The 72,089-nt window shown below is 46.3% G+C and overlaps 1 protein-coding gene across 1 annotated transcript; it reads left to right on the forward strand.

Moving 5' to 3' along the window:
• Nucleotides 1–32,590: 32,590 nt before the first annotated feature.
• Nucleotides 32,591–53,356, forward strand: LOC119328364 (GDSL esterase/lipase EXL1-like). The gene is made up of 5 exons (XM_037601364.1): nucleotides 32,591–32,852; nucleotides 44,001–44,131; nucleotides 44,249–44,482; nucleotides 45,356–45,608; nucleotides 53,169–53,356. The coding sequence occupies exons 1-5, from the start codon at nucleotides 32,591–32,593 to the stop codon at nucleotides 53,354–53,356; spliced, it is 1,068 nt and encodes a 355-aa protein (XP_037457261.1).
• The last annotated feature ends 18,733 nt before the right edge of the window (nucleotides 53,357–72,089 follow it).

The raw sequence follows: 72,089 nt of genomic DNA on the forward strand, positions 1-72,089 counted from the left end.
GTGTCAAAACTCTCAGGCTCAAGGGCGGCAGCCTTGCTAGTATTGGGAAAGTCGCCCTGGCAAGGCTCTTGCCGGGGCTATGTAGGCCGCCCCGGCAAGGGCCTTTCCAGGGGAAGTCTACCTTGTCCTTTTGCTCTTCGCGCCTCTGTTTTGAGAACTGCCTTCGCAGTCTTGTATCTTTCCTTCCTCTGCCCCGCCAAGCATGGCCGCAGGTGTGGCTACGACTGCCCGTGCACAAGTAAAGGGGTACAAAAAGGCCCCTACTTTTGTACACCGACAGGAGCCCCCGGGCCTGGGCCACACATAAGCGCGAAGCGTTGTTGGGCCAGGCCCAGAACGATGCGCGGGCACCCTTGGCAGAGTTTTAACAGCGGTAACTCCTTCGCCATTTGTGCTTCCCCACGACCTGCATTGAGTGTGTGACGTGGGGGTCGTGCGTGGAACGGTCGCAGCACGCTTGCGTCACCTCGCGGTGAATAGTAAAGAGGCGGCCCGCGTATTCCCCATAAAAAAGAGGAAACTGCAGGGGCACTGCTCATTTACCCTCCACGCCTTTTCCAATCTTGGAACCGCCTGTCGGTGTCAAAATCTACGAATATCGGGTAGGGGGTCCCGAACTGTGCGTCCAAGGTCGATGGTAACAGGAGACAAGGGACACGATGTTTACCCAGGTTCAGGCCCTCTCTACGGAGGTAATACCCTACGTCCTGCTTGATTGATATTGACGAATATGAGTGTTACAAGAGTTGATCTACCTCGAGATCGTAATGGCTAAACCCTAGAGGTCTAGCTCGTATGGCTATGATAATAAATCTCTCATATCCGGACTAAGTCCTCTGGTTTATATAGACATCGGAAGGATCTAGGGTTACACAAGGTCGGTTACAAAGAAGGGAATGTACATATCAGGTCGCCAAGCTTGCCTGCCACGCCAAGGAGAGTCCCATCCGGACTCGGGTATAGTCTTCGCTCTTCGTATCTTCACAGCCCATCAGTCCAGCCCATGGCCAACAAGCCGGACGCCCGAGTACCCCTTAGTCCAGGACTCCCTCAGTAGCCCCTGAACCTGGCTTCAATGACAAGGTATCCGGCGCGTAGTGTTGTCTTCGGCATTGCAAGGCGGGTTCCTCCTTCCGAATTCCAAAATAGTCTTCAGACGAATTGATCATGTCCGGACCTGTAACACACACCACACACAACCATAGAGAGAATATAATAATACACGAGTCCAATCCGCTAACAACTTTTACAACAAGACATCACGTCCATCCGGTCATAATTTCGAACCGTTTTTTGCCTGCCGCTCCATGTTTCGAGACACGGTTGGCATTGGCACGTCTTGTCAAAGCAGAAATCGTGTCCCCTTATTATGGGATCTCATCAATACGGGCATTGGTAACCCAACTGTGTCGTTTACACAGCCCTCGGGAGCAGGCGAATTTTGAGGCGAGTGGGCTGGCATTCAATATTCACTGCCCTTATAAGGAGATAAGATTCCCTTCTTCCCCCATGCCTTCTTCCTGCCTGTCCACTCTTGAGCTCCAGTGCCCAAGTTATCATATGTTTCCCACTCGAGAAAGCACTCAACCATGTTCGGATCCGGAGGTCAAGGCAAGTGGATGGCTTCCTCTGTCAAGAAAATCGCCCACCGTCTTCCAGCCCAAGGACAAATCATTCCCACGCCGAAGCCCGACGAGAGGGTAGTGTTCCTCCCCCATTTCCTCCACGGACTAGGGTTTCCACTCCACCCCTTCGTCCGTGGGATAATGTTCTACTACGGGATAGACTTCCACGATATATCCCCGAACTCCTTCCTCAATATCTCGGTGTTCATCGTCGTGTGCGAGGCCTTCCTCCGCATCCCACCCCACTTCGGGTTGTGGCTCAAAACCTTTAACGTGAAGCCCAAGGTGGTGGATGGACAGCACGTAGAATGCGGGGGCGCCATGGTGAGCAAGCTCACCAATGTCTCTTGGCCAAAAGGCACATTCGTGGAGTCGGTCAAGGAATGGCAGAAACAATGGTTCTACATCACTGAACCCCGCGGTGCCACCTGGGCTGCGGCTGCCGCATTCAACTCTGGCGCTCCCGTGCGACTCACCTCCTGCGTCAAGAAGAGCCCGAACTGGTGTTCGTCAGACGAGCTGATTGCGCTGCAAACGCGCATTCAAAGCATGATCGATAGGGACATCAAGCTTGTTGACATAATCCAAGTGATGCTGGTGTGCCAGATCCTCCCCTGCCAGAGCCAAAGCCGCCCTCTATGGGATTTCAACCGAAAAAAGCACCACACCTTGGAAAGGCTCTTCGAAACAGCTCACGAAGATGCCTGGAAGTTGCTATTCAAGGGCAACGAGGTACCACCGGCCACAGATTCGGATCGTAGTCACGACATAAATCACCTCCCCAACGAGGGATGTTATTTTCAACACATCCCCTACTTGCTTATTTCAAGGGTGATATCTAAGTTTTTATTATCATTGCTCTTTCAGTACTGGTTGAAGAAGGCGGAGCAGATCCGGTGTCCGGCTCCCCTGCCTGAAGAACCAGTCATCCCGCGCTTAGCGAAGATGTTGGAGCCGGCGCCTTATAAGGCACCAGAAAAGAAGGCCACAGGAAAGGCCAAGGGGGTCCGAAGTGGCCCCCGCCGCAAGGGCACTTTGGACGTGACGTCCGAAGACAAGACCCGTTCCCCCGCCGCCGAAGACGACGAGGATGAGGAGGAGGAGGAAAGGGACTCTCCCCCTGATGGGGGAGGAAGAAGAGGGCGGCCTCACAACTCTGGAGGCGGAGGCGCCTAAGAAGGGGAAGGGATCCCTCGCGGATAACTCCGCATGGAACGTCGGCAACAGTCCGGAAAGACGCCCCCGCGCTAAGCCTCGGGCCGCATCGTAAGTACTAAGACTTGTATCCACCCATAAAGTTTCTCCTCCTCACTGTATTGAGATTATTGGTTATGTTTATTATAGTCCGGCCCACAACGGCTCCCCGCGATCCTCGTCAGGAGGCTCGCTGGATTCCAAGGCGATGGCCAGCGATTCACCGCCAGCTGCTCACTCCCCCAAGGCCAAGGATGATGCGGAGGTGCTGTCCTGAAGGACTGTTCCAGGCGGGAGAGAGGCTCACAAGGCGCCAGAAGGCGAAACTCCCGTCGCCGGACACCAAGGGGAATCAATCCTCATGGAGACTGGTGGGGAGGGTCGGACTCAGTTCGACCCTCAGCCGGACTCAATTACGGAGACCAAGGCTGCTCCAGAATCCGGCATGCGACCTTATTTAGAAGAAGGGGGGATGCTTGTTCTCCCGGTGACCCCTGTCCAACCAGGGGCACCGGATAATCTGCTGGAAGCGCTGCGAGGCGCTTCCATTGTGGATGAGCACCGTGCCCTTATGGCCACGGTAATTGAAAGGGTTCAGTCTGCCAAGAGCGAACTAATCGAAGCCTGCAGCAGCCTGTTAACAGGTTTTGAGGTAAGCAGCGCAAAAAAGGAGAAAATCCCAATATAGAAAGTAGCCCCTGAGACACTGTCCGGTGTTCGAAAGAAAAAAAATCGGACAGAGGGTCAATCTCCTATTGCAGGAAACTAACGAAATTTGTATGAACTGTATGCGTAGACGTTGCTATTGGCCGTGGCCTCGCATACTGCCGAGGTCTCTGGACTGAAGCAGAAACTGACGGAGGCCGAGGAGGAGCTGGGCCAGGTGAAGAGGCAGCTCCAGGAAAAACAAGGTAAGTAATAACCTGTTATGGATTCGAAGATAGGAAATGATATGAAATGACCGAAATACCATGATGTGAACAGAGGCGACGACCGAGGTCGAGGCCCTGAAAGCGGCCCTGGTCGAAGCCAAGGGGAAAGCTGTCAAGGAGCAGGCCGCCCGTAAGAGGCTCAAGGCCCGGGTGAACAAAGTCCAACAGGAGCTCCAGGACGCGGTGAGGAAGTGCGAGACCTTGGAGCACAATGTGTCGGCTCAAGAGGCCGAACTTGTCGAGGCTCGTAAGAGTGCGGAGACGGCCCGGATTGAAGCCCAGGACGCCCTCCATGAGATCCAGGAGTCCAAGAAGATCACGACGGGTAGGGCGTTCAGTATGCAAAGCAGGAGTGTGAAGAGGAAATTTCTTTTACTAACCCGGATTCGGAGTTCTCCAGGGGCCTTTGTTGACCTGCCACGCAGTGTGACCGACGATGTGGAGTTCTTCCGAGCCGAAGAAGGGAGCTCCGCGGAGAAGCTGTTCTGGTCGCAATATTGCGCACCAGAACATCCAGTGCCCTTCAGCGATCAGCTGAAACAGCTGGTTGAGCTGCACAGGGTGGCCGAACTGGCCATGAAGGATATGATAGTCCGGCTATGGCCAGCCGAAGCTATTCCCAGCAGCTACTTCGGCCTCGTGAAGAAGCTGGTGGATGCCTGTCCTCGGCTAGATGTCATCAAGCGGTCCGTCTGCATCGAGGGCGCGCGTCTGGCCTTCTCTTATTGCAAGGTCTAGTGGGCGAAGCTGGACGCTGTCAAGTTAGCGACCGGGGGGCGCCGGAGGGCAAGGAGCACCGCACACCTGAGTGATACTTCGACGATGTTTTAGAGGGGTCCCACATTGTTGCGGATCATTGTGCGAAGGACGCCATCTTTGAATGAATGTACTCGAGCTTCCTCTGCCTTGTATAAAACAAATTGTTTATGCAATATAATTCTTTGTTATGTTTTTAAATTTTTACGCCCTGTGCGGCCGTGTTGTATGAAATCTGAGGGTTAACCAGTCGTCGGCTTCTGCCTCCATGTAGGTAGTATGGGGGTGTTCGGGATGGAATCTAAACAATCTTGATCCAATTAGATGGTCCTTGAAGGAGTTGTTTAGCGCAACGAACCAGACAACCAGACTATGCGGCTGTAACGCCCTCACTTAGCCATAGGAGTGCGACAATAAAAACATGGGCGCGGCCCCTAGTATTCGAACTAGAGTGCCATAAGCATCTGATCGGGAAGTACCAATCCTTCGCGTAATGCGGAAGAAATCTCCAACGATTTGCAACCTCCGAACAGCTGACTGGCTCTCGCCGCATCATGACAGTCAGTTTTCGGCTTTCTCTACTGAGGTGCTCCTTTGGATAAACCAAGGCACAATCACAGTAGTTCTCCCTTTACTACCTTAGCCAATATAGTGGAACATAAGGTAGCAAGCACAGGAGCCAGGCAACCCAACTATTGAACAAAGACATGATTCAGAGCCAATGCATATAATGCTAAATTCGGGGTGCCGAACTATACTTATAAAAAGTATACGGACTTTTATTGTCGTAATGTGGGGTGCTATGAAGCCCCTGGCGAACATGAAACATAGCAAAGTGTACGGGTGCTACCTGATAGGGTTATCCACAGGGGAGCTAAAAAAGGAAATAGAAAATGTGCGAAGGTAAAAAGCTGGAGTCCTACAGCTCCAGCCGCAAACTGTTCTCATTGTAATTTAATTAGTACATCAAAGCGCATTGATACAGGTAGTGCGATAAGAAACGAACTATTTGACATGCTGAAACCAAGGGAGAGCTGCATGTGGGTCCTGAAAAACAGGTAAAGTTATCGTCAACGGAATCACCTAAAAAGTCCCTCATATGTCTGCGGTTCTCACCGTCTTGGTGTGTTTATCCTTCAAGAGGACCGATGACCAGGCCATCAGATGGTGGATGTGGGATGGAGACCTAAAAAGGAAACAAGTAAAGGTAAAAGTATGTGTGTATCCGATGTCGATTGAGCCGTACTACGAACCACAAGCTAGCCATGCCTCCGTCGATGCCCATGGGATTTTGAGTGCGTAGTTATGTACGCGTGGCATGAATGCCACCACTTGATCGGAACTACAACGGAGGCCGGATTGCTAGTCGAGCTTCTGACAAGCCAAGCTCTCCTGCAGCAGAGTAGTTCGGACCCTCTTAACGATGTATGTGGGCTCGGCAGCCGAATTAAGGTTCGGCTTGAGAAGGCCGCTCTGTACTTCTGCTGCTAAGGCAGCTGTGTGCTCTTCTGTGTGGAGGGAGTGTTCCGTATTTGCATTGACTGTTATGACGCCGCGTGGGCCGGGCATCTTGAGCTTGAGATAAGCATAGTGTGGTACTGCATTGAATCGAGTGAACGCGGTTCGTCCGAGCAGTGTGTGATAGCCGCTGCGAAAAGGAACGATATCAAAGATTAACTCCTCGCTTCGGAAGTTGTCCGGAGATCCAAAGACAACCTCTAGTGTGATTGAGCGCGCACAGTGGGCCTCTACACTTGGTATGACTCCTTTGAAGGTAGTCCTGGTGGGCTTGATCCGAGATGGGTTAATGCCCATTTTTCGCGTTGTATCCTGATAGAGCAGATTAAGGCGGCTACCTCCGTCCATAAGGACACGAGTCAAGTGGAACCCATCAATTATTGGGTCTAGGACAAGTGTGGCTGAGCCATCGTGACGGATACTGGTTGGATGATCCCGGTGATCAAAGGTGATCGGGCATGACGACCATGGATTAAATTTTGGGGCGACTGGCTCTATCGCGTAGACGTCCCTGAGCGCATGTTTGTGCTCCCTCTTGGGGATGTGGGTAGCATATATCATGTTCACCATTTTGACCTGAGGGGGAAACTTCTTCTGTCCCCCTGTGTTCGGTTGCTAGGGCTCGTCGTCATCGTCCTCGCTTTGCGATCCCTTTTGCCTGTTCTCGGCATTTAATTTACGGGCCTGTTTAAAAACCCATCAATCTCTATTTGTATGATTGGGTGGTTTGTCTGGGGTGCCATGAATCTGGCACGGACGATCAAGTATGCGGTCCAAGCTGGATGGGCCTGAATTGTTCTTTTGGAACGGCTTCTTCCGCTGACCGGACTTAGAGCCCCTAAATCCGGCATTGACTGTCGTGTCCTCGGTGTTATCACTGTTGTTTCGACGTTTATATCTGTTGCGTCGAGACTTGTCTTTGCTGGTTTTAGCTTCAGGGGTGCTGGTGTCGCTTGCATTGCTTTTGCTACGGGCCAACCAACTGTCCTCGCCCGCACAAAATTGGGTCATGAGTGTCGTGAGGGCTGCCATGGATTTTGGCTTTTCTTGGCCGAGGTGGCGAGCGAGCCATTCGTCGCGGATGCTGTGTTTGAAGGCTGCTAGGGCTTCAGCATCTGGGCAATCGATGATTTGGTTCTTTTTAGTTAAGAACCTAGTCCAAAATTTCCTGGCAGACTCTTCGGGCTGTTGAACTATATGGCTTAAGTCATCAGCGTCCGAAGGTCAAACATATGTACCTTGGAAGTTATCGAGGAAGGCCTCTTCCAAGTCCTCCCAGCTGCCAATAGAATTTGCAGGCAGACTGTTGAGCCAGTGCCGAGCTGGCCCCTTGAGTTTTAAAGGGAGGTATTTGATGGCGTGGAGGTCATCACCGCGGGCCATATGAATGTGGAGAATGAAGTCTTCGATCCACACCGCGGGGTCCGTGGTTCCATCGTATGATTCTATATTCACGGGTTTGAACCCTTATGGGAATTCATGATCCAGGACCTCATCTGTGAAGCAATGAGGGTGTGCGGCACCTCTATATCGGGCCGTATCGCGACGTAGCTCTGATGGAGTTTGTCTGCGGTTTTCAGCCCGCTCATGACTAAATTTGTCACGTCCGAATAGGTGGTCGTCGTCGCATGTTGAGGCACATCCTCGCGAACCGTAGATTGATCTAGTATGTCCTGCTTTATTATTCAGGTTTTGCCAGAGGTCATATGTGTGACCGTGGGCTAATTTGCCTCTACCTGTGCACTGAGACAGGGCTGGCTGGTGTTTGGCGTGAGTTGCTGTTTTGTCTTGACCACGTGGTGGTCGGTCAGCCGCATTGTACGATGGAGGTATGTATTCCGGTGCCTCCTCGTCAAACTGAGGTAGCAATTTGTGCTTTGGATAGTTTTTGGTTGGGCGCTTGAGGTCGTATTCTTCGGCTGTTAGGACATCAGTCCATTTATCATTGAGCAGATCCTGGTCACCTTGAAGCTTCTGCTTCTTCTTTTTCAGGCTCCTTGTGGTGGCTATTAGCTAGCGCTTGAAGCGCTCTTGTTCCAGAGGTTCCTCGAGCATGAAGAAATCATCGGTGCCGAGGCTCACCTCATCCTCGGAGAGTGGAAGATAGCTTCCGTCCTTTGAGTCTTCGTGCGTGGCCTGCTTGCCAGGGCTAGCCTGCCCATCTTCCCGTTCATCTTGTTCATTAGATGTTTCAATGGGGTCTTTGTTGTCTTCGGCACCTTCTAGGGTATTATATTCTCCTGTGCCGGTGTTGCTGTCTTTACTGCGACATGACTTAGAGCGGCGCCGCTGACGCCGGCGCTTGGATTGTATTTCAGAAGGTTTATCTTCGGCTGGATCTTCCTTGTCATTGCCGTTGTTCTCCTTTGGTGCCTCCACCATGTATACATCATACGAGGAAGTGGCCGTCCAGCGTCTGGTGAACGGCGAGTTCTGGGCCTCTTCTTCTCCGGCATCGTCGTCCATACCATCGATGTCCAAGGAGTCGTAATCAAGTGCGCCGGTCAAATCCTCGACTGTGGCAATGAAGTGGGTAGTGGGTGGGCAACAATATTCTCCATTGTCAGCCCCTAGTTCGAATGGATATAGTTCGGCTATGAATCCTCTGCCAAGGACAGGTTTTTTAACGAGTTTAGCACATCGCCCAAAGGTGGGTGCTCGAAGATGTCTGCGGCGCTGAACTCGAAGATCGATAAAGGATCAAGTTCGGCATCCGCGGGCTCACATGGTACGGAACTTAAGACCGGGGGCGAGTCCGGAGTTCCGCTGACAAAACGTCGTGAGAGGTTAAGTCTATGTGCGGCTCCAATGTCGTGGAATATGTGGCCTCCTTATCAGGGTTGATCCTCCCGTCCTTGGATGGCGCAGCTTGCTCCATATCTAGGGCCGGAGCGGTTATAGGAGCAATCTCCTGGGTGCGGCCAGATGACAGATTTAGGTCATGATCATCGGGGTGACCAGGAGCGGCTACCGCGGTCTCGAATCCGGTGAAGATCAAGTCTCCACGGATGTCTGCAACGTAGTTCAACCTCCCAAATCTGACCTGATGGCCAGGGGCGTAGCTTTCGATCTGCTCCAGATGGCCAAACAAGTTGGCCCGCAGTGCGAAGCCGCCGAAGACGAAGATCTGTCCGAGGAGGAAAGTTTCTCCTTGGACAACGTCATTATTGACAATCGAAGGGGCCATCAAACCTTTTGGCCACAGCACAGTGGAACTCTTAATGAAAGCACCAATGTCGGTGTCAAAACCGGAGGATCTCGGGTAGGGGGTCCCGAACTGTGCGTCTAAGGTCGATGGTAACAGGAGACAAGGGACACGATGTTTACCCAGGTTCGGGCCCTCTCTACGGAGGTAATACCCTACGTCCTGCTTGATTGATATTGATGAATATGAGTGTTACAAGAGTTGATCTACCTCGAGATCGTAATGGCTAAACCCTAGAGGTCTAGCTCGTATGGCTATGATAATAAATCTCTCCTATCCGGACTAGGTCCTCTGGTTTATATAGACACCAGAAGGATCTAGGGTTACACAAGGTCGGTTATAAAGAAGGGAATCTACATATCCGGTCGCCAAGCTTTCCTTCCACGCCAAGGAGAGTCCCATCCGGACTCGGGTACAATGTTCAGTCTTCGTATCTTCATAGCCCATCAGTCCGGCCCATGGCCAACAAGCCAGACGCCCGAGGATCCCTTAGTCCAGGACTCCCTCACCGCCGTCCCCCTCTACTTCTCCGAGCGCAAACCAAAGCTTTCGCCTCCGCTTGCTGCCACCGCGCCCCCATTGCCCTTGATTCCTCACCCCCTCTCATCCGCCATGGCGCCCAAGTCAGGCAAGGGCAAGGGAGCGGCCAAGGATGCCGGAGATCGAGTTGGTGGAGCTACGGACGCAGTATGCCATTTTCACCTCGACGGTCGACGCGCTCACCCTCAAGGAGAAGTACAGGCCCCTGTGGGGAAGGGAGACGTCGGGGCATCCCACTACGTGCATCATCCTGGCCTCCTTCTCCAAGGCCTGTCCAAATCAGTATCCTTTTTTTGTCGACTATTTCTCCTGCGGGCTCTGCCCCCCTTTCTTAGATTTCTTCAACGACATCATGCACACCTACGGCTTACACCTTCTGGACTTCACACCGAACGCCGTGGTGTGCATGGCCTTCTTCGCCCATCTTTGCGAGGGCTTCGTCGGAGTGCTCCCCAGCACGACGCTCCTCCGCCATTACTTCACCCCTCGCATCCAGCCAGGGGTGCCATCTCTGGCTGCATCACCTGGATCCCAAGGACCCAGAGCAGGGGCATGTACCCGGAGGGTGCCCAGAAGGAGAGGTGGGACGAGTGGCGGGGTCGATGGTGCTGCATCGAGGAGACAGATCCGCAGGAGTTATGCCGGGTCCGTTAGAGGTCACTGGTCCACAACAAGGACTGGGGCAAGCTCAACACCGATGATGAGAAGCTCACGGTTGCCATCACTAGGATCCATCGCCTTACCTCAGCCGGGCTCACTATCAAGATGATCGGGGCTGACTTCATCCGCCGTCGGATTGCCCCACTGCACAATAAGGGGAGGCCGAACTGGGACTTCAGGAATGCGGCCGATATCATGAGGCTCCGCCCCGGCCTGAACCACAACTTCATGGTGCTGTAGCATGCTCATCTTTGCCAGAGGCTTTTTCAGCTCAAGGTTGATGAGGTCGGCAGGGTCGAGAAGACCGGCAAGGTCGAGAAGACCGGCAGGGTTGCCAAGGCCAACAAGTCTCTGTTCGGGTTGCCAGCGGGGGTGGTCCCGTAGAGCAACAACTCTTGCCAGACCGCCATCATCGCCATGATGCCGGTTTTCAACGCGTACGGCCTCGATATGACCTGGGTTGAGCCAACGGCGGAGCTGGTGCAGGCGTTCTTCGACAACTTGTCCGAGAGGTACGTTCATGATGAGCCGTAGCTCATCCGCGACACCATTGAGGAGGAGCTGGCATACATTGCCGCCGGGGCGGAGGAGGCAGCACTTGCTGAGGAGGCCGGCAGCCTCGGCACTGTGGAGAACGAGGCCGATGCGGCCGCAGAAGAGAGGGAGTTTGCCGAGTGGATGGAGTCTGCTGGGGAACCCAGTGGCAGCGGCGCCGGGGTTCCCCTTGTCGAAGAAGTGGTCGAGGAGTTGGCCGAAGAGGAGACTGAGGCGGATGACTCCTCGGTCCCGGGGAGGAAACGCGACCTGCGACGGGCTAGCTCCGGCGAGCCGGTCCGGCCCGGCAGGACCACGCAGCGGCAACAGGCCCAGGCGCAGCCCGCGTGCCAGACGAGGGTTGTGGCAGCGAAGAAGGCCGCGCCCGCCGCCTCTTCCTCGTCCAAACGGCCCAGGACTCCAGCCCCTTCTCCTCCCTTAGCGGACGCCGCCCCGGAGGCCGATTTCGACCTCGGGTCCTTTAGCTCAAAGAGGAAGAGGAGGCCAGCGGAGGAGGACCAGTAAGCATCTTGCCCCTCATCATTTCTTGACCCTCCGCCTGTGCCATCCTTCCCTGACTGGATCTTATCTTCGTAGTGACACAGAGACACTGGCCTAGCGAGCGGCGAAGAGGGCCAAAGCTTTGACGGGCGACGAGCCCTCGGCGAGCGCACCGCACACATCGGCGTTGGTGGTGATCAGCCCAGACAACAGCCCTCGATGCAGCCCCCGCTTCAGCCCCCCAGCATGAGTGCATTATCGACTCCCCACCAGCGGGCGTTGGGGCGTGAATCCTTGGTGCTGACCTTGCCGGGTTTGCGGGAGGAGAGCGGCAACAGGAGGAGCCGCTGAGGGCCGCCCCTAACACGCCGCCCCCGTTGACCACACCACCCAGAGGGGCGTCCCCGGCAAGGGCACCTACTATCGAGCCCACGTGCATGGAGGAAGAGGGGCAAGCATGGGCACTAGTGGCTCCGTCCCAGCAACGAACATTGGTGGGGAGGGAACCACTTCTTCTCAGCTCGGCACAGGTAAGTGTCCTGCCTCCCGTCCCTTGCTATCTTTGCCATGCAATGCCCTTTCTTTTCTTTGTTCTGAACTTTGATTTTGACCTTGCTTCATTCCCCCTTTCTGGTTTCCAGACCCTCCCTCGATGGACCAGGTGGACGTCGACGCCTTCATCGAGGAGGTCGCCAAGGATGTCGAAGCTGAGGCCACCAGGATCGCAGCTGAGGAAGCTGCCAAGTCCGCTACCGAGGAGGCCGACAAGGGGCCTATCGAGGACACCGGCGAGGCTGCTGCCGAGGAGGCCGGCATGGGTGCTGCCGAGGAGGCCGCCAAGGGGCTTCCAGGGAGGCCGGCAAGGAAACTATCGAGGAGGCCGCCAAGGAGCCCGCCGGGGAGGGGGTGGCCGATGACCAGCATTCCTCCCCTGCAGCCCCCACCCCCGGCACCTACTTGAAGGTGGGTGATGATTTGTTCATCTGCCTCCCAGGGACGGCAGACACCAGGGCGCCAGCCGAGGGGTAGGTGTTTGACGATGAGGTGCTCGCCACCGCCGAGCTCCAGGTTGTCGGCGTACCGATCGCCAGCGGCGGTGGTTCCCAAGAGGAGCAGCTCCTACGGGCCATGAGCGCCAATTTCAGAAGCTTCAGGAGCTCTATCGTGCCCACCAGGATAAGGTGAACTCCAGGATGGCGGTTGTGGACAAGGTAGAAGCGGATTTTCAGGAGCGTGTCGCTCAGACGCAAGTCTGGTTCGACGAGCCCTGGGAGGAACTGAGGACCGCCCAGGTTGAGCTGGATGAGCGCAAGCAAGAGCTCATCCTGAATCAGGCCGACATCGAGAAGGCCCAAGAGGCGGCGAAGGAACAGGCCGCCCAGGACGAAGCTGCCCAGCATCAGCAGCAAGCTCTGCTGGACACCCAGGAAGAAGACCTCATTGCGTGTGAGCAGGCACTTGCCGCCATGCTCCGGGGCAAGGATGAGGAGATCGGGAAGATCGTCGCGCAGCGGGCCCAGGAGCTGGAGTAGAAGCACAAGGACGCACTTGATGCTTTGGCCCTGGACCAAGCCGGCAAGGTGGAGAAGCTGGAGCTGGAGCGGGAGGGGCTGAAGAAGGAGATCTTGGAGCTGACGGAGGAGAGGGACACGGCCAACCGCACTCTGGCGGATTTGCAGGTTGCCATCTTCGACAAGACCAAGCTGCTCTCCGAGGCCAATGGCTCCATTGTGTTGGAAATATGCCCTATAGGCAATAATAAATTGATTATTATTATATTTCTTTGTTCATGATAATCGTTTATTATCCATGCTATAATTGTATTGATAGGAAACTCAGATACATGTGTGGATACATAGACAACACCATGTCCCTAGTAAGCCTCTAGTTGACTAGCTCGTTGATCAATAGATGGTTACGGTTTCCTGACCATGGACATTGGATGTCGTTGATAACGGGATCACATCATTAGGAGAATCATGTGATGGACAAGACCCAATCATAAGCCTAGCACAAAGATTGTGTAGTTCGTATGCTAAAGCTTTTCTAATGTCAAGTATCATTTCCTTAGACCATGAGATTGTGCAACTCCCGAATACCGTAGGAATGCTTTGGGTGTGCCAAATGTCACAACGTAACTGGGTGGCTATAAAGGTACACTACGGGTATCTCCAAAAGTGTCTGTTGGGTTGGCACGAATCGAGACTGGGATTTGTCACTCCGTGTGACGGGGAGGTATCTCTGGGCCCACTCGGTAGGACATCATCATATGCGCAATGTGACCAAGGAGTTGATCACGGGATGATGTGTTACGGAACGAGTAAAGGTACTTGCCGGTAACGAGATTGAACAAGGTATCGGATACCGACGATCGAATCTCGGGCAAGTACAATACCGCTGGACAAAGGGAATTGTATACGGTATTGACTGAATCCTTGACATCGTAGTTCATCCGATGAGATCATCGTGGAATATGTGGGAGCCAACATGGGTATCCAGATCCCGCTGTTGGTTATTGGCCGGAGAGGTGTCTCGGTCATGTCTGCATGATTCCCGAACCCATAGGGTCTACACACTTAAGGTTCGATGACGCTAGGGTTATAGGGAAAGTATGTACGTGGTTACCGAATGTTGTTAGGAGTCCCGGATGAGATCTCGGATGTTACGAGGAGTTCCGGAATGGTCCGGAGGTAAAGATTGATATATTGGACGAAGGGTTTTGGAGTCCGGGAGTGTTCCGGAGGTACCGGTGATGACCAGCATGACCGAAAGGTGTTTCGGGAGCCCCGACAAGTGTTGGGGGGCTTCATGGGCCAAGAGAAGGGGGCAAACCAGCCCACTAAGGGGTTGTGCGTCCCCCTCACCTATTCCCACGTGACCAGGGGGTTTGGGGCGCCCCATCTAGGGTTCCCACCTCCTGGCTTGGGGGCCAAGTCACCCAAGGGGGAGATCCCATCTGCCCTGGCCGCCGCCCCCCCTAGGGGAAACCCTAGGGCGCCTCCCCCTCCCCCTTGCCCCTATACATAGTGGAGGTTTTGGGGCTGCCCAAGACACGAGATGAACTCTCCCAAGGCGCAGCCTTACCTCTCTCCCTCCTCGTCTCTCGTAGTGCTTGGCGAAGCCCTGCTAGAGTTCCGCGCTCCTCCACCACCACCACGCCGTTGTGCTGTTGCTGGACGGAGTCTTCCCCAACCTCTCCTTCTCCCCTTGCTGGATCAAGGCGTGGGAGACGTCACCGGGCTGCATGTGTGTTGAACGCGGAGGTGTCGTCCGTTCGGCACTAGGATCATCGGTGATTTGGATCACGACGAGTATGACTCCATCAACCCCGTTTACTTGAACGCTTCCGCTTAGCGATCTACAAGGGTATGTAGATGCACTCTCCTTCCCTCATTGCTAGATTACTCCATAGATTGATCTTGGTGTTGCGTGGAAAATTTTGAATTTCTGCTACGTTCCCCAACAGTGGCATCATGAGCTAGGTCTATGCGTAGTTTCTATGCATGAGTAGAACACAAAGCAGTTGTGGGCGTTGATATTGTCAATTATCTTGCCATTACTAGTCTTATCTTGATTCGGCGGCATTGTGGGATGAAGCGGCCCGGACCAACATTACACGTACACTTACGTGAGACCGGTTCCATCGACTGACATTCACTAGTTGCATAAGGTGGCTGGCGGGTGTCTGTCTCTCCCACTTTAGTCGGATCGGATTCGATGAACATGGTCCTTATGAAGGGTAAATAGAAATTGGAAATTCACGTTGTGGTTTTGGCGTAGGTAAGAAACGTTCTTGCTAGCAACCTATAGCAACCACGTAAAAACTTGCAAGAACAATTAGAGGACGTCTAACTTATTTTTGCAGCAAGTGTTTTGTGATGTGATATGGCCAAAGGATATGATGAATGATATATGTGATGTATGAGATGATCATGTTCTTGTAATAGGAATCACGACTTGCATGTCGATGAGTATGACAACCGGCATGAGCCATATGAGTTGTCTTAATTTATTTATGACCTGTGTGTCAACATAAACGTCATGTAATTACTTACTTTATTGCTAACTGTTAGCCATAGTAGTAGAAGTAATAGTTGGCGAGACAACTTCACGAAGACACAATGATGGAGATCATGATGATGGAGATCATGGTGTCATGCCGGTGACGATGATGATCATGGAGCCCTGAAGATGGAGATCAAAAGGAGCAAAGTGATGATGGCCATATCATGTCACTATTTGATTGCATGTGATGTTTATCATGTTTTACATCTTATTTGCTTAGAACGACGGTAGCTAAAATAAGATGATCCCTCGCAATAATTTCAAGAAAAGTGTTCCCCCTAACTGTGCACCATTGCGAAGGTTCGCCATTTCGAAGCACCACGTGATGATCGGGTGTGATAGATTCTTACGTTCGAATACAACGGGTGTTGACGAGCCTAGCATGTACAGACATGGCCTCGGAACACATGCGAAACACTTAGGTTGACTTGACGAGCCTAGCATGTACAGACATGGCCTCGGAACACGGAGGACCGAAAGGTCGAACATGAGTCGTATAGAAGATACGATCAACATGAGATGTTCACCGATGATGACTAGTCCGTCTCACGTGATGATCGGACACGGCCTAGTTGATTCGGATCATGTATCACTTAGATGACTAGAGGGATGTCTATCTGAGTGGGAGTTCATGAAATAATCAGATGAACTCAATTATCATGAACATAGTCAAAAGTACTTTGCAAATTATGTCGTAGCTTACGCTTTAGTTCTACTGTTTGATATGTTCCTAGAGAAAATTTAGTTGAAAGTTGATAGTAGCAATTATGCGGACTGAGTCCATATACTGAGGACTGTCCTCATTGCTGCGCAGAAGGATTATGTCCTTAATGCACCGCTCAGTGAGCTGAACCTCAAGCGTCAGTTGTGGATGTTGCGAACATCTGACATACACGTTTTGATGACTACATGATAGTTCAGTGCGTAATGCTAAATGGTTTAGAATTGAGGCACCAAAGACGTTTTTGAAACATCACAGAACATATGAGATGTTCCAAGGACTGAAATTGGGATTTCAGTTTAGTGCCCACGTCAAGAGGTATGAGACCTCTGACAAGTTTCCTAAGCCTGCAAACTAAGGAGAAAAGCTCAATCGTTGAGCATGTGCTCAAATTGTATGAGTACAACAATCACATGAATCGAGTGGGAGTTGATCTTCAGATGAGATAGTGATGGTTCTCCAAAGTCACTGTCACCAAGCTACTGGAGCTTCGTGATGAACTATAACATATCAGGGATAGATATGATCCTTGAGCTATTCGCGACACCGCGAAAGTAGAAATCAAAAGGGAGCATCAATTGTTGATGGTTAGTAGAACCACTAAGTTTCAAGAAGGGCAAGGGCAAGAAAGGGATACTTCATGAAACGACAAATAAGTTGCCGTTCTAGTAAAGAAACCCAAAGTTGAACCCAAGCCCGAGACTAAGTGCTTCTGTAATAAGGGGAACGGTCACTGAAGCAGAACCACCCTAGATACTTGGTAGATGAGAAGGCTGGCAAGGTTGAAAGAAGTATGTATTGGACATACATTATATTAAATGTGTACTTTACTAGTACTCCTAGTAGCAGCAGGGTATAAGATACCGGTTCGGTTGCTAAGTGTTAGTAACTCGAAATAAAAGGCTACGGAATAGACGGAGACTAGCCAAAGGTGAGATGACGATAGGTGTTGGAAGTGTTTCCAAGGTTGATGTGATCAAACATCGCACGCTCCCTCTACCATCGGGATTGGTGTTAAACCTAAATAATTGTTATTTGGTGTTTGTGTTGAGCATAGACATGATTGGATTATGTTTATCGCAATACGGTTATTCATTTAAAGAGAATAATGGTTATTCTGTTTATTTGAATAATACCTTCAATGGTCTTACACCTAAAATGAATGGTTTATTGAATCCCGATCGTAGTGATACACATGTTCATGCCAAAAGATATAAGATAGTAATGATATTACCACATACTTGTGGCACTGCAATTTTAGTCATAATGGTATAAAACGCATGAAGAAGCTCCATGTTGATGGATCTTTGGACTCGCCTGATTTTGAATCACTTGAGACATGCAAATCATACCACATGGGCAAGATGACTGAAAGGCCTCGTTTTCAGTAAGATGGAACAAGAAAGCAACTTGTTGGAAGTAATACATCTTGATGTATACAGTCCAATGAGTGCTGAGGCATGTAGTGGATATCGCTATGTTCTTACTTCACAATGTCTGAAATATTGAAAGGTTCAAGTAATTTCAGGGTGAAGTTGAAAGATCGTCGTGACAAGAGGATGACATATCTATGATATGATCATAGAGACGAATATTTGAATTACGAGTTTGGCATAGAATTAAGAAATTGTGGAAATTGTTTCACAACTGATACAGCCTGGAACACCATAGTGTGATGGTGTGTCCGAACGTCATAACTGCACCCTATTGCATATGATGCATACCATGATGTCTCTTATCGAATTACCACTATAGTTTATGGGTTTGGGCATTAGAGACAACCACATTCACTTTAAATAGGGCACCACGCAATTCCGTTTGAGTCGACACCGTATGAACTATGGTTCAGAGAAACCTAGGCTGTCGTTTCTTAAAAGTTTGAGGCTGCGACGCTTATGTGAAAAAGTTTCAAGCTGATAAGCTCGAACCCAAAGAGGATAAATGCATCTTCATAGGACACCCAAAACAGTTGGGTATACCTCCCATCTCAGATCCAAAAGCAATAGGGATTGTTTCTAGAATCGGGTCCTTTCTTGAGGAAAAGTTTCTCTCGAAAGAATTGAGTGGGAGGATGGTGGAGACTTGATGAGGTTATTGAACCGTCACTTCAACTAGTGTATAGCAGGGCACAAGGAGTTGTTCCTGTGGCACCTACACCAATTGAAGTGCAAGCTTATGATAGTGATCATGAAACTTTGGATCAAGTCACTACCAAAACCTCGTAGGACGACAAGGATGCATACTACTTCAGAGTGGTACGTAATCCTGTCTTGGAGGTCATGTTGCTAGACAACAATGAACCTACGAGTTATGGAGAAGCGATGGTGGGCCCGGATTCCGAAATATGGCTCGAGGCCATAAAATCCGAGAGAGGATCCATGTATGAAAACAAAGTGTAGACTTTGGAAGAACTACTTGATGGTCGTAAGGCTGTTAGGTACATGTGGATTTTAAGAAGAAGACGGACGTGGACGGTAATGTCACCGTCTATGAAGCTCGACTTGTGGCAAAGAGTTTTTCACAAGTTCAAATAGTTGACTACGATGAGATTTTCTCACCCATAGCGATGCTTAAGTCCGTCGGAATCATGTTAGCATAAGCTGCATTTATGAAATCTGGCAGATGGATGCCAAAACAAGTTTCCTTACCAGTTTTCGTAAGGAAAGGTTGTATGTGATACAATTAGAAAGGTTTTGTCGATCCTAAGGATGCTAAAAGGTATGCTAGCTCCAGCGATCCTTCCATGGACTAGAGCAAGCATCTCGGAGTCGGAATATACACTTTGATGGAGTAATCAAAGTTTATGGGTTTATACAAAGTTTGTTAGAAACTTGTATTTACAATAAAGTGAGTGGGAGCACTACAACATTTCTGATAAGTATATGTGGATGACATATTGTTGATCTGAAATGATGTAGAATTTCTGGAAAGCATATAGGGTTATTTGAACGGTGTTTTTCAATGGAAAACCTGGATTAAGCTACTTGAACATTGAGCATCAAGATCTATAAGGATAGATCAAAAAACGCTTAATGGTACTTTCAAATGAGCACATACCTTGACATGATCTTGAAGGTGTTCAAGATGGATCAGCCAAAGAAGGAGTTCTTGCCTGAGTTGTAAGGTATGAAGTTAAGACTTAAAGCTCGACCACGACAGAAGAAAGAGGAAGGACGAAGGTCGTCCCCTATGCTCTTGTCATGGGCTCTATACGATATGCCATGCTGAGTACCGCACCTGATGTGTGCCTTGCCACATGTCTGGCAAGAGAGTACAAAGGTGATCTAGGAGTAGATCACCAGATAGCGGTCAAAATTATCCTTAGAGGAATAAGGATATGTTTCTCAGTTATGGAGGTGATAAAGAGTTCGACGTAAAGAGTTACGTCGATGCAAGCTTAACACCTATCCGGATAGCTCTGAGTAGAGATACCGGATACGTATAATGGAGCAACAATTTGGAATAGCTCCAAGTAGAACAGTTATTTGAAATGGCTCCAAATATAGCGTAGAGATTTGCGAAGTACATACGGATCTGAATGTTGCACACCCCTTGACTAAAACCTCTCTCACAAGCAACATGATCAAACCCAGAACTCATTGAGTGTTAATCACATAGTGATGTGAACTAGATTGTGAACTCTAGTAAACTCTTTGGATGTTGGTCACATGGCGATGTGACCTGTGAATGTTAATCACACGGCGATGTGAACTAGATTATTGACTCTAGTGCAAGTGGGAGACTGTTGGAAATATGCCCTAGAGGCAATAATAAATTGATTATTATTATATTTCCTTATTCATGATAATCGTTTATTATCCATGCTATAATTGTATTGATAGGAAACTCAGATACATGTGTAGATACATAGACAACACCATGTCCCTAGTAAGCCTCTAGTTGACTAGCTCGTTGATCAATAGATGGTTACGGTTTCCTGACCATGGACATTGGATGTCATTGATAACGGGATCACATCATTAGGAGAATCATGTGATGGACAAGACCCAATCATAAGCCTAGCACAAAGATCGTGTAGTTCGTATGCTAAAGCTTTTCTAATGTCAAGTATCATTTCCTTAGACCATGAGATTGTGCAACTCCCGGATACCGTAGGAATGCTTTGGGTGTGCCAAACGTCACAACGTAACTAGGTGGCTATAAAGGTACACTACGGGTATCTCCAAAAGTGTCTATTGGGTTGGCATGAATCGAGACTGGGATTTGTCACTCCGTGTGACGGGGAGGTATCTCTGGGCCCACTCGGTAGGACATCATCAGATGCGCAATGTGACCAAGGAGTTGATCACGGGATGATGTGTTATGGAACGAGTAAAGAGACTTGCCGGTAACGAGATTGAACAAGGTATCGGATACCGATGATCGAATCTCGGGCAAGTACAATACCGCTGGACAAAGGGAATTGTATACGGGATTGACTGAATCCTTGACATCGTGGTTCATCCGATGAGATCATCGTGGAACATGTGGGAGCCAACATGGGTATCCAGATCCCGCTGTTGGTTATTGGCCGGAGAGGTGTCTCGGTCATGTCTGCATGATTCCCGAACCCGTAGGGTCTACATACTTAAGGTTCGATGACGCTAGGGTTATAGGGAAAGTATGTACGCGGTTACCGAATGTTGTTCGGAGTCCCGGATGAGATCCCGGACGTTGCGAGGAGTTCCGAAATGGTCCGGAGGTAAAGATTGATATATTGGACGAAGGGATTTGGAGTCCGGGAGTGTTCCGGAGGTACCGGGTGATGACCAGCATGACCGAAAGGTGTTTCGGGAGCCCCGACAAGTGTTGGGGGGCTTCATGGGCCAAGGGAAGGGGGCAAACCAGCCACTAAGGGGCTGTGCGCCCCCCTCACCTATTCCCACGTGACCAGGGGGTTTGGGGCGCCCCATCTAGGGTTCCCACCTCCTGGCTTGGGGGCCAAGTCACCCAAGGGGGAGATCCCATCTGCCCTGGCCGCCGCCCCCCTAGGGGAAACCCTAGGGCGCCTCCCCCTCCCCCTTGCCCCTATATATAGTGGAGGTTTTGGGGCTGCCCAAGACACGAGATGAACTCTCCCAAGGCGCAGCCCTACCTCTCTTCCTCCTCGTCTCTCGTAGTGCTTGGTGAAGCCCTGCTAGAGTTTCGCGCTCCTCCACCACCACCACGCCGTCGTGCTGCTGCTGGACGGAGTCTTCCCCAACCTCTCCTTCTCCCCTTGCTGGATCAAGGCGTGGGAGACGTCACTGGGCTGCATGTGTGTTGAAAGCGGAGGTGCCGTCCGTTCGGCACTAGGATCATCAGTGATTTGGATCACGACGAGTACGACTCCATCAACCCTGTTCACTTGAACGCTTCCGCTTAGCGATCTACAAGGGTATGTAGATGCACTCTCCTTCCCTCGTTGCTAGATTACTCCATAGATTGATCTTGGTGTTGCGTGGAAAATTTTGAATTTCTTCTACGTTCCCCAACACATTGATGATCTGAAGCTGAAACTGAACACCTTGGAAGGGATGCTTTCGGAGGTCATGGCCCAAGAGGAGACCCTGGATAAGGCCCTTGAGAGTGAGAGGCAGCTGTGGAAGGATGATGCCGCTGCCCACAATGACTATGTGGGCAGCGTAAATCTCTGGATCGGCCGCCTCATCGACGTTGCCGAGAAGCTCACCATGCAGCTAGCCATCATGGGCATGCCGGATGTCAGGTACTCCTAGGAGGCGAACACAAGCCCCAATGTCAGGCTGACCTTGTTCTTCGAGCGTGTCCCCGACGCCCTGGAGCAACTCCGCTCCAATTGAGTGACTTATCTAGCCAATGAGGCCCGGAGGCTTTGCTGGGGCGCCCTGACCAAGGTGCTCACCAAGGTGGTGTTCTGGAACCCCAGCGTCGACTTCGCCAACGCACTTGAGAGCTTGCCGGAGGATGCTGGCCTCACGGCGCTCAAAGAGCGTATCGAGCCCATCATCAGCTGCATCAACGGAGTCAAGAGGGTGGAGGGCCAGCGCCGGAACTAGCCACCCCGTTCCTCATTGCTGCTGCAAGTTCACGCCCAAGACAACTTTATCTTAAGTTAGAACGACGGCAACCACTGATGTAATATAACCTTGTAGTATTCTGAAATAGTGTGTGCTATCTTTCTGTTTCATCTTTCTTTGTATGTACGCACCCTACGCTTAGTTGGATAGGTTTGCCGGCGCGTAAACTCGTGTTGTGGCACTTTGAGGAATGGATCCTTAGTAGCCTGCCAGGGGGCGCTTGTTGCCGGGCAAGCCAACTTGCCATTCTCGGCGCAGCCGCCTGATCTGTTGAGCGGACTTGAAACAGAACAAGAGCGTTGCCAATAGCGGAAGGATTCCCTTACGTGCAGGCTTTCCATACAAAGAGAAAAATACTTCAAGGAAAATAACCTTATATAAAAGGAAATTTTGTTTAAAAAAACTACAGCGCGCGGCTGGCCGAGTCCTTTAGGCCCGTGCGAGGTGTTTAGCCTTTTTCTTCTCTGTTTCGTTTATTTTTGTGTACGTTTAGTCCCACATTGTCTAGCTTTTGACCTCAAAGCCTCTTTTTCACCTATAAATATAGACCCATAGAGCCTCCAAAAATCATCCGATTCGGGTTAAATCAATATTTTTGGTTTGACTAGATTTATTAAAGAAAAATATGTTTTCTCTCCGGTGAGATTTCTGAAAATTGTATCTTCTCTTCGAAGTCGTCTTTTCTCTACCTTATAAAGGTATCTTTCTTTGTTTTCTTTTTATACTTCCGTAGTTTATTATTTTCTAGACTAGTGTAGTAGAATAATTAGATTAATAATTAGTCTCTATATTTATATATAGACACTGAATTCTTTTAGCCGTAGCTATTTTTCTTCCGTAAAATAGCTTGGCCCTGATTTTTCAAATAGCCATAACTTTTCACTCGTTTATCCAAATTAGATGAAACCAGCGTCTATAGCTTCGTCTTGTTTTCACCTATCCAGTGAACCTATCACATCAACTTTTTGAAATTTTCAAATTTCAAAATTTGTTCAGATTCATATTCAAAGTTCTTTTGAACATAACTTGAGTTTCGTAACTCTGATTTAGTTGATTCTTTTTGCAAATCGAAGCTCTTGACCTAAACTTTCTCATAAGGCAAAATTCACATAATTTTGGTACTGTTAGAAATTGTTTTATGTTGCAAGAGTTATTTGCTTGGTTTTGATGTTTCCTGAATTGTCTTCTTCGTTCTTTGTGATCTTTTGAGGATTGCTTATGTGTGGTTACTATTGCTTGCTTACGATAGATTGACCGGAGTGTGACGAGTAGAACTATCAGGAGTTATGAGTGCGAATCATCTTCATCAACTGTACAAGGCAAGTTCACACTTTGATCATGTCCCTTTCATACCCAGTTTTTATGCATTAGTTTCATCCTCAAACATTGCATGGTTAGGAATTGATAACATGTGGGTATTGGGAAGTAGTTGATGAGGTAGGAACCTATTGTCCTGCATTCAAACATTGGGAGTTACTTCTACATTATGCTTATACTACTATGCTATTCTCATAGACGTGGATTGGTTGAGTGTATTCATGACAGATGTGAGAGTTATCATTAATGGCTAACTTAAGGTGGCTACTTCAATACACATCTGGGTGGATTGTTGGGGCACCCTGGAGTACCCAGTGGTTTGCCCGGGCACCTGGAGAACCCAGTGCTTGCCCAAGGGGATCCCGGAGGACCCGTGTGATCACCCTATGGAATGCCACCCAGGCTCAAAGGGATCATAAGATTATTCATGCTAGAAACTTTGGTGTGCAGCCACAAGCCATTATGGGCTCTAGCATAGTTAAGTAAGTTGCGTGAGCTCTTGAAGAGGTGGACTAGCAGATGTAGGGGGATTGTAGGTGTACCGGTCTGCCCGGAGTAGAGAGTTAATGCTTCTGAAAGACTGTGTCTCGGTCATCCGTTTCTCAAACATCATGTAGTGCAAGAAATCCAACGGAGGAGATCGAGTCTTGTGGGGAAAAGTGTGCAAACCTCTGCAGAGTGTACAAACTAATCATGATTAGCCGTGTCCCCGGTTATGGACATCTTGAGTATCTGATTCTTGGATTATCATATTGATCTCATCACATTACTTAATTAATTTGTTGGGTTGATGATTATTAATTTGGGATTGAGTTGGAGGAACCTTCTCAATATTGTTCAACAAACTTTGTAGTTAAATAAAATATATTCCTTTGCTGTAGGGAAAAATTGGCTTTTTGCAAAAACATCATAACCATAGAGCTTTACCACCAGCCAAATATGCATGTAGTGATAGCCATTATTCATCTTTATCCTATGGTGTGAAATTTCCAGTACATTCAATGTACTTACCCTTTGTGGCTGCAACGTCTCATGTTGCAGGATTCTTGCGACGAGTAAGTGATACGTTAGGGTTACGATTTCTACACTCAACTTTGCCGTTGGTGTTGATGGGAATCCACAACCTTGTCGTTACTTCCGCTATTTTTGGATTGAGATAATAGTATTTACATTACTTTATACATGTGATTTACCTCTGTTATAAATCCTCGAGTATTGTGTGTGTCAGCATATCGATCCAGGGATGACACTTAAACACAGATACTTGACCGTCTGAGGTCCGGTCGCTACACTCCCTCAGTCACGCCAAGAATCATGTAGGAACAAACTAGGACAAAATCAGGGAAGAATTGCAAAAGTTATGGCTGATTCTGCAGCCTTTGGAGGATGATACGAGCGTTGTGCGGTCATAGCAGACATCAACTTTTCCTCTAAACTTGCAGTTTTGTATTTTGGTCATCATTTTTTCATACAAACTCCGATTTTGGCATCCTTGGGCTCGTTTGATTCATCTCGGGAAGCCCGATACACACATGGTAATGGATATGGACATTCAATTTGTACACTTTTTAAAATGTCATAATATGAAGCTCTCAATAGGGCCCGAATCTGATTCCTGGAACTTCTCCAGTTTGGCCAAGTTGGGTACATATACCCCGTAAAATATGTTCCCTCGTCAAATAAATTGGGTACATATCATGGATCTTAAACTCTTTTTGGCAAGATATTTGTCTTGGAGATAAATCTTCGGCTAGTCAATTTCCAAGGCTATATAACATAACATTTACTAGGTTTGTTACTCTGCAACTGGTTAAACAGAAAGGTTTGGACATGTTTATTTTCATAAGGATTTTTTTGTGAGACTCAACAACAATGGAATACTCTGAAATAAAATTTGAATGAGGTGGAACTAACTGGTGACAAAGATAGAGTGAAGTGGATCCTTTATTCTAGAAATAAATCATTGTGAGAGACTTATATCTACACCTGTAAGCTTCTGCTTTGGTGGGTTATAGGTGTATTTGGAAACTCAGGATGTCCAATAAAATTTGAACGTTCTTATGGTTAATGTTGAAAGACAGCATCCTAAACAAAGATAATTTGCTCAAGAGGGGGTGAACTAGTAATGGCCAGTGCCACATCTGAGGGCAACGAAAGCATTGAAAACTTATTCTTCAAGTGTAGTTTGGCCAAGTTGGCTTGTCAAATTATGATGTGGGCCTTCAACTTGATTAGACTACCTCACAATGTTGATGATCTGGTTGGGGAATGTGCTCTAATATTTCCTTTGAATTTGAGGCCTTGGTGGTAATACGGGGGTTAGTATTTGCTAGACTTTCTGGAAAACCAGAAACAAAGATTGTTTTGAAAAGAAATTCCCTAAACATCCAAGTGCTGTGATTTTTAGCTTGTTTGATTTTTTACATTACTAGTTGGGGTATCCTAAAGAGAAAAGCATATCGAAGAAGAACTAAGGAAGCTTTCATAAAGATGAAGGTGGTATTGGAGGAAGCGTATACCAGAAGTCGTGGTTGGGATCCTTTGAGCATGCGTGCAATCTCGAAGCTTAACTGAAGAGGTATGTGCTCTCTGGGAGCCTTTTTTGGAGGTGTTTTCTTTTCCATCGGATGAACAACCCTTGATCTTCAGGCATTGTTTAGCTCGCTCTGATAAAAATTGGTGTTAAAAGTGGGGGAAAATAACTAGCGGCCGATACCCCTGGAAGGGGCTCCCAAGGGCGGGGAGGGTGCGCCCAGCGACCGCCATGGGTCACGTGGTGCGCGCACCATTGGAGCACATGTTTTTGTACACCCGTTTTTGGCTAATTTTCAGGGTTTGGATTTTGCTTGGTTTTTTAGGTTTTCCTGAAAAATTAATTGTTTTTTTGGTTTTCCTCTTGTGAAGAACACCATGTGAAAGGACACAATTGTGCTTCTCGAAAGTAAAAAAAATAAGAATGCTATGCCTCATGGTGAAGCACAATTGTGCTTCCTGAAAAAGTGAAAAGCATGGTTGTGTTTCATGTTGAAGCACATTCGTGCTTCTCGAAAAGTGAAAAGTACAGTTGTACGTCATGTTGAAGCACAACTAGGCTTCTTGAAAAGTGAAAAAGCATAGTTGTCCATTGTGTAAAGCAAAGGTGTGCTTCCGCATGAAGCATAAATTGTGTGTCCAGTTTCCCCTTTTTGCAGGATTTTTGGTTTCCGGTTTTTGTCGAAAAAAAATTGTTCAAACCAATTAGCACGGGATCTAGTTTCGAAGATCTTGACACGAAAAACACAAGGGTGAAAATGATTTGTGGTTTCCGCACAGTTCATGAGATATAACATTTTAAAAAGGATACTACGAAAAAGCACAAAACTTTCAGTTTTAACAAGTGTCACACTTAAAGTGCGACATTTTTCTCTACAAGGGGACATTGGAGTGACCTTTGGAAAGGGTACCTTTAACCAGTGATTTCGGTTAAACATTGGATGGTATTGTTGCTGTTGGATATGATGTTGGCCTATCCAGGTTGATTAGGATAGTTATTGTTACTGTTGGATGTGATGTTGGCCTATCCAGGTTCATTAGAATAGTTATTGTTACTGTTGGATGTGATGTTGGCCTATCCAGGTTGATTAGGATAGTTTGAGACAACAGTTATTAATTGTGATGTTGTCTGGTTTGCAGCATGTCTGCTTAGATGTGAGCATATTCGGTGGCATCTCTTTATTTATTTCTTTGTTTTGTTAAGATGTTTTATAATACAGATCAAAAAGATGTTTTGTAAAAATTATGTTGATGGTTTATTTTAAAAATCCACAATATTGCTGCAAAAAAATCCACAATATTGCTTGTTATTTAAAGGAAATAAGTATTGCCTTTATTTTCAAATGAGAAACTTTTACTTTCTTAGCTTTGCTAGAGGGACCTCCTATTTGGTGTGCTAGGCGCTCGCGAATGAGCCAGCGCGTACCGCGAGAGCTATATCTCATTAGTGCAAGAGTAGAATTTCTCGTGCTATCTACAGTAATATGTCGGCCCGATTCTATGCACTCACGGCTTGCTTGCTCGGTAATGCTCGTTCGCTCACTACATTTTGCTCTTTTTTCTTTTCATTTTTCTTTTGGTTTTTTGTTTCTCCATTCTTTGTTTTATTCTATTTATACTTGGTTTTTTTATTTGCCTTTTCTTTCGTTTCTTTCTTTGCTATTATTGATGTTTTCTTCTCTATTCGATTTTCTTGTTTTCTGTTTCATTTTTAGTTTTCATCAGTTTTCTTCATTTTTTTTGTTTTGCTTGGTTTTTCTTCAGCTTTTTTTGGTTTTTCTTCATTTCCTCATGGGTTTACACGGGTCCTTCGTGCTTTTCGTTTTTGAGGGTTTTCTATAATGATTAACATTTTCCAAATACAAGATTAACATTTTTTTGATACACATTTTTCAATGCTTGTTAAAAAAATTCAAATATATTATTAAAAAAACTAATGCATCGTCAACATTTTTTCTATAAATAGTTCAATTTTTCTCATGCTTTATTAAAAAAATTCAAATGCAAGATTGAATATCTTTGAATACATGGTCGACATTTTTTCTGTATACATTTAACATTTGTCAAATGCTTGATTAATATTTTTAAATACATGATTGACATTTTTTGAATACAATAATGGATTAAAGTTTTATAATACATGGTCATATTATTTTATATAAACAGTTAAAAAAATTCAAATGCTTCATTAACATTTTTTCAAATGCATTAACTATTTTTTGGCCGCCCCATGCGTGGGGTTGGATGTCTCTTGCTTTCTTCATTCCATTTTTTTGTTTTTTGATTTTCCTTCCGTATTTATTTTGTTCTTGAAAATAACTCTGGATTTCCAAAAACTTCAAAATTTAGAAAATTGGGATTTTTAAAAAATCAAGAAATAATAAAATTTTCGTGAATTCAAAAAATGTTCATGATTTGAAAAAATGCTCTCGAAAATAAAAAATGTTGGCATATTCAAAAAAAAGAATTTTAATCAGGAAAAAATTTGGCATATCATGAACATGTTCACACTTTTAAGAAATGTTCAGAAAAAATAGCGAATTTCGGACATTGTTCCCATATTTCTGAGAAAGTTCATCGATCCAAAAAAATCATGCATTTAACAATTTTTTTTTAAAAAAACATAATTTTCTAAAAAGATACCAATTTTTTCTTAAAAATGTTGACCAATTCAAAAAAATCACGAGTTTCAAGTAAATGTTCACAGTTTCAAAATATGATTTTACAATTGTAAAAGAAAAATTGTTGTATTAAAAACATTCATGATTCTAAGTATGTTCATGATTTCAAAAATTGTTATGGTTTCAATAAATATTCACATATTCGAATTTTTTCATGATTTCAAAAAATGTCCACGAATTTGAATGTGTTCGCATGAATGAAGAAGAAAAATAAAAGTAAAATAAATAGAAAAAATAGGAAGGAAAAAACTGATATAAAAGAAAGAAAAAGAGAAAGCAAAAATGAATAAATCAAAAGGAAAAGGAAATCAGAAAATAAAAATGAAAAAAACTTAAAAGGATAAAATAAATTAAAAACAAAAAAATAAAACCGGGAAGGTTCTAGAAGCTTCCCAAAACCAGTGGGAAAAAGCAAGTATGGGCCGGCTCATACAAAGGACATGCGCACAAATAGGGTATGTGCTGCGTAGCTATGTGGCGAGCTGTGCGCTAAATAGGACTGGTCTTTGCTAGACGCGATGAATAAGAAATTCCCTTACTACAGCCCAAAACTAGTCGTCAACCCCCTCCTTGGGCTGTTCTTTCACGGTTGTCGTGCATTTAGCGATGATTTTGGTCGACGTCATAAAAAAAAGATTAGAGAGCAACTAGTTAAGAGTGTACTCTCTATGTGGGTTTCCGAGAGGTCATTTATGATTCAAGAGATATATTGTTCCGAAAAAACTGATCTATGGAAAAAAGACAAATAACCCACTCATCCATTTTCTCACCCCACACGGGCAGGGAATAAAATATCTCCTTAACTCCACGTACAGATGCCACTTGTCATCACTATAGAAGGCGAAAGTAACCTTTTCCAAAAGGTATCGTTCAATAAGTGATTTCGGGAAACTCATCAGTAGGGTGGTGTCGATGTACCCTGCCCGGTGGTCGACCATTCCTATACTACAGGATAACACTGTCACGCGACTGAGCTCTTGCGCATGTAGCCCAAGCCGCCGCTCTATTTTTTCATAAAGGACGATTTTAAAATATAGCATCAAATGAATACAGAACATTTATAAGTAATACTTGGCCTCTACATAATTAAAATATACACAGTCAAACATCAAGTCTGACAATCAGAAGAAAAAACTGACAAATCGATAAAAGTAGAGTCCTATAAACTGACATTGCGCCTATGTCAAAAGGTGGACTGAATTGATCCGAAGGTTATGCTGCCATCCACGTCAAATAAAAAACTTCATAGCCACCTACTCCAACTGCGTACACACCACCTTGAACAGTGGTTGAACATCCGCTCGTTGTAGCATAGTCCATGTATAAAGCAAGTGCATACAACGAAAAATAATCAGAAGAGAAGCATTTTTGCCACTAAAACCAAAATCATTTCTACATAGCTAAAGCGACCATACTAAGGTATAACGCTCCCACCCTCAATATGTTTTGAACCTATTTGAAATATCGTCCAATCAATGACCAAAAATATTGGCAACACTTGTGGACGGATATAAACTTGATGCTATTTGGATGACTGACCACGTAGAACTTGCAAAGTTGCATTGGAAAAAGAGATGCCTGATTGTCTCTCGTGAGTACAAAAACAACACTTCTTACTCTCTTGCCAATTGTGTCGTGCGAGGTTGTTTTTTGGTTAGCACAACTCACACGAAGATACCACATGAAGAATTTAACTTTTAGTGAAATCTTCGACCTTCAAATTTTCTTATTATTACTCACCGATACCTCAAAATATGTGAGTGCACGGTTCATAGAGTCTACAGTGGAAAAACCCTGATGTGGTAAGGTCCTGCGAAACACAGCCTGACCTTGGGTCAGGCTAACCGCATCCAAACGGGACAAAAATAATGCCATGACATAAGTCGGGGACCAGTCAAATCCTGCCTAAACGTAATATTTGGCAGGGATGAACTGAGCACCTGCGCAGTGGTATTATTCTTATCGCGAGCAATATTGTACAAGGCTGGATATTATTCTTGGAGACTGGCATCGCCTAGTCAGATGTCTTGCCAAAAACGAATCGTCGACTCATCCTTTATCGCCAAACACCCAAAGCAAAAGAAATATTTCTTTGCCGTCATTAGAGCAACTCTAGCAGACCCCGCAAAAAGCCCTGATCCGCAAAATAACCGTCAAAATATGGGTCGGCGCGGAAAATCATGCCCGAACAGACCCTGCAAAGGCGGCCGGCCCGCAAAAAAGTTTCAGGAGCGCGGTAAAATCTCGGCCCCAACACACGAATACGCGGGTTTTCCCCTCGCCACTGCGGTGTCCTGCATATAAGCGGAAGCGGTTGGTGGGCGCTTTTCCCCACCAACCACCTCCCCTCTCCCCCTCGCCCCGCCGCCGGGCCGCCGCCCAAGATTCCGGCGAAAGTAGCCGGCGGGAGCACGCCGACAGGCCGCCACACGCACGAGGCCTCCCCCCTCCCCCTTCCTGTGTCGGCAGGCCGGAAAGTTGCGGATCTGCGGCCCTTCATCGCGGGCCGCCGGATTTGGCTTTTTCGACCGCCGATGGCTGCGCCAAGCAATGGAATGGTCGGGGAGCATCTCCCGCAGCCCCGGCAAGGTCGCATCGCCGCATGCAGGTACGGGTTCGTCCTTCCGCCACCGCCGACGGTTTGCGGGCATGGATTGGTCCGGCCGTCCACCGGGCTCAGCGCTCGCGCAGGGGCTCTGTGGCTCACTGATGCCGCTCGTACAGTGCGACAACTGCACACGGACAGTGCCGCGGCTAACTTCGGGCAACACGGCTTTAACAACGAATGCATGGAGAAAATATTAGTCTAACTAGTGGGAGCAGTTATGGAAGTTGGAAATCTCCTAAAATGCATACTTGTGTTCTTGTTTTCTTTGGTCCTGCTATTCTAGCAAAGATTTGGTGATGTCTTATGTATCCATTGTTGTTGAAAAAGCAAAGAAATGCATTATGTTGGATCGAATTAAGGTGCAAATTTAGGTTTCCTGGGCCGGGAGGAGCTGCGCCGGATCAGACCCCGTAAAGTCGACCTGTAAAAAAGCATATTCCACGAATATTGTTTTTTACTGGTTCATTATGCGGGGTCTGCATCTGCGGCCGTACGCACCGGCCCGCAAAGCCGTCTTTCCACGAACTGTAAACGCGTTTTGCAAGACGGCCGGATACGGGGTCTGCTAGAGATGCTCTTAGACCAATCTAAAAGTGTGAGTCGTTAGGTTTCTAATATGTCCCAGATACTTTTTTTAGCCTAAATACTTGTTGCGGAGTATGATTTGTCAGACACCATTCTAAAGTTTGAACAAAGCCGCCGTTTTATGGGTCGACGACTGACTGACCGGTTCTCCTTGGGTCGGGTCGCACCGGCTATATTCGATCGGTTGGTACTCGGTAGGTTTGGTAGCCAGAGATCGCGATAAGCTAGCGATCAGATTGCGCTACAGTGTACAGCGTATCATGGAGGTGGCCTCGTAGAACTAGTAGTATAACTTTTCGCCATCCTACATTTAATCGGCCCGTCTGGTAGGAGTACTCCGACAGAGAACACTACTATTCAGTGCACGCGACGAGCAACCAACCGTATGCATGCATCCATCATCTGTACGCGCGCCCACACTCTGATCGGCTCCATACCTCGCTATAAAAATGCTCCCGTGCTGTGCGATCCATCGCACCTGTGTCAGGACTCGGGAGCATATACCGCTAATACATTGTACACACTCCCCGCAAAGAAAAATACATTACACACACACACACGCACGCAAGTACAGTACAATGCCTGGCCATGCGCTGCTGCTCGTGAGCAGCATGCTGCTGCTGGTGATGGCGCCTCTCTCGTGCGCCGATGGAGCAGTAGGCACGGGTAAGAGCAAGATCTCGGCCGTCTTCATGTTCGGCGACTCGATCGTCGATCCCGGCAACAACAACAACCGGCTGACGGAAGCGAGGGCCAACTTCCCGCCGTACGGGCAGGACTTCCCCGGCGGGAAGGCCACCGGGAGGTTCTCCAATGGCAGGGTTCCTGGGGACATGCTAGGTACGTACGGACATAACTATAACTACGCTTTGTGCGCTGCTACAAGACAATATTTACATAAATTGATTGACTGAGATGAATGTTTTGTTACGGCATGGGTGCCTTAACAAAGAAAGCTTTCGATCTATTCATCACTCCTAAACCAGTATCATTAAAAAGTTTATACACTGACCAGAATAGAAAAAATATATATTACTCAAGAAAGGAGCAATAGTGTAGAGAGTAACTAAAAACAGAAAGCTGACGGGCATAACTAGGGATGGCACCCGCAGGGTATGGGTACGGGTGGAGCTACCCCATACCCTTACCCGTCCGTCGTGAGTTTACCCATCACCCATACCCATACCCGTCAAGGGTACAGTTTTTTCCCATACCCATCACCCGACAGGGTATATGGGTACCCGCGGGTAAAAATACCCGCGTTTACAACACATCAATTGAGTAGAAAATAGTTGTAAAAAGTAACATATAATCATAAATTATTAATAGAAATAAATCTTAAACAACAATGTACAACAACATATTCTCATAAACAAAAGTACTTGCCTATAAAGTGAAATATAAAAATGTTAAACAACAACACATAGTCATAAATCACAACACATATGCATGCACTTTAAGTTCAGGAAATCATGATAAATTATAAAGATCATTTGAATACACATTAGAGTTTTTACCTAGCGTGATTAGGAGGGGAAATGAATACATTGGGATATTAACGGAAACCCACATGTCAACATTTTAGATGGGTACACGGTTACGCGGGCATGGGTTATACGATCCCATACCCGTACCCTCTCTACCCGATGGGTATGATATTTTCCCATTTAAGTACCCATGGGTAATTTTTTGTCCCATACCCTTACCCTAATAGGGTTTTTACCCACAGGGTACGCGGGTAATGGGTACCCATTGCCATCCCTAGGCATAACAAGCTAAGCATCTTGTTTGTTCTCGGCGTGGATGGCTCTGATTTTGTCCAGCACGGTCCTCGCCAGCGTCGAATCCTTATCTTTTCCAACGAAAACCACGGCTGAAAGAAAATAGACTGCGTAAATAAGTAGCTGGCGGGTTGATTTGAAATAACTCTTTCACAACGAGTCTATTACGACATGTCCAAAGTGGTCATCAAAGTCGAAGCTGGTCCCGACGTCGCCTGCCTATTGTTTGGCTTTGGCTGGCAGTGTCCTCGTGCCTCATTTGTTCGGAGAGGTCTTGACGGGTCATTCACGGTAAAGTTTAAATCGCTTGCTCGGAAAGATGTGATGACACGATGCAAACACCTTGACGGTGTCTTTTCCTCGACGGTGTATATAGGTTTTATGGATGCCATGTCAGTCGGGGTTGACTGAAAAAGACTTTTACCCCGCTTTATATATAAAACAACGATCAACAACAGCTCGATACAAACTCACGCCACACCAACACACGCACACACCCAAGGCGAATACAATGGCGCTGTGCGCGGCAACACCACCCCTACCACTATAAGAGCTATCGGGATTCTCAACAGTGGACATGCCACCGTGAAAAGACGAAGCCACATACGACGAACCATGAGCTTCAAATCGGCGCCTTCAGAAAGGGAACAACACCAATGCGTCGCCACCGCCTAATCCGAGGATCAGGATTTCCCCTGGAGCAACACGACGGGCAATGAGGACCGCACTGACGCCTTCAAGAAGGGCACAAACACCTCCATCGCTAGCCTACCCGAAGGTAGAATATATTTTCACCCCGCCCCACACACATCACCTCCCGCATACGTACGAACGCCACACCACCGTCATCGAATGTCGCACCTTGGCCGCCACGCCTCCCACACGGTCATGGTCACCGCACAGCACCTAAGCAATGAGCTCCGCCCATGAGACACGCGCTCCCACCACTAAAGCCGTTGCCTCAGCATCCAAGACCACCCCAACCCCCTCAACATGGTCCACTGACGATGTTGCCAGAAAAGCACGGGGCCTTTCGGTAAGTACGGGGCCCCGCCGACCGGAGCGGGGCAGGGAGAGGCCACCGGCAGCTGCCGACCACGCCACAACCGCTGTGCCATTTCTCGAACCGGCGCCAGGTCACCGTCGCCACTCCGGCCAACTCCCCGGGGCGCCTCTACCACTGAGGCCAGCCAAACGTGAGAAGCACAAGAAGCGTTGTGCTCCATCCACCAGATGCACCTCCAACCACAACTCCGAGCACCCAAAAAATCCATATAAGGGGTGGCCGAGCCTCTGCAACTTCGTCGCCACCGCGACCAACCAAGAAGGCCCCAGTCAAGGCAGCCCACTGCAACCCTAGCGGCCCACGGCCCGCGCCGCTGCAAAGCCCAATTTGGCTAATCCGCGGCCGCCATCCATGATATCCAGCACGCCCACCACCACCCCCTCCACTAGCCAAGAAGGCCACGACAGAGGTGGCCGCCCGTTGCCCGCGCCGCCTGGCCACCGGATCTGGCTGCACCACATGACCGTCCGCCGCGGAGAAGCAGAGGCGCCAGGGCACCGCCTGTGCCCGCCGCGCCGCCGTGTCGCTCGACCCTAACACTACGCTCCGGCTCGAGGAGACGGCCAGCGCCAGCGCCTACCAAGCGGGAGGACCTAGAAGCCCCGCCACCACCCGCGATGGCTGGGCTTTGCTCGGGAGGCGGCGAGGAGGGGGGAGGGGGAAGAGCGAAGTTCGGCGCCGATTTAGGGTTGGCCCCCGACCGCCTCACGGCCTCACGGGAGCGGCGCGACGTGTGTGTGTGCGCGCGACGTGTGTCCTTTTGAGTTCCTCTCTCGATCGGGATTTTACCATGCCGAATGGAAGGAGTGGTAATAAATTAGTGTACATGGATTTGGCTGAGAAGAAGCACGAGGCCTCTACCTCTTAGCATCATACCGGTAATAAATTTATTGTGAAAGTTCTTTTTCAAAGCTTCCCACAAAGCTAATTTCATAGATTTTTTAGATAAAAGGCTACCGTCCGGCTTTAAATTAATGAAGCCCTTACAGCAACCAAGAACAACACAACACCATAACACACACAACAAAGGAAGAAAGAAAACACACGGCATGATACAAGGTGCCGAGGACCATCCACACACTCCAGAAAACTACAATCCAACATTGAATGAAAGAGGAGAACCAGTTGGGGTCTAGTTGGGGTCTTCTGAGCTCAACTTCGTGATCAAGCAACCGAAGCCGAGAACGGAGCCACCACGGGAAGGGGACATGCTGACATGGTAGGCCATGCCATTACCAACATCTAAACGCAAACAAAGACAACGCCATCCAGCTCCATCGCCTGGAGAAGCCCCTTACTCCTACTCTCTCGAGCAAAAGGGCACCGCAATAACGGCAATGGATGCGCTCACCTCCCTCGAGCCTGAATAAAAAGTGCCGCCGAGGTCCGGCAATGAGGGCTCCGAGCACCACCCTACAGTCGGAACATGCATACCTAAAGAGCACCACCATCAAGACCGCAGGACCATTAACACGAAGAGAGGAACCTGTCGTCCATCCTCACGCCATGACCACTAATAGGAAGGGTCTTGCTCAAAAGACGGAGCCTCCAAGAAGAGAACGACGCAAAAGCGCCGCCGCTGCCCGGTCCGGAAAAGGACCAAGGGTTTTCACCCCGAGCATGGGGGAGGGGCAACCTATAATGACGCCTCCAAGGAGGGGAACAGCACCAAAGGGTGTCACCGGCCCCGACGTAGTCGGGCTGCTCTTTCGCCAGGTATCGACCACCATCTACCTAGTGACCACAAACCACACCTCAAGCACACCCCATTGGGGTCAGCGAAGAGATGAACAGACGAGTAATGAGGAGGATAGCATCAAGAACCAAGAAAGATGAGACCTTGTTCATAGTCGGCCCTGCACGCCACTCACGCGGGCTACCTTGCCGTCCACACGACCAGGATAGCACACCGGCACCAGCCCGACGACACCCACCGCGAAAGCCCCACCAAGCCCGCCACCCGAAGCCGCCGCTCTGGCATTCAAGAGGCCAACCTTGCTCGTCTATCTTAGAGGGACGAGCCACCAATGCGCAGCCAGCAACCCTCCTTGCCACACCAACGCTCCTCCATAGCCTACAGTCCCACCATTGCCAACCACCACCAGCATGAAGACAAAATTCATAAATTTCAGATCCACATGACCCTAAGGTTCATGTACCAGATCGAGCGGAGGGGGCAGCCATGGCCAAGGATCCACAGATCAGGACACGAGGGGTGCCACCTGAAGTCGCGGACTGGTCCATCGCACGGAGCCGAGGATTGACCCTCCTGGTCAGATCCACCGGCGAGGTGGCGTCAGACGGAGCAAGCGCGGGGACCGCCCAGCCCGCTGCTCTGTGACAGCCAGCGACCAGCCACTCCGCCAAGGACGATGCCCACAAAGCAGGCCAGACCCCACCACTCGGAGAAGCGACACGTAAAACTTAGCCGGAAGACGACCTCCTGCCGGGAAGGGAGCTTCGGGAGAGGAGCAGGCGGGGGAGGGAAGTAGGCAGAGAGGCCTCACCGCCACGGCGGGCCAGACGGCGGTAGCGAGAGGTGGCGCTCGAAGGGTGGCGGTGGGGAGGGGGGAAACCTAATCGCCCCCGAGTCACCACAGGAGGATGACGCGGGAGGGGGCTTCATAGGGATTGAGGTGGCGCTTCAAGATGATGTTTGCTTGCTGCCTCTAAAAGCATCCTTGACGAGAATGTCCAGCACCGAGGCTAGCACAAATAGGTCGGGGGACTTTCCATTTTGGGGAAAAGAGGTACATGAACCTGACGTAGAGTAGAGTTTGACCAGCCCGATTAGCTAACCAGAATCTGTTGTTGTCTCGCATGCCGCTCTTGCACACGCTTCTCAAATTGCTAAATCTTAGTCATCTGGGACTTAATTAAGTCTTAGTCGATGTTATATTTGTGATATTTTATGTGGAGATCCATACATTTATTATTATTATTTTGTATATGTTCTCCTCATTTGTTCCGATGTTCCTGCTGGCCCCTCCGTCCCTTGGCTCTTTGCGTTGTTGTTACTCCGATTCCATGCGCGTGTTGCTGTCTTCTGCAACTCAAATGAATCACAGTTGCTGCTCTGCTACACAATTTTCTTGAGCCCTAGCTTTGTTTTAGCCTTGCTTCTTGGTTATCCCCAGCCACAAGATTCAGCATAGCTCAGAGATGGTTAGATCCTTATGGTTGAACCAATCCTCCAGATTTCAAGTACTAAATTTGACATTTACGCTCATAAATTTCTGGATTTACTTTGAACTTTTTGGCCATAAGCTTGTATGTGAGCATCTATGATTATACTATGTTAAAAAAATTAAAAACAAATCCTCTTTTTTTTATCGAAGATAGCATGACTTGTAAATTTTCATCACGCCACGCCCTCACAAAATGCCGTACGTGATGGATTTTTTTGTGCACTCAAGTCCTGCTCACCTGAATGGAAGGTGGAAATTTAAACAAATTGCAACAACTAAATCCTAATGCACGTCTAGTGTCACATATTAGTCCACGGATGGACGGACCGTCTTAATTATTTCATAGATGGACCACCAAATGCAAGATGGGCCAAAAAAACCAACTCTTCCTTTGGGCGCCAGTCCTGGCTCGTCACCCAGCTAGCTCTACCTACCTTCATAGAGTACTCTCCCTCCCTCGCCAGATGATCGACATTGAACCTCGACCAAGCAGTTGCATTAATTAAGCTACATTATTTGAGGGAGAAAATTAAGTGCATTTCTAGTGAACCCCGAGGTAAAATCTACCATATTCCTGGATTGCACAAAGTTACTATGGTTTCCTCAAAAATTATGGAGCCTTCGAAGTGAAAGATTCTTGCGTGGCTTATCACCCAAAACCTGGTTTGGAGGACCAACTCGTCAAGTGTGGATGGGTCTACTGCGGCCTTTGCCTCCTTTGCAACTGTGACCCGAAGATGGCGGCGCATTTGACCTTCCAATGCTGCTACTTCACCAGGATTTGGAACATGGTTAAGGTGGTTTGCACTTTTTTGGTACATCCTCTTGGAATGATTTCTGACAATATTTGGGATCATCTCATGTATCAAGACATATCTAGGCATAAAGCGTGGCTTCTGCTGTCATGCTCGTAACTTGGGACGTATGGAATGAGTGTAACGGAAGGGTCTTCAACAACAAGCACTCACTCACTTAGATCATTTTCTCGCATACAATCAAGAAGTTTGTACTGTGAGTGACTGCTTATACGAAACACTTGGGTTTTATATTGCCGGGAAAGTAGGTTTATTTTTCTTTTATTTTTTCACCTTCAGGTGTTCAGTCTGGTTAATTCTCCTCTTAATTAACGAATGTGGCAAATCTTTTTCCACCTTTCAAAAACTATGGTTTCCTCTCTACATTGGCGAATAAACATTCCAGGTTGGAGCCCGACAATTACGGAAGGAAAAAGTTTTTTTGAAAGATCCAGGGTTGCCGGCTTCATTGATTTAGGAGAAAGCAAGCGGGAAAACATCAGTGATCAAGTGATCATGGTTACAAGAGATGAGAACAACAACTAAAAAGGAAAAGAAAAAAGGAGTAGAGCCCACCGGCTACTATCTCGCTACATCTTCCCCGAAGGGGAGCTCTAAGCATCGTGCTGCTGCTAGTCGCCACAGCTCCAGCGTACCCTTGATGGCACGCTGGACATCTTCAGTTTGCGGCAGCTTGCTTCTGAAGATGCACACATTTCTCTCCTTCCATATCTCCCAGGTAATCAGCAGCATCATCGACTTGAAACCCTTTCAAAAACTTGGTGGTGTAAGAGCAGTTAGCCTTTGCCAGTGCCTGAGGGAGTTGAGATGTGTTTCCCGCTTCTCCTTCAGTGCTACACAGCTGGACCTAGAGGACGCCATCTGCCAGATCGAGGAGGAAAAGGGGCAGTCCCAAAAGAGGTGCATCGAGCTCTCCAAGTTTCTGACGCAGAAAGCACAGAAATACCCATTTGGCCATCCACGCCGTTGCAACCGATCATTGCACCATAGTCTGTCATGGTGAAGCAGCCAGGCAAAGATTTTCACGGTGCCTGGAGCCCATGCCTTCCAGACTGCTGCTTTGATTCCCGATGATGGAGCTCCATTGACTTGGAGATTGTATGTGGCGCTAGCTGAGTATGAGCTTCCCCCTCTGGCCACCCAGCTGATCTTGTCCTCTTCAAGGGAAAGGACAATGCCCGCCCTCTGAATCTTCCGCCACATCTGCAAGAACTCAAAGACAATGCTTTCTGTGTTTCCATGCCGTAGATCACGTATCCATTTGTCTCTATCAAAGCATCCTCTACTGTCCTGTTCTTTCTTCTTGTATGCTGAAACAGGTTTGGGAATTCACGGCACAGTGTCGCGGACCCGAGCCAGGTGCTTGTCCAGAAACTTGCAGTTTTTCCGTTGCCTAGCTGCACCGAAGTAGCGCTTGCAAACAACTCGCGGTCCTCCTGGTCACATGGAGCTGGGAGGTTCATCCACGTCCGCCGCGGTTGTTGCCATGTGAGCCAGAGCCATCTCATCCCCAGAGCCGTGCTCAACTGAGGGAGGTCCAGTAAGCCGAGCTCCCCTTTGTCCACGGGTAGGCATACTTTATCCCAGGCCAATTTGCATTTGGTGTCCGTTATGTTCTCATCCTGGGCCCAAAGGAATTGTCGGCGCGTTTTGTCCACCTCCTTGAGTATTTTCTTGGGCACCTTGAGAACAGTCATAGCGAAAACTGGTAGAGATGTTAGAACTGCGTGCACAAGCACCCGCCTGCCAGCCATGCTCATCAATCTGCCTTTCCATCCCGCGAGCCTCGAGCGGACCTGATCAATGATGAACTGAAAGTGCACCAGTCGACTTCTTACATAATTTTGAGGTATACATATCAATATACCTACCGCAGCAATTTAATCATCTACCTTCTTGAAGTTTTATGGCGGAGTTTGAGTGGGATCGATCAATGTGGGATATGCACACTTTACGCATGCTGACACGACTGCACCCTAATTGACGAGTGTGTTTTAAATCTGTTGGTTCAACTGCCGCATCAAAGTAACCTCTGCAAATTTTACCAATTTTCAAAAATGTTAGCAATACATGAGATGGAAAGTTAGCGGTCACAATTGTGCACCAGAGTTTTAAATTTAAAACTACAAAGAAATAAAAACAATAGGGACTTGATGGATGAACTCCGAACTCGGCGGTTCTTATGTCACATCCAAATTAATTCCTATAGTGAGCACCATTTAGGCTCTGTTCGGAACAAAGGGAAGAAAAACATAGGATAGAGGAAAAGCCCAGAAACTAGAAAGGAATAGAGGTACAAAACACATGAAATAAAATCGTTGTGCTGCATACAGAATTGTCGTTCGGGACAGAGGAAATCAAATTAGAGGAAATCAGATCATGTGGGTCACATCTTGTAATTTTTAAATGCTAGAAAGATGAGCACCAGCGATAGTTCACATGCATGTGGGTTCAAATTGTGCATGGTTCGCATCAGCCTTTTCCTTGATGGACCAGACTTGCCTGCTCCCCCGGCGTGCGCTCATCTGTGCTCCCGCATACGTGGCATGATTTGATTGGAACAAAATAAGACCCGACCCTACCCTCTTAAAATTAGGGGGAAGATGATTAGATTAGAAAGAAAAAAAAGAAAAAGACAGCCGTAGGATGGAGTGGGAGCACGGATGGGAGCATGAGGAGGGAGCAGGCAAGCCGGATCCTCCCCTGATTGCCTCGGGCCAGCGCGAAAACAAGAGCTATGGATGGATGTTTTATTTCCCGTAACAATGTTGGAGATCGGAACTTTCCATCAGATTGGAACGAGTCTATTCCTTCATACCGAAAGGACAAAACACAACGATTCCACAGGAATGTGTTTCCTGTGGGTTTTCCTTTGCTTTTCCTACGTACTGAACAGAGTCTTAATGGGCTTGTTGTATGATGCTCCATCGAAATTTCATCTAACCCATGTCAGTCGACATCTTCGTTGAAATTTCATTAATGCATGGTACATAATCATAAAAGTGTTTATTTCATACTATGTAAGTGTCAGTGCATTACAACGGAAACCCATTCAATGCATGGGTGAAATGTTGAGGTCATACTATGGAAAATCAAGTCAACTAGAAATTTCATTTAACATTTCCCTCCTACTGTTACAACATAATACATGTGCAGTGCATGTACTCCCTCCGTTCCAGAATATAAGATGTATTGATTTCCGTGCAAGTCAACCATTTAAATGTTTTGGCCAATATTATAGAATAAAATAACAACATTTGTAATACCTAAGAGATAAAATATGAAACTACTTTTCATGATGGACCAAATAATATAAATTTGGTGTTGTGGATATTGATATATTTTTCTGAAAACCCGGTCAAACATGCACTCGTTTGACTTTTGACAAAACAAATACACCTTATATAAAGGAACAGAGGGAGTATTTGTTTAAATAAAAATATATAGATGATATTTACTTGAATGCCCACACATTATTATGGAGGAAAAATAAGACCTAAATGCAACTTGCTCATTTCCCAATTAAACCGAGGCACCTTGTGCAATGATGTGAACTCTCTTGCCATTCAAGTACCAACTAAACCTAGTTTAGTGTTACAATAGAAAAATATTAAATTGCTCACAAAATATTCCTTCATTCTTTTTTTATTAAGAACCTTTTCATTTAGTTGATATATAAAAATGATACAATGACACTAAACGGATGCCCGGCCTCTACATAACATGATGCACACAATCAATGTGTTCAATATAACCACAAACTTCCATTTTACAACAAAATAAAAAAGGTAGCCTAAGATGGCGTAAATCCTATCCAAAGATTACCTCACCATCTATGATAAGAGGAAATCATGCCTGGTCATACGCTCTAACTGGGTAGAAGCCATCATAAAAAGGTCTCTGTTCTCCGTCCTCTACAAGATATAAGTAAAGAGTCATAATGTACAGGAATGATCAACCTAGATAGGAAATTAAACACATCTCTTGTGAAAAAAACACATCATCCCTAGTAAGCCATAGTGCCCAAAATAAGATTGCCACCCTCACAATTATGTGCAGAATTTTTTTTTTGTCAATACCCTACTACCAGTTGTCGAACATATTGCGCGCACTACGTGAGGGGCAAAGGTTTGAAGCCACTTGAACTATGATCCACACTGGAGAGCAAACTTACACTAAAAATAGGTGTCTAACAGTCTCGTCATGTTGGCAAGAAACAAACTTTACTACCTTACCAACTATGCTTGTTAAGATCACACCTCCACTAAAAATCAAGGAAATATCTTCACTCGAAGAGGTAGTTTGAGTTTCCACTTTTTTATCGGCAGGAATACTTGCAAAAATATATATGTAGATCGGGAAAAATATATTCTTGAACTCCTTACACATGTTTGTATAAAAAATGAAACCATGGTACTTATTCAATTTAATGTCTAAGAAACATAATTTAGTTCACTCCATATATGCATAAAAAGAATAGTCATGGTTACTGGTTAAAGGATTAAGCTGTACAAAACATTTCATCATTGGTTCTATAGTATATGGTTGTGTTCACTCCATATATGGTTGTGTTCACTCTGATTTGTTTTAACAAAAAAGTTCTGGAATTAAGCATGGGAAGCAACTTTTTTCCCTCTTTCATACCATTCAATTATGTTTATTTCGTATTCATTTTGATTTCCAGTAGAAAGCCACAACAGAGACTTGCCATGTGAGGAAGACATGGGTTTTAACAAAAAGCCACCTACATAGGTTGCAGATTTGCGAAAAGTGCAAACAGTGGACGGGTGACATTGGAGGACTTAAAGAAATAGCGGACGGGTGACACTGTGACATTAAAATTTCTAATGATAAATATGAAGTTTTCTTCTTCATAAATCGTACTCATCAAAAATAATTTATCGATTGAAGTTTCTGTTGAAACCGCACGGCCCGTTTCAAAATATATAATGATTTGCTTCCAAATTATTCTTAGCGCTTACGATGTCGACTGAAATTAGTTTTCATAATATCCAAATATGTACCTACCTATGTATGCAAATTATTCTAATACACTGGAAATTTATCTATACACAAAGATTGCGGTATCAGATCATATGAAAACATCACTAATTAAAATTTCTTTCTTGATTAAGCAGCTTCTAAGTTAGGAGTCAAAGAGTTCTTACCACCGTACATTGGAGATGATCTTGAACTAAGTGACCTACTTACTGGTGTCGCATTTGCCTCTGGAGGCAGTGGATATGATCCCTTAACTTCGATACCCGCGGTAAAAAAAACATAACACATGCAGCTCAAAATATAGTTTTTGTTTTGTTTATTTTCAATTTAACTTGAAATTAATCTTGTTGTCATAATTTGGAAATACTATTCTCTCATGCTTCAGACTGCTACTTCAAGTACCGGGCAACTTGAATTATTTCTTGAATATAAGGATAAGCTAATAACTTTAGTCGGGGAGGAGGAAGCGACACGTGTTATCTCTGAAGGCATTTACTTTACTACCATGGGAGCAAATGACATTGCAAATAATTATTTTTCAATTCCGCTAAGGCACCATCAATATGATCTTCCTTCTTATGTGAAATTTCTTATCTCTTCCGCAGTCAATTTTACTATGGTAAGGGTTAGTCAATTTTATGATGGTAAGGGTTATAAAATTATGAGGTTATAGTTGTTTCACAGAAACTCATTTGACTCTCTCTCTCCATAAATTATTTTTGCTCTTGAAGGTTTTAAAGTTTTGCATATTTCCACTAGACTCCTATGAACCATTACTTTCATAGTACATGTGAAGTTTCCCTTCGGTTCCATTACAAATATTCTATATCTAAATAGATAGCCCTAGCTAACTTGTTTTTGAGCACATGCAGCTATGGCAACTCATCACAATTGCCACATAACCCTTATTAGCTTTAGTAATTAATTGCATGCATGCCTCCTCCAGTCCATACTTCGCATCTCTCGCACCACAATGTGATTTTTTTTCTAACTCCCTTTCAACTAGTAAGTGAGGGCACATATGGTGAATTTAGATAATTTGTATTTAGGAGTGTCGTAGTTGTTTGCTCTACCTTGAAATAAAAAATAATATGGTACTTAAACATCCCAACTAAATAATATTGTCTCTTTGGTAATCAAAGTTTCTAAACATCTACGTTGAAGGATTGAATGCATGTCATACAATCATTTACTTCATGTTGCTTAGAGATTTTAGTTTCTAGAAATATCCTATGCAACATGCGGGGTGTCATCTAGTGTATATAATTAATGTATTTGTGAATTTACTAGATTGTTGACTTGTTGTATAACATTGAATTCTTTGAGAAATTGTTTCAACATAGAATGTTTATAATTATTTCCTTATAAGGGTTCATAAATGATTACACTTGACTACTTGCATTTTCATTATTCCTATATTTTCCATTGATTTACATTCAACCCGGTCACGTATATGTAAGAGGAAATCAGTCTGACATTCTCTTCTATATAGGAATTAAATGATATTGGTGCAAAGAGGATTGGTTTCTTCGGAATTCCGCCAATTGGATGTTGTCCATCCGAAAGAAAACATGGATCAAGAGAATGTGACACACTTCAGAATCAAGCAGCAGAATTATTCAATTCTGGAATAGAAAAGGAAATTGAGAGATTAAATGCAGAACGAAATGTTCATGATTCAAGGTTTGCTTATCTTGATATATACTACAATCTGCTTGATCTCATTCAACAACATGATTTTTATGGTGAGTGTACACTATCCCCCGGTTGTTACTATTTTAGAGTATTGATGTCTTAGAACCATATTAGTAGAAATACCGGGACACATTAACCTCTTAAATTTTGTAAACTCAAAAACACTACAACAACACTGGATCCTCTACATTCACATTGGTCGGGAAAACAACTTTCACATGGAGAAAGTCAGTAGGTGAAGGGTCCTGCCGACCGGCCCATCCTATGAGCAAAAGTCCACCCGGGAAAGGCCTTTCCTAACCGTCATTTCGTTACTAACCGGCAATCTTTCATTGGTGTAATGGGTTTCCTGACCAATATATTTTTGGCGATGGACCTTAGTTTCATCATTTGTCAACCGACTGTCCGACAACATAGCCTTGGTTTACCAACCTTCTATTGGTCTAGTTGTGAGATTTTCCAAGGCGACTATGTGACAGCGATGTCTTTGCCAACCAACATTGCCCCACGGGCAAATATAACATTAAATTTACATCTAGATATTTGGTAATGGACACACTGACCAAGCAACCATGGAATTTTTATACCAAAAGAGTGTGGATTCAAAATATCAATATGCATATCCTCCAAAATATTAAGCCACAACCGGATGATGATGGCATACATTAATTCTCACACATATTGTTCATCTGTTCACCACATACATTAGGTTTACAAAATGATAGTCAAAAGGTGCATGTCCAATGAAATAGAATTTTCTCCATTACACAAACCATCCAGTTGATGCAAAAAATGATGGGTAGCTCCTCATGCTCGTAGACCACAATACACACCACATTCAATCTTGTTCCGGTTTCTGCATTATGAAGACACTATTCAATATATCTTCTAGTTTCATTTTAGGAGTTACAGTTCCAACAATAAAAAGTGATATAGGAGCACATATGTTGCACTAGAGCTCTCAATCGCATCTAGTACAGCGCTACAAAAGAGGGATAATGGAAGATGAACAAATACTCATTGTCAAAAGAAAAAGATGAACAAATACAATAGAAAAGATCAAGAATGGTCTCTATTGCTATCAACAACACAAAGCAAGTCAAACACCTAGTAAAAAACTATAGTATATGTTTATCAACCAAAGCATACTAATTTAGAATGATAACAAGATCACAACAAAAAAACAACGCACATAATCATGTCACATTTTTTAATAATTACACATAATCATGTCACATAGTCTGCAAATCTAGTGTAAGGTGGAGGTGGTGGAGATTCTCCTTTGACAAGCATCATATTGGATTAGATTCATCAACAAACATAAACCACGATAGTAAAGAAACATGTTAAAATATTAAGTAAGGAGGTTAATTTTATGAGTGCATTTAGTAGCCACTTAGATACTATTTAAGCTCCGCGAACCCCTAGCTTTCTCGTACTTGTTAAAAAGATAATCATGATACCATGCCTTACTGGGTTTGGTACGCATAGAAAAAAGTTCCATAGCTAATTGATAGAAATACCTTAGTGCCAGGATGAGTAAGACAATTCGAGCCTATAGGGCTTCATTTGGAAACTAGGCGATTTCCCGGCAAGTTGTAGCAAGAACTTGAGTATTAATTTCGAATGTATTATAAATGAAGGAAATGGTCTAAATCAAGAGCTACTGTTTTTAACATAGAAATATTTCATACTTGCACTATGTGTGAACAAAGAGTATGCATGTGATCTGCATGGGGTTGTAAAATAGTGTTAGTGGATACTGACATGACACACTTGGTGAGATGGAAGGCCGCATGTTGAGAGAATTAGACTTAGTGAGGATCAACTATTTAAGAATAGTAGATTAATAACTAGTCGGCATCGCACAACAAATAGTCCAAGCTAAGTGGCGAAAACAAACAGGGCTGGTGATTACTTTGCTAGATGGCCATGCAATGGACTTTGTAACATCACTTACATATCATAAACCATCATATTGATAAGGCAACATAGAGCTCCTTCTTATTGCAACATTGACAAGAACCTCATAAGTCCCCAGACCTAGGGGCTCCCTGGCCACAGTAGTTTCTTCATTGATTGAGAGAATTCTTGGCTTAGCAACATGAGTTTCAGGACATGTACATGCATATATAAGAACATCCATACTAGTGATAGCATATAGATCAGGATGAGAAGATTATGATGCTTTGATGTTAGTGGATAGAGGAGATTTTGCAAGGGGCTTTATAAAAATTGTTCAATGAACATATACCCCTTCGTTAGCATCTTCTTTGGCATATTCTTCTTCCTCGGGTTCAAATCTTGAGTCATGTAAAACAACAATATATAAATAGCCGCATTCATGGATGATGAATCATTAATTCAATGAACAAAAGTCGCAACACTTCATTACTTGCCAAGAATTATAACATATGCCCCTTCTTTATTTCGTTCATCTAAAGTTTGTGTGAGAACATGTACAGTTGATAGCTTGCATGGTTTAATAGAATTACAATTTGTAACAAATTTTAAGTTTTTTACTTGCTTGGTTCCTTCCCAAAAAATAGTTTGATGCTTAAGAGTAGGTACAACATTTCCCTAATATTGACATAATTGTGACTAGGACTACTATCACCCGTCAATGCACATGCATGAGCAATTTTACTACTAGTGATAGCATATTGGCTAAACCCCAACCTTATCTAAGAAACTGTACTCTAGACATACAAGTTGCACTCTTTGATGGCAGTGATGGGATAGCAATATTATACTAACATACAAATGCAAAAAAGGTAATTACAAGGAAGAATACAACTATGAAGTACAATTATATGCTACAATTAATTATTTGTTTCTAGGGAGCTATTGAGCATATTAGTTTTTTATTTTATTTTCCTAAAAAGGAGTTGAAACCCCTGGCCTCTGCATCCAAGGATGCACACAACCATCTTTATGATATTACTTAACAGAGCTAGAAAAAACAAATACATGTATCAACCCAAAGCCACCTTCCTGATAACCTCTATCGCTACACATACAAGCTCGATGATGTGCCCTGACCTCGCACCAACACACACCATCTAATATGGTGACCTCGTCAAGCTGCCCCACGGTGAGCCGAGAGCACCAAATGGTGCAGTAGCCCTAGAATCCGTGGCCCCCATCTTTCATCATCCCAACTTTAGGAGGGATCAACACATTGACCTTGTCAGGCCCAACTACCGTCGATGCCACCATGACACCAAAGTGCGCCACTGGCCTATACTCTTCCATCAAGACATATCCATCGTCGAGACCCATCGTCATCTACGCTATAGAAGTAGCATCACTCCACCTCTGGACCCCTTTAGCTAGCACATGCTCCAAGTATGATATCTCCATGAGGGTGGGCAGAGCCAGACGCCGCCATCGCCCAATCCGGAAGGCCAAAATCAAGGGTATCCCTCGAAGCAAATGACCCTTCCAGCCAAGTCCACGTGGTGGTCGAACACCTCCACGCTTCCGAGATCCATCAGGTGAAGCTCCAAAACAGTGCCTCCAAGGAGGTAAACGATGCCACATGTCGCCACTATGTGGTCCGACAAGCCAAACCTGAGGTTTCCCTCGGAGCTCGATAGGACAACCACCATGAAGATGCCCTCCAAGGAGGTTAGCAGCACCCGCAGACATCATTTGCAATGATGGATCCATGCAAGGGAGCTTTTAGCATCTTAGTTACACGCGGTGTAGGATAATAATTGAATGCTTCATGCATTTTTCCTGAAACTAAACCTCGACAGCTAGCTAATCTTACACATACACTCAGCAAACGCAAGAACAACTAAGTTATGAGTTTTTAATCTCATTTTCTCTATACCTCAACCCATACTCACCCTAGTCTCTTCAAATCGTGAACGATACAAAAATAACACACATATTTTGACATCCACATAGGAGATTGTATGGACTCGGAGCAGAAAACTCACTAGAGTGTAGTTGCATGTCAAGTGGATGGTCTCTTGAAGATGAATGCCCGACATGTGGCCTTATAAGGAACTGATGAAGAGGCGTGACGGCGTGGAGGAGGCAATGGATAAGCAAGATGGCACATGGAGTGCTCCGCCAAGGCTGACACGGTCTTTTAGTACACGTTTAGCCTAGTCTTCCTTGAGATTTGATTGATGCTAGGATGACAACGAGGTAGCAGATCTTGGTGACGGGGTGGGAAGGGACAACCTGGTCCGAGGGGAGGGTTCGAGCTCATGGGGACATTGTGGGGTGGCAGCTGGGTGTGAGGACAATGGCGTGATGTGGAGGATGGCTGGAGAGAGCTGTAAGGGCACCTACAACATGACACATCAAATCTCCCTTGCATGTCTGGACTAGATGGTCGCAACACTTTTGGGCCTCCAACATGGACCATCATTTTGCATCGGACCGATACAAATGTCTGAAATCCCCTAGACCGGCCCCAACTTGGGGGACCTTTAGGGGAGTGCATACGTCATCCATGTCAACGTCCAGCACCCTTAACCCACCCAAAACTACACTCGCACCAAGGTATTTTCACAATCCTCCAAACTATTCCCGCACCAGATGTCGCCCTCATGGCCCCGAACTCCACCACGCCTCCATGTTCCACCACTCATCGCCAACGCAATGGATCCATTGGAGCCCACCACTATGTTGAATCCGAAAGCTATAAATGACAAGAGTTGCATGTGAGGGCGAGATGTCTCCAGTCGGATGTCTACGTACACGTCTGGATGTGTCTGCGGAATTTTGGGGGAATCAATGCCCTTTGGGATCCAGTTTAGATGGTCAAGGTTTCCCTGTCTTTACCCGAGGAGTGGCCCTGAGTTATCAAACCCACAAAGAGGATGTGCACTACGACATAGTCTCTACCAAGTATTTACGAGAGAACGAAATTCTAGTTTTGTAAACGGACCTTAACAACCTTAGGGGTGAATCACTTAGAATTAAAACAGGCATGAGTATGAGGACTTGATTCTTACAACCATATATTTTTGCTAGGGACCACCATGATCTTAATTTGTCCTGACACTCATTAAGATGTTATTGCAACAAGACGAAGTGTGGGATGTGTCCAAACATGTCTTGACCGTCCCGCGACCTACATCAAGAGTCGATTTCCCAACCGCGGACTCTTACCGTCGCATGGGGTTTCCTTGGTTATTAAGAAGCTCTAGTGGTTAAGAATATAATCCGACAAAAGCATTGGGTGTTTAATCACTACAACTCATGTATCCCAAAGGATTGGCATTCTGTTACCGTACTAAACCTTTCAGTCACTGGTGTTCAGAATAGCATTCCCTGTCCTCCCTACTCCTAACCTCCTCCTTCATCGATCTCCAAAATCTTGGGTACCAGCAGGGTTATAGAACGAGAAAGATACAAGAGACAACTACATAATAATTCTAACACATACATGATGTTAAGTCAAAGTCATTCCATTGATCCCTCATAAAAATACATAAGGTTGCAAGGCTATGCCTCAACCTATTGCCTTACGAATTACTCACACATGGCGATTAGATTGCAAGAAGAAATCATTGGAGAAGACATAAAGATAAATGCTTTATTGATAATATATCTTATAATGGTTGTCAAATGCGACATATGATTACACATATGGCTAACTTGGAGGGGAGTTGCTGAGTTGATGGTGGTGGTGGTTATGGAGATGAGATGGGAAGAGGCGGCACCTACGGTTGGAATATGGGTTCTGGTTTGCGAATGGTCTTCTCGATGCTCCTTTGTTACGATTCTGGTGTTGGCCGCTTTATAAAAGTTGGAGGGTTGGACCTTACGGAACCGCTGGTGTGTTATATGACTATTATTATGAGCGCGAGCGCTCGTACCAGATGTCGTCTTGCGCTTTGACTTCACTGTTGCGCCTCCAATTTCCTTCCTTCTTTCTCCATTTTCTTACGGGACATTTACATATATGCCCCTAATTTGCGCCCAGTCTCAGACTTACCCCTAATTTCAAAGCATGCTCAAATTTGCCCCTCCGCCGTTAGGTGCACTTACAGAAATACCCTTCTGTGCCGTTACCGTCCGGTCAAAGCAGGTCAAAGCCGGTCAACGGGCTTTGACCATCTTGAAAAAATAGCAAAAAAATTCTAAAAAATCTGAAAATTTGTGGGAACAAAGATACTCAGGTTCGCAAGGTGCGTGCAAAGTTTCGTGTTGTTCGTACATTCCAAGAGCTCGTGTTAGAGGAAAAACAATAAATATGTAAGCCTGTGAATAGTAAATTCAAAAAAATAGTAAGAAAATTCAAAAAAATATGAAATTTTTTGGCATCAAAGAGGCTCGGGTTTGCAAGCTGCGTGCAAATTTTTGTCGTGTTTGGACATTGGAGGGGCTTGTGGAGAAAAAAACAAAATTTGGCTCAGGAAAAAACTTGGGAAAAAATGACTATTTTGTTTTTTCTTGCTAGAGCTCCTCGCATGTCATTTGATCATAAAAACTTGCAAGCACCTTGTGCACCCAAGCCACTTTGATGCCAAAAAATTTCATATATTTTTAATTTTTTTACTATTTTATTTCAAATTTATTGTTCACAAGCATGCATATTAACTGTTTTTCCTCGCCACGAGCTCCTGTAATGTCCAAATAGCACAAAAATTTGCACACACCTTGGGCACATGAGTATCTTCGATCTCACAAAATTTTAGATTTTTTTGCTATTTTTTTCCAGGACGGTCAAAGCTGTTTGACCGGACGGCAACGACGCAAAAGGGCATTTCTATAAAGGCACCTAACGACGGAGGGGCAAATTTGAGCAGACTTTCGAATTAGGGGTATATCTGATTAGGTGGTTCGAGTTAGGGACATAAATGCAAATGGCCCTTTTCTTACTTACTTCTAAAATATGATTTATCTCCATATTTGGCCTCTTTTCATGTGAAACCAAATTAAATAAAGGATTTGCGATCTCTCGAATTCATTACTCATTAGTGGCGATATTGGAGTGATTTTCTTGAATTTTCTGTGATTATCCAGTTTAAACAAATGTGTGATGAGTGCAAAAATATCACTCATTAGGCATCCATTTGATGATTGCGTTGGAGATGCCCTAAGCTTCGTGTTGTTGGGGAAAAATAGGGTGGCCTGAGCGGCGGCTCGTAGTGGGGAATTAGGGATTTTGATGTATTATTGTTGTGGGGAAAGAGTAGTAAGCTTCGCTGACTGGCCAAAATTTGGCATTTATGACTCTTCCTCTGTGTGCATTAATTTATTTAGCCACAAATGGTTGGTCGGTGTTATTTACTAACCAAAATTTCAATGGGTATATAAGCATTCCCAATCGACCGCTCGATACCAAATATGTACGCATTACCGACCGACATTTTGTCAATGTATGTAGGTTTTCCCAACCAACTTTCGTGAATTTTCTCCTCCAACGGTTGGTCAGTGATAAAAACTTTTCGTAGCGGATACATTACGGTGGTGTTGTGAAACTTCATATGAAGTAAAGTAACAAAAGTTGCATAGTGGACCATATGATATATTAAAGAAATCACAATAGTTCCTATCTTTGCGCTTAGGAATATGTGATATGGATGTGTTATCATAGTAACATTTTAGTACTAAATATTTTGAAACTTTCCATTTTGTAGGTTTCCAGGAGGTAACTGAGGGGTGTTGTGGCAGCAATGTGCTAAATGCGGCAATATTCATTCAATACCACCCTGCATGTCCAAACGCTTATGACTATATTTTTTGGGATAGTTTTCATTGTACCGAAAAGGCGTACAACATTGTGATTGATGAGATCTTCCATCAAAACCTACACTACCTAATGTGAATACACTCACATTCTCTCTACCTAAGTTTCACAAATAAGCAAGTAAAACGTTTCTCCTTCCACAATGTGTGAATGGTAGTAGTGTGATATATAAGAAATATGCCACTTTCAATCCAGTATTTGTATCTCCATATAAATTACCCCAAAATGTATTTGTGCAACAACAATTACACCAAATTGATCACATTTATATGCATTAATGTGGGTGTCGATGTGCATATGATAACAGTTAAGTTCATACCCTAAATTTGATCAACAAGAGGAGTCGGAGTTGCGAGCGGGCAGCCTTTCCAGTTAGTGTAGAGGAAAATTAAACAAAATGGTAGTGACTCCTCCCATTGTGTTTCCATGTTGTTAGAGTGTCTTATACACCATAGCTAGTAACTATAATCTTTTTGTTGATAAATGGCACTTTTATTAACTCAAAATGTAATATCAAGTGGAGACAAGCATGATGAGAAACACCTTTCCCCTGCATAACAAAGATGAACACAACCAACACGAAGAGTATGAAAAACTAAGAATGACATATTGGCAATAGTAAAGTCATATGAGGCTAAAACTATGCCTATGTCTAAAGAGTTGGTGGACCAATACGGAGAATATGCTACCACCCATGTTGGGTAAAAACCTCCATGGCCACCTGCTCCAACCGCATATACGCTGCCTTTAGCAGTGATCAGTACTCCATTTGATGTAGCATAGATCACATATGAAGCAAATGTGTACAATAGAATATAACCTACATACAAAGAGATTTTTCCATCAAATAGAATATCATTTCTACATATCCAAAGCAACCATAGTAAGGTAGACGCTATCACCCTTATTAGCATACTATTTTTTGGTATTCTGTTAACAGTAAGGTAGATGCTCCCACCCTTATTAGTGTACTAAATTTTTTTAGTATTCTGCCAAGCCAGTGACCATGTATATATAGGCAACAGTTGTGGAGAGATGCAAAGTGGATGCTATTTGGATGACTAAATGATGTCTACCACGCAACTTTATTCTTGTAGACGCGTGTTGGGCCTCCAAGCGTAGAGTTTTGTAGGACAGTAAATTTTTTCCCTCAAGTGGATGACCTAAGGTTTATCAATCCGTCGGAGGTGTAGGATGAAGGTGGTCTCTCTCAAATGACCCTCCAACCAAATACAAGAAATTCTTGTGTCCCCAACACACCTAATACAATGGCAATTTGTATAGGTGCATTAGTTCGGCGAAGAGATGGTGATACAAGAGTAATATGGATGGTAGAAATATATTTTTACAATCTGAATAAATAAAAACAGCAAGGTAGCAAATAGTAAATAAGCACAAAAATGATATTGCAATGCTTGAAAATGAGGCCTAGGGTCCGTACTTTTGCTAGTACAATCTCTTAACAGTGCTAATATAATTGGATCATATAACCATCCCTCAAAGTGCAATGAAGAATCACTCCAAAGTTCCTATCTAGCGGAGAACATAAGAAGGAATCGTTTGTAGGGTACAAAACCACCTCGAAGCTATTCTTTCCGATCGATCTATCCAAGAGTTCATACTAAAATAACACCAAATAATTTCAGATTCATAATACTCAATCCAACACAAAGAACCTCAAAGAGTGCCCCAGGATTTCTACCGGAGAAACAAAAGGCGAGAACGTGCATCAACCCCTATGAATAGATTACCCCAATGTCACTGCGGGAATCTGCGAGTTGGATGCCAAAACACATATCAAGTGAATCAATATGATACCCCATTGTCACCATGAGTATTCATATGCAAGACATATATCAAGTGCTCTCATCATAAAAGTATTCAATCCAATAAAACAAAATCTCAAAGGGAAAACTCAATTCATCACAAGATGGAGAGGGGAAAACACCATATGATCCGACTATATTAACAAAGCCTGCGATACATGAAGATGGTGACATCTCAAGAACGCATGAGTGAGAGATTAAACACAAAGCTACTCGTCCAAATCCTCAGCCCCGAGGGTGGACTACTCCCTCCTCATTGTTGTGGCCGCCGGGATGATGAAGATGGCCACCGGTGATGATTCCCCCCTCTGGCGGGGTGCCAGAACGGAGTCTAGATTGGTTTCTTGTGGCTACAGAGCCTTAGGCGGTGGAACTTCTGATCTAGGGTTTCCTCTGAGGGTTTAGGAATATTTGGCAATTTATAGGGTGAAGAGGGGGTGTAGGAGGCCACCGAGGTAGTCACAACCCACATGGGCGCGCCTAGGCCCCCAGGCGTGCCCTGGTGGGTTGTGCCCCCTCGGGGCACCCCCCCCCCCCAAGTGCTGCTCTGGCTTATTGGTGGTCTTCTGGTCCATAAAAAGTCCACAAAAGTTTCATGGTGTTTGGACTCTGTTTGATATTGATTTCCTGCGATGTAAAAAACAAGCAACTGGCAATGGGTCAATAGGTTAGTCCCAAAAATGATATAAAGTTGATATAAAATGATTGTAAAACATCCAAGAATGATAACATCATGGAACAATAAGAAATTATAGATACGCTGGAGACATATCAGCATCCCCAAGCTTAATTCCTGCTCGTCCTCGAGTAGGTAAATGATAGAAACAGAATTTTTGATGTGCAATGCTGCCTAACATGTCATCTCATATTCTTTTGTTTGTAGCATGGACATTTGGACTTTTATATTGTTCAAAGCAATAGTCTAGTTTTGACATGAGACTTAAATACTCAAGCATATTGAGGGAGTCCTGGATTAGGGGGTGTTCGGATAGCCGAACTATACCTTCAGCCGGACTCCTGGACTATGAAGATACAAGATTGAAGACTCCGTCCCGTATCCGGAAGGGACTTTCCTTGGCGTGGAAGGCAAGCTTGGCGATACGGATGTTCAGATCTCCTACCATTGTAACCGACTCTATGTAACCCTAACCCTCTCCGGTGTCTATATAAACCGGAGGGTTTTAGTCCGTAGGACAACGTACACATCAACAATCATACCATAGGCTAGCTTCCAGGGTTTAGCCTCTCTGATCTCGTGGTAGATCAACTCTTGTACTACCCATATCATCAATATTAATCAAGCAGGACGTAGGGTTTTACCTCCATCGAGAGGGCCCGAACCTGCGTAAAACTTCGTGTCCCCTGCCTCCTGTTACCATCCGGCCTAGACGCACAGTTTGGGACCCCCTACCCGAGATCCGCCGGTTTTGACACCGACAATGGTGCTTTCATTGAGAGTTCCGCTGTGCCATCGCCGTCAGGCCCGATGGCTCCTACGATCATCAATGGCGATGCAGTCCAGGGTGAGACCTTCCTCCCCGGACAGATCTTCGTCTTTGGCGGCTTTGCACTGCGGGCTGATTCACTTGGCCATCTAGAGCAGATCGAAAGCTACGCCCCTGGCCGTCAGGTCAGATTCGTAAGTTTAAACTACACGGCCGACATCCGCGGGGACTTGATCTTCAACGGATTCGAACCACTGCCGAGCGCGGCACACTGTCACGACGAGCATGATCTAGCTCTGCTGCCGAACAGAGCCCTGGAGGACGCACCCGCATCGGCTTCGACCCCTAGTTCGGAGCCGACCGCGTCGATCGAGGATGGGCGGTTGGACGCCACCTCGGAGGCTGCGATCCCAATGGCGGTTGAGCCTAACACCAGCCCCATACTCTGCAAGAATTGCGACTCCATGGAGCCGGATTCTTCTCCGGACTCCAAACTCTCCGCGCCCCTACCGAGCGAATCCGATTGGGCGCCGATCATGGAGTTCACGGCCGCGGACGTCTTTCAGCACTCGCCTTTCGGCGATATCTTGAAATCAGTAAAGTCTCTCTCTTTGTCAGAAGAGCCCTGGCCGGACTACGGTCAGCAAGGTTGGGGTACGGACGATGAAGAAATTCAAAACCCACCCACCACCCACTTTGTAGCCACCGTCGACAACTTAACCGACATGCTCAACTTCGACTCCGAAGACATCAACGGTATGGACACCGATGAAGGAGATGATGAAGAACCAGCGCCTACTAGGCCCTGGAAAGCCACCTCGTCATATGACATATACATGGTGGACACCCCAAAAGAGGGAGAGGGAAATGGAACAGCGGAGGATGACCCCTCCAAGAAACAGCAAAAGCGTCGGCGTCAGCGGCGCCGCTCAAAATCCCGCCAACACAAAAACGGCGATTCCAGCACGGGAGATAATAATACCCCGGAAAGCGCCGAAGAACATCCCCCCGAGCAAGATTTAGCACAGGAGGATGGAGAAACCAGCCCTCATGAGAGAGCGGTCGACAGAGAGGTCGAGGATAATAATTGTATGCCTCCCTCCGAAGACGAGGCAAGCCTCGACGACGACGAATTCGCCGTGCTGGAGGATCCCGTCGAACAAGAGGGTTTTCAACGCAGGCTTATGGCCACGGCAAGAAACCTCAAGAAAAAACAGCAACAGCTTAAAGTTGATCAAGATCGGCTAGTCGATAGATGGACTGATGTCCTTGCGTCCGAAGAGCATAAACCCGAACGCCCCTCCAAGTGCTACCCGAAGCGCAGGTTGCTACCCCGATTAGAGGAGGGAGCACTCGACGCGGCCGACAGGCCACCTCGTGGCCGCGACAGAGAGGCCTCATGGCCCTCCACCCAAGCCGCACCCCGTACCAAGGCACGGGAATATGCGCCGGACTTACAAGACATGTTGGAGGACAAGGCAAGGCAAACAAGATTGATCTACGGATCGCGTAGGCGCCCCACGGCTCGAGACGATAACCGTCACGCCGGCCACAAATTCGGCAGGGTCGAACACAGTAGACAAAGCTCATTGGAGCTACGTCATGATATCGCCCAGTACAGAGGCGCCGCACGCCCATTGTGCTTCACAGACGAAATAATGGATCATCAAATCCCCGAGGGTTTCAAACCCGTAAACATCGAATCATATGATGGCTCAACAGATCCCGCGGTATGGATCGAGGATTATCTCCTTCATATCCACATGGCCCGCGGCGATGATTTCCACGCCATCAAATACCTCCCACTCAAGCTTAAAGGACCATCCCGGCAATGGCTTAACAGCCTGCCAACAGGGTCAATCAGCTGTTGGGAGGACCTGGAAGCCGCATTCCTCGACAATTTCCAGGGCACTTATGTGCGACCCCCAGACGCTGACGACCTAAGCCACGTAATTCAGCAGCCAGATGAATCGGCCAGGCAATTCTGGACACGGTTCCTAAAAAAGAAAAATCAAATACTCAACTGTCCGGACACAGAGGCCTTAGCAGCCTTCAAGCATAATATCCGTGACGAGTGGCTTGCCCGGCACCTAGGACAGGAGAAGCCAAAATCTATGGCAGCACTCACGGCACTCATGACCCGCTTTTGCGTGGGAGAAGACAGCTGGCTTGCTCGTAGCAACAATATGACCAAGAACCCTGGTCGTTCGGACACCAGGGACATTAGTGGCAGGTCGCGTCGCAACCAGCAGAAGCGTCGCATCAACGGCGACAATGCTAAGGACACGACAGTTAATGCTGGATTCAGAGGCTCTAAATCCGGTCAGCGGAAAAAGTCATTCAAAAGGAATCCTAGGGGCCCGTCCAGCTTGGACCGAATACTCGACCGCTTGTGCCAAATACATGGCACCCCCGAAAAGCCGGCCAATCACACCAACAGGGACTGTTGGGTGTTCAAGCAAGCAGGCAGATTAAGCGCCGACAATGAAGACAAGGGGTTGCATAGCGATGATGACGAGGAGCCCCGGCCGCTGAACAACAATGGACAGAAGGGTTTTCCCCCACAAGTGCGGACGGTGAATATGATATACGCCACCCACGTCCCCAAGAGGGAGCGGAAGCGCGCGTTAAGGGACGTATACGCGGTAGAGCCAGTCGCCCCAAAGTTCAACCCATGGTCCTCCTACCCAATCACCTTTGATCGAAGAGACCATCCCACTAGCATCCGTCATGGCGGATTCGCCGCATTGGTTCTCGACCCAATTATTGACGGATTTCATCTCACTAGAGTCCTTATGGACGGCGGCAGTAGCCTGAACCTGCTTTACCAGGATATAGTGCGGAAAATGGGCATAGATCCCTCAAGGATTAAGCCCACCAAAACGACCTTTAAAGGCGTAATACCAGGTGTAGAGGCCAGCTGTACAGGCTCAGTCACACTTGAACTGGTCTTCAGATCTCTGGATAATTTCTGAAGCGAGGAGTTAATCTTCGACATAGTCCTGTTTCGCAGTGGCTACCATGCACTGCTCGGGCGAACCGCATTCGCCAAGTTTAATGTGGCCCGCACTACGCATACCTTAAGCTCAAGATGCCAGGCCCTCGAGGAGTAATTATGGTCAATGGAAACACCGAACGCTCCCTCCGAATGGAGGAGCACACGGCGGCCCTTGCAGCGGAAGTACAAAGCAGCCTCTCCAGGCAGTTCTCCAGTCCGGCCATTAAACATCCGAACACAGTCAAGTGCGCCCGGAGTAACCTACAATAAGACCGCCTGGCATGTTCCGAGCAGGCGTAGCAATGCGGCCCCAACCCCAACCCCCGCAAAAAGGCGACGCCAGTACTTCGCGTACATAACTACGCTATAGAAATACCATGGGCATAGGGGGAGGGGCACCATCACGGCACGCCCAAAACACGGCTTAAGCCGCACCAGGGGCTTCCGACCTTTTTTTATACTTTTCTCTTACTTCCAGGACTCTACTCTTCGGAAGGCTTGTTCGGCAGTTCAATTGCCGCACAAACGATGCAAGGACCAGGGAAGCAGACAAGCCATGCCGCATTACGGAAATCCCAGGTGTTCTCTATCATGAGCAGTATACCTGTTTCGCATACTATTCCGCAGCTTGCCCCTGGAGCAGACATGTTAAATAGTCCAACTTTTCGTTTATCGCATCACTTGTATCGTTCTGCTTTGATCGCAGCTATTTTAATGAACAATGCATAGCTTTTGTCTATTTTTTGCATTACCTTTTTTTAATATATATATATATATATGTTCCTTAATGACATGTTGCACCCATACACTTTGGTACGGCCAAAATACGCCAGGGGCTTCAGTACCCCTCAACATGGTGTGAGAAGTCCGAACACTTTAACAAGTGCGGCACCCCGAACTTATAGCACTATATGCATCGGCTCCGAATCATGTCTTGGGTCAATAGTTGGGTTTGCCCGGCTCCTATGTTTTGGTGCCTTACGTTCCGCTATATCGGCTAAGGTAGCACTAGGAGAACCACTGGATTCTGCCCCAGTTGAGCTGGGCCGAGCACCTAAGTGGAGAAAGCTAAAACTGACTGTCATGATGAAGCGAGAGTTGGTCGCTGTTCGAGAGGTTTTTTCGAGTCCCTAAAGACTTATGCTGCTTCGGGCGAGGAGTCGGCTATGTCCGGCCAAGGCATGGATAGCGCCCCGAAATCGGTCTTCCAAATACTAGGGGCTTTGCCGAAATTTAAAATTATAGAATTCTATGGCTAAGTGAGAGTGTTCACGCATTATAGTCCGATTGCCTCGTTCATTGGGCTGAGCGCCTCCCTCGAAGGACCCAAATATGGGAAAAAGAGCGCCCAGGTTTATCCCCGAACACCCCAGCACTAGCGGCACGGGGGCAGAAGCCGACGACTCACCATCTCTCAGTATTGATAAACAACCGCACAGAAGGTAATATTTTAAATTCAAGCAGCATTGCTTAGCGCATATGAACAAGTTTTCAGCACACAGGATAACACGAGCGGGTTTTACTCAAAAAATACATCCTTGGTACATTCATCCGCAACAAGGCGGGCACACTTCAGAACATCCTTATAATAATTCTCGGGCTTGCGATGCTCTTTCCTCGGCGGTGGCCCGTCCTTCACAAGCTTCTCCGCATCCAGCTTGCCCCGGTGCACCTTAGCACGGGCAAGGGCCCTATGGGCACCTTCAATGCAGACGGAGCGATTGATGTCTTCAAGCCTCGGACAGGCATCCACCAGCCACCGCACCAGCCCGAAATAGCTCCCAGGCAGAGCCTCTCTAGGCCACAGCCGAACTAGGAGGCCCTTCATGGCCTGTTCGGCCGCCTTGTGGAGCTCGACCAGTTGCTTCAGCTGGTCGCTCAGGGGCATGGGGTGTCCGGCCTCAGCGTACTGAGACTAGAACACCTTCTCTGTCGAGCTGCCCTCCTCGGCTCGATAGAATGCGGCGGCATCGGATACACTCCGGGGAAGATCTGCGAACGCTCCTGGAGAGCTCCGGATTCGGGTAAGTAACAGGTAACTCACGTTTATGTGTTTTCTTTGCATAAAGAATGCCTTACCCGCCGCAATCTTCTCCACCTCATCCAACTCCTGGAGGGTCTTCTGGGATTCGGCCTTGGCAGATTTGGCATTTTCAATAGCCACCGCAAGCTCGGACGCTTGCGTCTTCGAGTCACGCTCTAAACTCTCATGTTTTTCCATGAGACCCTGAAGCTCTTGCCGCACCTTGCCAACCTCGGCCTCATACTTCGCCCGCTCGGTGCGCTCCAAGGCTGAATTCTTCTCGGCCTCATCCAGCGCTTGCTTAAGGGTCGCCACCTCAGACGTGGCCCCTACAATAGCCACGATAATCCTGTCATTTTCGCAATCGCACCTTTTTATATATATACTTTCAACAAGGTATTTCTTACCTTCATTGTCCTCGAGCTGCTTCTTGACACGCTCGAGCTCTTGCTCGGACCTTTCGAGGTCCTGCTTTAGCGCGTCCACTTCCGTAGTCAGTGCGGCGGACGCAAGCAGGGTAGCCTGCACATGTATATTGACTCATTTTTGTTAGACTCCTGCGAATTCTATTTGATCCTCTATTCGGGTTTTCTTCCCGAACGCCAAACAGAGCATCAGGGGCTACTGTCTATGCGGTACTATTATTTACGCATTCTTTACTTACCTCAAAGCCTGTTAAAAGGCTTATACAAGCTTCACTCAGTCCGCTTTTGGCGGACTGAACCTTCTGGATCACCACACTCATAATAGTGCGGTGCCCCTCGTTGATGGAGGCACCTTGGAGCGCCTCCAACATATTGTCCGGTGCCTCCGGTTGGACGGAGGTCATCGGGATGGTAGGCTTGCTCCTCTTGGAAGGAGGTCGCCCGCCAGACTCTGGAACCTTTGAAGATTCCGGAGCTGTGTCCGGCCTTAAGCCGGAGTTGGAGCCCTGGGGGGGGGGGGGTTCCTCCCCTTTACTCCTAGAGTCCGGGAGGTTGCCTTGCGGCGCCTCCAGGACCACCTCCTCCCTACTTGGAACCTGTTGGGACAACACTTCGGTGTCGCCCGTAGGGCGGGGGGAGGAAGCTGTCGGAAGCGAGTTCACCTTCGACGAGTCCAGTGAGACGCTCGACGACGCGTCGAGCCGGTCTTTGGGTGGGCTGCATAAATGTATTCGACATAAGGGAAAGTTGTGCGAAAAACGAATACTATGAATTACTCCAGTATCCGGACACTTACGATTTCGCCAGGGGCTTGGCCCTGGGCTGCCACTCCTCTTCGTCATCGTCGGCGTCGGTGGAGCAGTCCAGAGGAAGGGTTTTCCCCTTCTTGGACCCTCCGGCCTCCTCAGAGAGGGCGGCCTTCCTTTTCTTCTCTCCTCCCACTGGAGGGGGAGAGGTCTCTTCTTCCTCCTCCTCGTCTTCACGAGAGGAAGGCGCTTCGGGACCGTCGGATGACGACTCCGACACCTCCTAGCGCCGGGCACTCTTTCGAGTCCATGTGGCCCTTTTCGTGGCCTTCTTCTCCGGCACCACATAGGGCGCTGGGACCAGCAGCTTCGCTAAGCGAGTGCCCGCTGGGCCTTCGGGCAGAGGAGCTGGACAGTTGATCTGTCCGGACATCACCACCCAATCCTATCAAAGATAAGTGAACTCAGATCCCGCATAGAGTCAAACTATGAAAAACTGATACCCTGTAAAAGGACAAAAACAGCTTACCGCATGAGCGCGATGCTGAGTACTGAATCCGCGATCCTCGGCAGCGGATGCGGGAGCCTCGGCGCCCTTGAAAAGCATCCTCCAGGCATCTTCGTACGTCGTGTCAAAGAGCCTGTTTAGAGTTTGATGCTGCGCCGGGTCGAACTCCCACTGGTTGAAGGCCCGTCGTTGACACGGGAGGATCAGGCGGATGAGCATAACCTGGACTATGTTGACAAGCTTGAGCTTCTTGTCCACCAGGGTTTGGATGCATGTTTGGAGTCCGGTCAGCTCTCCTTTTTTACCCCACGACAGGTCGGTCTCCTTCCAGGAGGTGAGCCGCGTAGGGGGTCCGGACCGAAACTCGGGGGCTGCGACCCATTCGGGGTCGCACGGCTCGGTGATGTAAAACAACCCCGATTGCCACCCCTTCAGGGTCTCCACAAAGGAGCCCTCGAGCCACAGGACGTTGGCCATCTTGCCAACCATGGCACCACCGCACTCCGCCTCGCTTCCGCGCACCACCTTCGGCTTGACGTTGAAGGTCTTTAGCCATAAGCCGAAATGAGGGCAGATGCGGAGGAAAGCCTCGCACACGACAATAAACGCTGAGATGTTGAGGACGAAGTTCGGGGCCAGATCGTGGAAATCCAGGCCATAGTAGAACATGAGCCCCCGGACAAATGGATGCAGAGGGAAGCCCAGTCCGCGGAGGAAATGGGGGAGAAATACCACCCTCTCATGGGGCCTAGGAGTGGGTATGAGCTGCCCCTTCTCGGGGAGTCGGTGCGCGATGTCGCTGGCCAGATATCCGGCCTTCCTCAGCTTTTTTATGTGTCCCTCTGTGACGGAGGAGACCATCCACTTGCCTCCCGCTCTGGACATGACTGGAGAAGGTCGAGGTGGTAGTGCGGACTTGGGCGCTGGAGCTCGAGTGCGCAAGAATGGATAGGCAGAGGAGGAAGAAGGCGTGGGTGAAAAGGTGGATCCTTATCCCCTTATATGGGTGGACACGGTTATGTGTCCCCACCAGCCTGGTAAAACTTGCTTATCTCCAAGCGCCATAATCAAAGGCGTGGTTGGGTTACCCACGCCCGTATTGATGAGAATCCCGAAATGAGGGGACACAATCTCTGCTTCAACAAGACGTGCCAAGGAAACCGCCTCGCACAACGCGCTGAGGTGGGATAATTAAATGGATAAAGGCTTGGCCGTGGCGTGTCGCACCACGGAATGCGTCAGCAGATTAGATTTGTGTTAATATTATTATTCTCTCTATGGCAATATGTGGAAACTTATTTTGCAGAGCCGGACACTATCTTTGTGTTCAAAATCTTCTATGAAGTACTTGGAGGAGGAACCCGCCTTGCAATGCCGAAGACAATTTGCGCGTCGGACTCGTCATCATTGAAGCCTGGTTCAGGGGCTACTGAGGGAGTCCTGGATTAGGGGGTGTTCAGATAGCCGAACTATACCTTCAGCCGGACTCCTGGACTATGAAGATACAAGATTGAAGACTCCGTCCCGTATCCGGAAGGGACTTTCCTTGGTGTGGAAGGCAAGCTTGGCGATACGGATGTTCAGATCTCCTACCATTGTAACCGACTCTATGTAACCCTAACCCTCTCCGGTGTCTATATAAACCGGAGGGTTTTAGTCCATAGGACAACGTACACATCAACAATCATACCATAGGCTAGCTTCTAGGGTTTAGCCTCTCTGATCTCGTGGTAGATCAACTCTTGTACTACCCATATCATCAATATTAATCACGCAGGACGTAGGGTTTTACCTCCATCGAGAGGGCCCGAACCTGGGTAAAACTTCATGTTCCCTGCCTCCTGTTACCATCCGGCCTAGACGCACAGTTTGGGACCCCCTACCCGAGATCCGCCGGTTTTGACACCGACACATATCAACAAGCAACCATGTCTTTTAAAATATCAATGCTAAAATAAGTTATCCCTAGCCCATCATGCTCAACCATTGATCCATTCATGAAACACACTCGCATATTAACTACACCCAATGCTCAAGTACGATCATAATTCCCCCTAGTTGGTGCTTTATACGAGAAGATGGAGACTCAAATTAAAAATAAAAATTTCATAAAGTAAAAGAAATGCCCTTCGCAGAGGGAAGTAGGGATTTGTAGAGGTGGCAAAGTTCAAAGCGAAAATTGAGAGATAAAAACATTTTTGAGAGGCATACTTTTCCCACCAACAAAAACGACTTAGAGCTCCCAACACTTTCCATGCTAGATATATCATAGGCAGTTCCCAAACAGAAAATAAAGTTTAGTCCTTTTTCCACCATACTTTCACTTTCCATGGCTAACCATATCCATGGGTGCCCTCCATACCAACACTTTCCAAGGAATTTATTATTTGATAACATAAAGTAAATTCATTTTTCATTCCGAGACTGGGCATCCCTAATACCTTTGCCTTACTCTCGTGTAATGACAAGTGAATAAACACTCATGGTGAGAATAACACATCTAGCATGGAAAATGTTGACCACCCCTCACCGCCTCGCGAGCGGTACGAGCACACAAAAGAGAAATTTATTTTGAAAATTAGAGATGGCACATAATTCTTAGAACAGCAAAAGAATGCTGCATATAGGTAGGTATAGTGGACTCATGTGCCAAACCTGGTTTAAAGGATTTTGGATGCACAAGTAGTGATCATACTTAGTTCAAAATGAAGGCTAGCAAAAGATTGAGAAGCGACCAACCAAGAAATGAATAATCTGATAAGCGAGCATTGAACATAATTAACACCATATAATGCACCACAAGTAGGATGTAATTTCATTGCACAACTATTGACTTTTATGCTTGCATAGGAATCACAAACCCTAACAGCAATATTCTTACTAAAGCATAATTACTCATCAACATGACTCACATATCACATCATCATATCTCAAAACTATTACAAGGAATAAAGTTTATTTTGTCCAATGGTCTTCATGAAAGTTTTTATTATATCCTTCTTCGATATCTATCACTTTGGAACTAATTTTCATGTATTGCTTTTGATAAGCTCAAACAAATATAAGTGAATATCAAGCAAGTAGTTAAGTAAATAGGTAGCTATTTGAGGACTCTATCTTACTCAAAAACTTTCAGACCTAAGTATTTTATTAAAACAAGAAAAAACAAAATAAAATGACATTCTAAGAATATCACACATCATGTGAAGAAACAAAAACTTAGGCTCAACCGATACTAACCGATAAATGTTGAAGAAGAAAGGTGGGATGCCTACCGGGACATCCCCAAGCTTAGATGCTTGAGACTTCTTGAAATATTATCATGGGATGCCTTGGGCATCCCCAAGCTTGAGCTTTTGTGTCTCCTTAATTCTTCTCATATCACGGTTTTCCTAAATCTCAAAAGCTTCATCGACACAAAACTCAACAAGAACTCGTGAGATAAGTTAGTATAAACCAATGCAAAACCCTTATCATTCTCTACTGTAGCAAATCACTAAAATTATTATTGAACATTGCATACTAAATGCCTCTGCATATTTAATACTCTTATCCTCAAATAGAATCATTAAACAAGCAAACATATGCAAACATAATAGCAATCTGCCAAAACAGTACAGTATGTAAAGAATGCAAGAGTATCAATACTTCCCTAGCTCCAAAAGTTATGAAAAATTGCCATACTGTATAAAATTTATCAGAGTTCATTTTGCAAAAAGTTTCAACATTTTATCACATTCTGACTTTTCTAGGGAATTTTTGCAACAGCGGTAAACTTTCTGTTTTCAAACAGCAACATGTATACTTGCAAAATAAGCATGGTAAAGGCTATCAATGCCATTTTTATTGAAATAAAAGATGCAAAACATTATTCTAAATAACATCAAGCAAATCCTAACAAAATAAAATGACGCTCCAAGTAAAACTCATATCATGTGACGAATGAAGACATAGCTCCAAGTGAGGTTACCGATAATGTTGAAGACGAAAGAGGGGATGCCTTCCGGCACTAGTAGAAAACAGGGCTTTGGTTAAGGCATGGCCTGCCCATTAGTCCCCGTCTAGTCACGAATCGAGACCAATGGAGGCATACGTCCCGGTTCGTGAGCCCAGGGGGCCGGCCGGGCCTCGTGGGGCATTGGTCCCGGTTCGTCTGGAACCTTTTGTCCCGGTTCTAGGCACGAACCGGGACCAATGGTCCTTGCTCCTGGCCCACATCCATTGGTCCTGGTTCATGGCTAGAACCGGGACAGAAGGGGGGCCTTTAGTCCCGGTTCCAGCCACGAACCGGGACCAATGAGGTGCCTATATATACCCCATCGCCGGCGAGCAGAGCACTCCACACTGCTCTGTTTTTTTGGGCCGGCGAGGGGAGAGCTTTGTGGTGCTCTAGCTCACCTCCTATGGACATGAGGTGTTCGATGAAATGCCCGAGCCACACTACTTAAGCTTTCTCCTCTCGAAGCTCGACCTCCAAGCTCCATTTTCCTCAAGATTTGTCTAGGTTTAGCGGTCTGTCAAGTCCCGTCCTCGTCTTCACCGCCGTCGATCACCCGCGCCGATCTCGTCGCCGGCACCACCGTGGTGAGCCTCTTGTTCTTATCTTCTTTCTAAAATAAAAAAAATTCTTACTTGTATGATTAGATAGATACTTGTCTAATTTTATTACTTTTAATATTGCTTGTTATTATATAGTGCGATGGTTTTGGTATCCGCCCCCGTCGGCCCTTGTCCTGTCTATGATTCGGATGTGGTATATATTATCTTTTATAACTATTTGGTTCATTTATTGTTTATGGCCATTATGCCGACCAACATGACATATATTTTATTTATCTAGGAGGTATGTGAACTGGAAATTCCAACCGACCCTATTGTCGAGAGGTTAAATTTAGTTGAAGAAGAAAACAATTACTTGAAGGAAAAAATAAAAAAATGAGGAGGAGAAGATGATATTGGAGTTGCATGTTGCGGATGTCGTTGATGATGACAAGATCAAGATGGATGCAATGCGTTTGAAGATTAGAAAATATGCCATTCATATTGAGGCTTCGTATCATTATGCCGTTGGATCAATTGTTACCTTGGTTGCGATTATGATCGCATTTGTTTTTGCATTGAAGTGTTTTACATAGTTTCAATGTATGGTTTAATTAGATGCTCTGGAGAGCTATATGTTGTTCAATGAGAACTATGTATGTACTTTGGTTTTAATGTGATGATGAACTTCTATTAATTTGGTCACTTATCTATTCATGATGTTCTGTAATGGTTTTTGACACACTTAATTATATATAATGCATGCAGATGAACCGGCAATGGATGTACGGTGATATACACACCTCTGAGTACATTAAGGGCATGCATAATTTTCTCGAAGTGGCTGAGGCAAACAAGCAGAATGGTTTTATGTGTTGTCCATGCCCTATATGTGGGAATACAAAGTTTTACTCTGACTGGAAAATCCTTCAAACCCACCTGCTTTATAAGGGTTTCATGCCACACTATAATGTTTGAACCAAGCACGGAGAAATAGGGCTTATGATGGAAGAAAGCGAAGAAGAAGAGGACGATGACAACTATGTCCCCCCTGAATACGGTGATGCTACAATGAGGGAAGCTGAAGATCAAGAGGAAACAGACAATGTGCCCGATGATGATCTCCACCGGGTCATTTTTGATGCAAGGAGACAGTGCGAAAGTGAAAAGGAGAAGCTGAAGTTCGATCGCATGTTTGAGGATAAAAAAAGGGTTGTACCCCAATTGCGAAGATGGCAACACAAAGCTCGGTACCGTACTGGAATTGCTGCGGTGGAAGGCAGAGAATGCTGTGCCTGACAAAGGATTTGAGAAGCTACTGAAAATATTGAAGAAGAAGATTCCAAAGGATAACAAATTGCCCGACAGTACGTACACAGCAAAGAAGGTCGTATTCCCTCTAGGATTGGAGGCGCAGAAGATACATGCATGCCCTAATGACTACATCCTGTACCGCGGTGCATACGAGGATTTGAACGCATGCATGGTATGCGGTGCATTACGGTATAAGATCAGACGAGATGACCCTGGTGATGTTGACGGCGAGCCCCCCAGGAAGAGGGTTCCTGCCAAGGTGATGTGGTATGCTCCTATAATACCATAGTCAAAATGTCTGTTCAGAAACAAAGAGCATGCCAAGTTGATGCGATGGCATAGAGAGGACCGTAAGAAAGACGGGAAGTTGAGAGCACCCGCTGACGGGTCGTAGTGGAGAAAAATCGAGAGAAAGTACCGGGCTGAGTTTGCAGGTGACCCAAGGAACGTATGGTTTGGTTTAAGCGCGGATGGCATTAATCCTTTCCTGGAGAAGAGCAGCAATCATAGCACCTGGCCCGTGACTCTATGTATGTATAACCTTCCTCCTTGGATGTGCATGAAGTAGAAGTTCATTATGATGCCAGTTCTCATCCAAGGCCCTAAGCAACCCGGCAACGACATTGATGTGTACCTAAGGCCATTAGTTGAAGAACTTTTACAGCTGTGGAATGGAAATGGTGTACCTGTGTGGGATGAGAACAAATGGGAGGGATTTAACCTGCATGCATTGCTGTTTGTAACCATCAATGATTGGCCTGCTCTCAGTAACCTTTCAGGACAGACAAACAAGGGATACCACGCATGCAAGCATTGTTTAGCTAGCACTGAAATTATATACTTGGACAAATGCAGGAAGAATGTGTACCTGGGGCATCGTCGATTTGTTCCGACCAACCATCAATGTCGAAAGGAAGGCAAGCATTTCAAAGGCAAGGCAGATCACCGGAAGAAGCCCGCCATGCATACCGGTGATCACGTACTTGCTATGGTCAATGATTTACACATAATCTTTGGAAAGGGTCTCGGTGGACTATCTATTCCGAATTACGCTGAGGAACGCGCACCCATGTGGAAGAAGAAATCTATATTTTGGGACCTGCCCTACTGGAAAGACCTAGAGTTCCGCTCTTCAATCGACATAATGCATGTGACGAAGAACCTTTGCGTGAACCTGCTAGCTTCTTGGGCATGTATGGGAAGACAAAAGATACACTGGAGGCACCGGAGGACCCGCAACATTTGCACGAAAAGATGACATGCCTCCAAAGCAGTATGAAGGTCCTGCCAGCTACGCTCTTACCAAAGAAGAGAAGGAAATCTTCTTTGAATGCCTGCTCAGTATGAAGGCCCCGTCTGGCTTCTCATCGAATATAAAGGGAATAATAAATATGCCAGAGAAAAAGTTTCAGAACCTAAAGTCTCATGACTGCCACGTGATTATGACACAACAGTTTCCGGTTGCATTGAGGGGGCTTCTACCGGAAAACGTTTGATTAGCTATTGTGAAGCTATGTGCATTCCTCAATGTAATCTCACAGAAGGTGATTGATCCAGAAATCCTACCAAGGCTAAGGAGTGTGCAATGTCTTGTCAGTTTCGAGGTGGTGTTCCCACCATCCTTCTTCAATATCATGACGCACGTCCTAGTTCATCTAGTCGATGAGATTTTCATTCTGGGCCACATATTTCTACACAATATGTTCCCCTTTGAGAGGTTCATGGGAGTCCTAAAGAAATATGTCTGTAACCGTGCTAGGCCAGAAGGAAGCATCTCCATGGGCCATCAAACAGAGGATGTCATTGGGTTTTGTGTTGACTTCATTCCTGGCCTTAAGAAGATTGGTCTCCCTCAGTTGCGGTATGAGGGGAGACTGACTGGAAAAGGAACGCTTGGAGGGGACTCAATAATATGTAGGGATGGGCATTCTTGGTCTCAAGCACACTACACAGTTCCACAGAACTCTACCTTGGTGACCCCGTATGTCGATGAACACAAGAACAGTCTGCGCTCCAAACACCCGGAGCAGTGTGACGACTAGATTACATGTGAATACATCAGGACTTTCGGCAGTTGGTTGGAAACATGTCTCAGATGTGACAACACTGTTTCTGATGAGCTTTACTTGTTGTCCAGGGGACCATCTTCGACTGTATTGACTTACAAAGGATACGCGATAAATGGGAATACATTTTACACGATTGCCCAAGATCAAAAGAGCACCAACCAAAACATCAGTGTCCGCTTTGATGCATAAACAATAGGGGAAAGGACACATATTATGGTTACATAGTTGAGATATGGGAACTTGACTACGAACATGATTTTAAGGTCCCTTTGTTTAAGTGCAAATGGGTTAATCTGTCAGGAGGCGGGGTACAGGTAGACCCATACTACGGAATGACAATAGTGGATCTGAACAATCTTGGGTACACAGACGAACCGTTCGTCCTAGCCAATGATGTGGCGCAGGTTTTCTATGTGAAGGACATGTCTACCAAACCGAGAAAAAGAAAAGATAAGGAAGCGAATACATCATACGATGAGCCAAAGCGCCACATAGTTCTTTCAGGAAAAAGAGACATCATGGGATTGGAGGGTAAGACAGACATGTCTGAATATTATGAAAAGTTTCATGAAATTACTCCCTTCAAAGTCAAGGCTGACCCAAGCACCCTGTTAAGCGATGAAGAATATCCATGGTTACAGCATAATAAGCAAAGGACACAAGCGAAGAAAAAGTGAAGACTTTCTCTCCACAACTATTATGATGATGCCTTTGATCTAGAATACCACTGCAGTTACATGTGAAGAAATTAAATGCCTTTTGTAATAGACGAGTTTCCGTATGAAACCCTGATACTTCGAAAGAGATTATCCGTTTTGTACACGAAGTGCATCCAGTTTTTGCCGTAACCCTCTCAGCTTTTTAGCACATGCTATGTGGCTGAAATAATTATACCATGCCAACTTTCAACCTTTTCTG

The sequence above is a fragment of the Triticum dicoccoides genome, chromosome 7A (genome assembly GCF_002162155.2).
Source record: "Triticum dicoccoides isolate Atlit2015 ecotype Zavitan chromosome 7A, WEW_v2.0, whole genome shotgun sequence".
Classification (NCBI taxonomy): domain Eukaryota; kingdom Viridiplantae; phylum Streptophyta; class Magnoliopsida; order Poales; family Poaceae; genus Triticum; species Triticum dicoccoides.

Coding starts and splice junctions, on each gene's coding strand:
- LOC119328364 (XM_037601364.1), top strand. CDS start 32,591: ATGCCTGGCCATGCGCTGCTGCTCGTGAGCAGCATGCTGCTGCTGGTG. Junction 44,132..44,248: donor CCTTAACTTCGATACCCGCG/GTAAAAAAAACA, acceptor CTCATGCTTCAG/ACTGCTACTTCAAGTACCGG. Junction 44,483..45,355: donor CCGCAGTCAATTTTACTATG/GTAAGGGTTAGT, acceptor TCTTCTATATAG/GAATTAAATGATATTGGTGC.